Genomic DNA, 72,089 nt, shown 5'->3' with positions numbered 1-72,089 from the left:
ACAAACTCACCTAACTCGAATGAAAAGGAAGAAAGCCCCCGGATGCGACACAAACTCTTAGACACATGGAAAATAATGAAATTTTGGGCATTAACGAGCTAAAACTCAAATATCCTCTTGACGGGTGAAATTGACGCTTGTGTAAGGTCAAATAGGTGTATAATGACCTGTACGAACTGACAAAACTGGGAAAAGCATCCTGAAACAACAAAGGATTGAAAAACTGGAAAAATGTCACAAAGACGGACATAAGACGCAAATAAAAACACGTATAAAGTCGAACTGAAACCGACACCCCCTTGCAGTCACATTAAGTCCATATGACCTACATGGCATGACAAAATTTGGCAAAAGCCCCTTGAATGACATTCGAAGGCAGTAGCTGATTGCTATTGATTGTTGCTCTAATTGAATACGCACGCACAGGTTTGAGATCAACGCGCATTACTTTGAATAAAAGCACGTGAACCTCAAACTAGCGTGTGACTACAAATCCATTGCAGCTGCTCACACCAAACGTCGCTGAACTTAGAATAAACTCTGAGTCGTTAAGCCTCGCAAGCATTTCGTTCTGTTTTTTATGCTTAAAATCTTTTAAGGCTTTTGCTCAGCTTTAAAATTGTAGTAGTAGTTTGCAATAAAATTGAAAGACAAAAGGTTTTTCCCTTTCTGCACATATGAAGCTTGTCCTCTTCTCGACCATGGTGATGCACCAAAGCCTTGGACCAAATTGATAGATTGTGACCGAGTCTTAAAGAGAGACTGCCTACGTATCCCACATTCTAAGGAATCAAGTCAAAACGTAGTTCAGGCCAAGGTTCACTCGTGTGTTTTACCTCACCTTTTATGCTCTAAATTTTGCCTAGTACCGCCCATTCGGGTCTTCGGTCAAGCGAGTTTTTGAATATTGCCTATTTATTTTTGCCTAGATCGCCTTCATAGGTTCTCGGTCTAACAGGCGGCTCTAACTTTTGCTTGGAACTGCCCACTCTTAGGGTTTTCAGCCCAATGAGCTTCTCTCAGGGAAAAGTAGCACTTGTATTGATCTAGGTTGACCAAGGTATTGAATTTATTGCTGTCGAGGTCGATAATTTTTTGCCGTAATGCCAGATAAAGTGGCTTTGATAATGAAGGATCCAGAGCGCTTCGGCTAAAATGGCTTGCTCCGGGCCATTTTACACTTTCTAATTTGCACTTGGTGGAATGCTGTTCCTGCGAACTTGAACATGGTATGAGGCCTAGAGTCTTCTGAGCTTTGCTTTACATGGTTTGGCATCCGGTAACAAAGGGATTCGATACTTCTTTTATCTTAGGATCAATGCCGGCGTGTCTTTTGAGATACCATGCCAAGATGTCGATGAACTCTTCGAGCCTGTCTGACCGGGCACGATGCCCCTCTGGGGACAGTGTTGAACCAATTTCAACCAGTTGAGGGTCTACCTCATCTTTCAAGTTTATTTGAAAACTAATATTTCAATTAATAGGCTGAGCATGCCTTTAGTCTTCCCTTTCGGCGAGGGAACACATTTCCTTGGAGATGATCCCATCGAAATCTATCACTTCTTCGTTAGGGTCGACATAGTTTATTCAAAAGCTAGCAAAGTAATTAGAAGCAAGATAATGCATATCATAAAGAAAGCCCCTCGGGGTTGCCAAGTACAACAAAAGACTCGAATGAAAAATAGAAGCTACGACATGGAGGGCCGAGAGGCACAAACTCCGACTCAGAACTAGACTTAGACGACTTGACAGACACCGTGTCAGACTCAGACTTCAGCGTGTCAATGCAAAATAGACGCGATTTGAAAATGCAACTTTTATAGTTACCCTTGGCTTCCTCATAGAGAGGTGGGATCTAGAGAATGTCAGGGCCAAGCAACAGTACTTTGGCTTCCTCAGCTTCTTCGACCAAACCTACTCGATACTCCCATGAACAATGGACCTTAGTCCATCAGTCTGCTCCTTTGTAAGATCCTTATTACTGACAATCCAGGTGTCGGCAGTGAAGACCTCAATTGCCCAACCTATAGCCATCATGTTAATCTCCGGTTCAAACGAAATGGATATGATTGGTTTGGGTTGGCTTTCTGGGACGATATAGTGGCTAGGGTTTAATATGGTGGGGCTATGGTTGATTTGAGTAGAGGTGATAGATATCTAACCAACCAGAGGGTCAGAATGGTATTGAGGCAAGGAGTTGGAAATGACGTTGGGCTTTGGTGGAACTTGAACCGTGCCATTGTCAATGAGATCTTGAATCTCATGTTGAAGACGATAGCACGCGTCAGTGGGATGGCTAGACATTTGGTAGAAGGCATAGAAGAGGTGAGGCTTGTAACCAGAAGGTAGAACTTTTGGTGGGGAAGCTGGGGTCAAAGGTTTGAGATGCCCAGATGTGACAAGTTTCTTCATCACTGTGGATATAGGTGCTTCGAATACAGAAAAACTCCGAGGTTGGGTTCGAGCCCAGTAGCTTAGGGCATTTTGAACCTGATTGATGTTGGTGGCATGGTTGGGGGAAGTAGCAGCATTGTCCCCATTTGTAGTCGCGTTGGCGTAATTGCTACCGCCAGACAGTGCGCTACTATTTCCAGAGTAAGCCCTTGGTTTAGCTTTGTGTGAGAAGGACTCTCCCCTAGGCAGAATTCCAGTTTGTAGTGCATCCTCAATGGCCAAACTGCGCGTGCAGGCTCCAAATCAGCTCGCTCCGGTAGGGTTTTTGGCTAAGGTTTAGGGGTTCAATGGTTTTTCAAACACTCAAAGCTCAAATACATATCATTCCCGGGGTGTTCTTGATCCATTTCATCATCGGGGAATCAAATACCGAAAGTAAACTAATTTGAAGGCCCAGATTGGGGTGTCTACAGTAGTAATGAAAACATGATTGGGCTCAAAAAATATATTTTAGGAATTAGAAGGGTACTTATGGCTGCATCTAATGATACCCTGCCAAGGCGCCAAGGTATCCACCTTAATTATGAATTGAATTAATTCATCATTGTCCATAAATAAGATAACACACATGTTCATGCTTTTTCATACCACCAAACACCAAAACCTATGAAACTTGTTGTTTGGCATGCTATTTTCTGCAATTTATGCTCAAATTATGTCATCATAGCCATACTAAACACCAATTAGGCTTATATTATATCATTATAGCTACACCAAACACCAATTACGCTAAGATTATATCATCGTAGCACACACTCAGATATATAAAGAAAAGCACCTGGATGCGGCAACATTAAGTTGCCATTTAAGGCCTTCATAAGTTACCAGCAGTAGCACCCCTAATTAGTATCTATATCTGAGTCTGAACAATAATCTCTGAATTCATCTCTAGGATGACATTTTTGAATTCCAAGACGTGCATCATCCAAATTTTTTAAGCATATAAAACAATCCAAAATGTCGGGAGTTAGTTTGCTCCTCCTCTCATCCAACACTCTATTACCTGCACTAAAGCATATTTCGAAGCCACTGAAGACGGAGGTGGTGTTAGTAAATCATGCACCATCATAAAAAGAATGGGAAATGTCCTTTCATTTCTTTTCCACCAAGCTAAGATATCAAATGATTGTAACTCCTCAGTGGTAAGTACATCTATCTCTAAATATTGACTAAGTTCAAAGCGTGAAAAAGTTTCACTTCTACCTAACCTTGAAATCAGAAACCAAGATGGGTCATTGTTACTTGTAGAAGATAGGTCATTGATACTTGAAGAAGATGGAGTAGCAGCAGCAGCAGCAGTAGTAGTGCTTGCAAATTTAGACTCACATGAAGCATATATAGAAGTCAATAGTGCAGTCACAGTAGAAGTAGAAGGAAATGTAATCCCTAAATTCTCACCAATCCGTTCTAAGAGCAATTCAACACCCCTTACCTTAATCCTTGGGTTCATTACAGAAGCTACAATAAATATTGTTGGCATGACCTCAAAATATTTTTTGAATTTATCTTCCATAGACTTACAAGCAGCTACAAAATTAATTTTCGTTCTATAACTTTTAAGAGTGTGACTCATATTATATAAATGATTAAGCACAAGACAAATAGTAAGATAACGAACACCTGAGCAAGCTAAGGTAGCAGCATAAAATATTTTCAAAAAATTCATAAACTCAAAAGCGATCTTCCAATCAGCTCGAGTTAAACCACCATCAGTATGTGTATACTTGGAATTAACATAAGCAGAAATTACATTAGTGTGATTCCTACAAGATTTTAATATAAGAAATGTTGAATTCCAACGAGTTTTAACATCTGTTTTGATTTGTTTTGGTTTAACGTTGTAACTTACACACAATCCTTTGTTGTCTAGCTGGGGAAGTAGCAATAAAATGAATAGCATCTCTAATTTTTTCCATTTATGGTCCTACATGTTTCAAACCATGCACAACTAAGTTAATGATATGGCATACACATTGCACATGAAAAAATTGTCCAGTAAGAGGAGTAGTCGAATTCATTTTGAACAAATCAATTGAATTGGTATTAGTAGAATGGTTATCAAAAGTATTACTGAAAATTTTAACAATTTCAAACTCCCTAAAAACACTCTCTATACATTGAAAAATGTTCATAGCATTATGAGGATACTTCATTAAACGGAAAGCAATAACTTTTTTATTCAAAATCCAATTGGAGTCTATATAATGAGCTGTCACAGAAATATAACCAAGATTATTCCGACCACTCCACAAATCAGAAGTAAAAGAGATTAAACTACCAAGTTCCGCAATTTCACTTATCAATTTTTTCTAACTTCAATAAAAGCTTTCAAAGAATCAATTCTGGTTGTATTTATAAAAACTTTCGAAAAAAGAGGATTAAGATAATTTTTGACAAAATATTCAAATCTAATATCATTACCAAAAGTAAATGGTTGTTCTGCTGCAACTACGTAACGAGCCAATCCCTCTCTCATACTATATTGAGAATATGCGAAATTCGACGTACCACCTATGGTATCAATACCACCAGATTCACCACTGACTTGGCCAACTACCGTATGTTTAAATTTTTTATGTTTGTCAATTAAATGTCATTGAAAATGCCCTACGCCGCTATTACTTGAGCAACTATAATTATTTGGACAATGTAGACACCTCAATCTGGGCTTCCAGATTAGTTTACTTTCGGTTTTTGATTCTCTAATGATGAAACGAATCAAGAACACCCCGGGAATATCGAGTGTTTGAGTTTTGAGTGTTTGTAAAACCCTTGAATCTAATCTAGCCGAAGCCACTTCAAAAGTTAAAAACCCTACTGGCACGCGTTGGTTGAGCGCTTGCGCGCACAGATCAACTTGACAGGTGTTGGTCAATGGTCAAAGCTTGACCGTTGACCAACGCGTGAGTAGGTGGTACACGCGTGCGCTGCTCCCAAACCTGCATGCGCGGGTCAAGCTGCCAGGTGTGGTCAACAGTCAAAGCTTGACCGTTGACCCACGAGCGTGCCAGGGCGCAATGCGAGTGCGCCGGTTAAGCCTGTCCCCATCACCTTTATGGGTTGGTAAGCTTAACCACCAAGCAACCTCAGCCAACCTCGTGGACTTCCTGAGCTCCTCTCTTTGTAGCTCCATACCTACCATTTCTCACCTATATATATCCCCCCCCCCCCCATATGCTTCCATTCAAAGAGTTAGAAAAATCCATACACCAAGGATTACAAAATTTGAAAGGTTACAAAAATACACACCTTGGGTGACATACAAACCATAATCCCAAGAACATAGCTTGTTCTTCCTTCTCTAAACACACAACAATCCTCAAACACCTCATTCAAGTCTCAAACCTCAAAGCTCAATCATCCGTTCAAACTCAATCTAGGTATAGCATACCTATTGTTTTCCTGTTCTGATTCCTAAGGGGGCTGGCAGGGCCAAGGCTGGTAATCAATACTAGTCCAAACCCTAAAGATGGCAAGGTTTTAAAAACCGTTGTGGTAAGAACCAACGCGTGTAGGTTGTCTGTACGCGCGCGCCACTATGTGGTTGCGCGCACAGGTCTGCGTGGGGTTTGGTGTCCTATTATTTATGTGTTACTTTGTATATGGATCACTGTTAAACATGCCAAAAAAACTAGTTTACTGCTTTTCTAAGTTAAAACTGTTAGCTTTAGTTCAATATTCATACCTGCTGCTATGGAGTACCTCTGGGATCTTTCTGGACATGTACCAGAACCCAGAAACATGTAAACCCCAAACACTGGTTAAAAGGTTTAGACACGCGCGCGCCGGGGCGGCCAGTGCGCCATATGCCCGCGCCAGTCTATCTCTGACTAGTGAGTGGCCTTGCATGGGTAACTTGGTCTTAGGCCACTATTTTGTCCCCACACTATTTATGGGGTATTTTGTTAATTTATATGGCTTTTCAGCCATTTAAACTGTATATTATAACTGCTTGAACTATTTGGTTTGTCCTAGGTGTGCACTGGTCATTTTCAGAGCCCAAAAGGTTTGAAAATAAGAGCTGTGGGTTTGAGCTTACTGGGGTGCGCATGTCTTGCAGTGGCACGCGCAGGTGTGGTCAGCATATAGTGACTTGTTTAGTGCATGCTGGTTTCTTCCTGCGCATGTCACTCCAAGACAGGGGTCTCCCAATTTGTTTAAACTCCTACAGCAGTCTGTTTTCATCCTATACTAATTACTTTTGCATCCATGTTATCATTCACATCCTGCAAACTGTTATAATTTTAATCCCCATTAAACTGTTCCCCGCCCTAAATGGCTAAAGAATTGATTAATCTAACAAAATTGCAAATATTTTCGCAAATGCCTAAGTAGAGACCGATCTCTGGATTGGGCGAGATGGGTGCCTTACAACCCTTGCCCTTTCGTAATCTAGCTCCCGAACCCAGATATGGTTATGACGGACTGGTTCCTTCACTTTTTCAAAATAAACAGCGCAACGAGCGTTTTAAGTTCGGTTCTTTGAGTGTCAGACCTTCAAACCCAAGTGGCAACTCTGAATTGAGCATTCGTCTACCAAAAATGCGCTCATCGATCCACCTTTTTCAGGGCATGCTGCCCACAGTGGCAACTCTACTGGGGATAATCAAACCAATATTAATCTGTACTTAGAGTTTAATACACTTACGAACAATCTTTGAAAAGTCTGTCAAAACGGTAAGCCTCGCGCTACCGAAGGTTGGAATGATGATTTAACAGGACCTCATGTCCGGCCAATCCGATCTGGGAGTTTTTCAATTGTTCACTTGTGTAGTTTCCTCTAAAGATAGACTAAATAAAGTAAGCCAAATTTGAAAAAGGCATTTGCAAATTTGCGATTCTACTCCATAAATCAATTTCTTTAGCATCTCACTTGCATCGATGTTGGATAGCCGCGTTGGAGTGTTTTGGCAAGCCACCACGGTTTATCGAAGCCCGGGGACCCCGAATGCTCAACAACCTTCGATGATGATAAGTCATTCTACCGTTTGACTATTGCTATGCGGTTACGCGAGCAGTAGGAGGTATATCTTGGCTCTAGTCCAAGGAACCCCCTCAAACCAAAACCGGCCTTTGCATATACAAAGCATTAAAACTCTTCAAACTAGGACAGGTACCTATAGGGTAAGATCTACTTGCATCTAACCCCCATATACTGTATATGTGTTACTGCTTTCCCTATCACATGCACTGTACATACATACCATTTTGCGTAGGAGCATGTTTAGGGTGGCTTTTAGGTTTTCTCTCTTTCGAGCCTATCTTATGCTTATTAGGACGCTGCTATGACCTGATGAAGAGTCATGTATCTCGATGGTGTATGTTATCAATTTTCAAAGTCCTTAGATCAACAAGTCTTTGGGAAATCAAGACTTTCTAAGTCCTTGTCTAAATACCCGATCGAGGTTTCAAACAGAAAATAAGGAACAACGGAGAGAATGTCGTGATACTTATACCACCTTGGTTATCATGCGCAGCACGTACACCGTTTAGGTTATGGCGTTGTGTCGCCTACGCCGCCCCGGTTCTAGTATCACGTCATCTGCACCGAGTTGTTCTGACTCCAAAGTTGAAACTTCGAGAACTGAATAGTCAAAGGCTTAGACTATTTTGGCATCTCTTAGTGTTAGTCGATTCAAACAAGGATACACCCTCGAAAAGAATTCTGAGGATTTTGGCAACATCCGAACGTTATGAGACAGACTCGTTTTTAGTTATAGAGTCTAGGAGGACACTGATGACGATGACGTATGCATTGCATTTCTTTTTGCAATTAACTGCTGCTGCAGGAACGTCACTGAGTTTTCAATTACTTTACTGTCTAGTTTGGAGCCATTGCACTGAACAAGAGAGTATCAAAAAGAAGAGCCAAACCTACTTGGGAACGTCTTCAGAATCCAGTTCAAAGGCTTGTCAAGCTAGAACCCCAGTCAATTGCAACGAAGGCTTTTCCAGGATCATTGTTGGCCGCCCTACAGTCAGGTTCGCCGTCGATTTTGCAAAAAGCCATGCCATCTTCAGCTTCTTCATCAAGCTCCATTGAAAAATGTGCAATGACAGACCAACCACTTAGTCTTGAAACCATGCTCACGAACCTCCAGAACAGTATTACTGCTATGCAACAGAGGGCCACTCAGACTGATGCCTCCATCACATGCCTGAATGATCTCATCAACACTCGTCTTCCACCATCACTAGAAGAGGAGGACGAGGACGATGATGATGTTCATACAGACCCTGTCTTTGTCGAGGATCCAAATTATGGGAGCCGTCTCATTGTTCAACCTATACCTAGAGAGGCTCGTCTGCCTACTCCAAATCCGAACCCTACTGTTGTTAGGTCTGTTCAAAACCCTAACATAGTTGCTCTCATGGCCAAGATGGCTAGGCTGGAGGAGGCTATCTCGAAGTCTGAGAATATCAGTGCGGGCAGAATAGACTTGGACTAACTCTGCTTGTATCCCAATGCAAGGCTCCCCGAGCGATTCAAAATGCCTGACTTCGTCGAATTCAATGGGAGTGGTGATCCGAAGACTCATCTACTGGGCTTTCATGCTGCCATAAAGTTGCTAAGGGTGGAAAATAAGGCCATGTCTCAACTTTTTCCTTAAACTCTCTCTACGCCTGCCTTCCATTGGTATCTATCTCTTGACATCTCCAAAAGAAGAACTTGGGAAGACATAGGGGCTTCCTTTGTCTTGCAGTACAACTACAACTCATAGCTCATGATGACTACTCATGAGTTGGAGTCCACCAAAATTAAGGAGACCTTCGCGGACTTTGTCAAAAGATGGAGGGCCAAAGCCGCTCTAATGACTTAGCGCCCAAGCGAGAGAGATCAGCTTCGCATCATCTCCCGCAATCTCCAACTCGACTTTGCCAAGTACCTAGTAATTGTGCAAGCTTCTGCCAACTTTGAGACCTTCTTCGAATCTGGCCTAGCCATTGAAGAGGCCCTGCAGAGTGGAATTCTGCCTAGGGGAGAGTCCTCCTCACAGAAAGCGAAGCCACGGCCCTATTAAGGAAATAGTAGCGCATTGTTCGATAACAGCAACTACTCCAATATAGCTACAAGTGGGAGCGATGCTCCGGCTTTTGACTCCAATCGCATTGCCGATGTCAATCAGGTTCAAAACGCCCAAAGCTTCCGGGCCCGAACCCAACCTCGGAGTTTTTGTATCTTCGAGGCACCTTTGTCCGCAATGATGGAAAAGCTCATCAAATCTGGGCATCTTAAACCTTTGATCCCAACTTCCCTTCCAAAAGTCCTACCTTCTGGTTATAAGCCTCACCTCTTCTGTGCCTTCCACAAAATGCCTGGCCATCCCACTGACGCGTGTTATCGTCTTCGACATGAGATTCAAGATCTCATTGACAATGGCACGGTTCAAGTTTCACCAAAGCCCAACGTCATTTCCAACTCCTTGCCTCAACACCACTCTGACCCTCTGGTTGGTCAAATATCTATCACCTCCACTTAAATCAACCCTAGCTCCACGACATTCAACCCTAGCCACTATATCGCCCCAGAAAGCCAATCCAAACCAATCGTATCCATCCCATTCGAACCGGAGATTAACATGATGGTTATAGGTTGGGCAATTAAGGTCTTCGCTGCCGACACCTGGATTGACAATAATGAGAAGCTTACAAAGGAGCAGACTGACGGGCTGAGGACCATTGTTCATGGGAGCACCGAGTAGGTTTAGTCGAAGCTGAGGAAGTTGAAGTGCTGTTGCTTGGGCCTAATGTCCTCTAGATCCCACCTCTCTGTGAGGAAGCTAAAGGTAGCTTTTTAAAAAATTGCATTTTCAAAACCACATCTAGTTTGCATTGGCGTTTTGTCTAAGTTTGACACAGTGTCTATCAAGTCGTCTAGGTCTAGCTCTCAGTCGGAGTTCGTGCCTCTTGGCCCTCCTCGTCGTAGCTTTCATTTCAAAGTTTTGAGTCTATTGTACTTGACAACCCCGAGGGTTCTTTTATGATATGCATTATCTTGCTTCTAAGTACTTCGCTGGCTTTTGAATAAACTGTGTTGACCCTGACGATGAAGGGATAGATTTCGATGGGATCATCCCCAATGAAATGTGTTCCCTCGCCAAACGAAAAGACGAAAGGCATGCTTAGCCGATTAATTGAAATAATAGTTTTCAAATAAACTTGAAAGATGAGGTGGACCCTCAAATGGTTCAAATTGGTGCAACACTGTCCCCAGAGGAGCATTGCGCCCAATCAGACAGGCTCGAAGAGTTCATCGACATCTTGGCATGGTCTCTCAAAAGACATGCCTGGCATTGATCCTGAGATGAGAAAAGCATCGAATCCCTTTGTTACTGGGTGCCATACCATGTAAAGTAAAGCTTAGAAGGTCCAGCACCACATACCATGTTCAAGTTTACAGGAACAGCGTTCCGCCAAGCACAAGTTAGAACGTTCAAAATTGGCCTAGAGCAAGGAGTTTCAACCAAAGCACTCTGGATCCTATGTTATCAAAGCCGTTTTATCTGGGGCTGCGGCTAAAGATCGTCGACCTCAACAGCAACAATTCAATACATTGGTCAGCATGGATCAATTCAAAAGCCTTTTCCCTGAGAGAAGCTCGTTGGACTGAAAACGCTAAGGGTGGGCAGTTCCAAGCAAAAGTTAGAGCAGCCTACTAGACCGAGAACCTATGAAGGAGGTTTAGACAAAAGTAAATAGGCAATATTTGAAAGCTCGCTAGACCGAAAACCCAAATGGGCGATTCTAAGCAAAAGTTAGAGCGTAAAAGGTGAGGTAAAATACACAAGTAAACCTTAGCCTGAATTACGTTTTGACCTGATTCCCCAGAATGGGATACGTTGTAGAGACCCGTAAATTTCTTTTAAATTTTAATGTTTTATAAGTGGACAAATATTGGTTTAATGTGGAAATTATAGTTGTCGGTTAATGTGCAAGGTTTGAAAGTCAAGGGTGTTAGTGTAATTTGGTGTGTGTGTGCCCAGGGAATTCATTTCCCATTTTTCCCCTCTCCCTCTCCTGGCTCTCTCTCCATTTCTCTCCCTCCCACTCTAAAATTTCACCTCCAACCTCAAAACCCATGAAGATTGACCTTCATTCCACCCTCCGTACGTGATCTTGAGCTTGTATTCAGTGGGGTTTAGCTCGGAGAGGAGTATTTAGTTGATTTTGAGGTTCCGGAAGCTAGGGCTCGTTCAAATCACTTGGATTTCACCCTCTGACTTGAGGTAGGGAATTCTATCTCTCTTTATATGTTATTTGAATGTTTCTATACCTTGTTCGAGTTTGTATCGGTTGTATTTAAGATTGGATCGAAACCTGAAATTTTCTGTCGAAATCGTCTGTAAGTTGCTCTCCCTACGGTAGGAACTTTTCACCTACTGGTAGGACGATTGAGAAATTCCTTCATAACCAGCTCAAACGTACAGCAGCAGCTCAAAAGCTGCTCAACGTATTCAAGTTCTACTGGTAGGTCTAGTGCAAAAATTATTTCGTTCAACTGTTGGCCTTTCTGTTTCCAATTTCTACTGGTAGGGTTAGTGCAAAAATTGTTTCGTTCAAAAATTATTTCGTTCAACTATTGGCCATTCTGTTTCCACGTTCAAAAATTGTTTCGTTCAACTGTTGGCCTTTCTGTTTCCAATTTCTACCGGTAGGGTTAGTGCAAAAATTGTTTCGTTCAACTGTTGGCCTTTCTGTTTCCAATTTCTACCGGTAGGAGGTTTAACCCTACGGGTAGGTCAAATTCTACCGGTAGGACTCGTTCACCTACCGGTAGGAGATTGAGCTGCTGAAAGACAACCGGTAGGAGATTGAGCTGCTGCAGTGTCTTTCAGCTGCTTTCTTATATCTTTCAACTCGCATTTTGAAGCTTCTCATCGACTTTAATGTGGTTGTTTGCACATTCTTTTCAAGTGTTTTGGAAAGTATTACTCGTTCCTCACTTAGAGTGGTATCCAATGGACGTTATTGCACATTGAAATACGAGCAATACACTTGAACATGTCTAGGGATCCGATAAGTAGCATCGCAATCCATTTTCTCTCTACTCGTAGAATTCTTTAGATTCCTTTAGTGTATGCTTTACGGACTCCAAATATAGAAACTAGAAGACCAGGCATCGCAGAGTCTAGTCGTGGGTTGATATGTGGTATGCTTAAAGGAAAGGGTGTGTATTACTTAATTAGTCAGAGTCTTGAAATGAAATCAATGTGGTGGATTGGTAGAGTGTTTAGAATGCTTGAAGTGAAATCAATGTTGTGAAAGAATTGTTTGAGAGGATATAATAACTTGTGTCCACCCGACTCGTCAAGTCTTTCAATCCTTTTGGCACCCTCCCTATAAGGTTTAAGTGTAGAAACTAATAGATAGAGTATTGTAAGATTATATATGTGGGCTTAATACGCTAGGTCTGATGCGAATGGGTAAGCTAATGAAAATGCATGAACATGTATATTTAGGAAGTCAGGTAATGGTAATTGAAGTTTTGTGGTAAGACCGATAGAGTGATGATGAAATTGATTATGAAACGATGACGATTATGAAAAATGTGAACGGTGACCCAAGTGGTCGTTATTGAGGGAAAAAACTTGGGGTGACCCTGCGCTCGAGGGAACTAGACCCGAGGTGACCCAACTGATTATTGCTATTGAGGGAAAAGACTCGGGGTGACCCTGTGCTCGAGGGAACTAGACCCGAGGTGACCCAACTGATTATTGCTATTGAGGGAAAAGACTCGGGGTGACCCTGCGCTAGAGGGAACTAGACCCGAGGTGACCGAACTGATTACTATTATTGAGGGAATAGACTCGGGGTGACCCTGTGCTCGAGGGAGCTAGACCCGAGGTGACCCTAGTGATTATTGATGGGAAACACTTGACTAAAAGAAAGGAAAAGGTTTTGTAATAAAGGGATTTGATGAAGATAAATGTGGACACGAGAAAGATTGTAGTACCGTACGAAGAATAATAAGATGATTATGAATTGATTATGGACAGGTGTGGAATGACATGAGTTTGTTAACGTATTTAGTCAAAGAAGCAAACGGTTAGTGACATTTATGTGAAGTATAGGACCCTTAGACTATAGCTTGTAGCTTGTTGGTAGTCACTCGTACTTTGGGCGTATCTATCAATATTTACTCATTCATGGTGCATGATTCATCAATTTACATATAGTTTGAGCATAGAATACTCTACTGGGCACGTGTTTGCTCAACCTACCATTTCAGATTCATTGCAGGTCATGGTCATAGAGTGCTTGAAGTGCATGCTGGCAATATCAAGTGAAGCTACTTTTGGAGAGTACTTTATATTTCTTGTAAAACAAACCACTTGTTATGAAACTCCTATTTTGAAAAGTTGTAATTGTAAGCCAGTTTGTGAATGTTTAGAAATTGCACTGTATTTTGGGATAATGTACGTACGATTGTGAAGACTTTGCATTTCAAATAATATTGTTAATTTATGTTAAAAATCAAGGGCGTGACATACGTAGGTAGTCTCTCTTTGAGACTTAGTCACAATCTATCAATTTGATCCAAGGCTTTGGTGCATCACCGTGGTCGAGAAGAAAATAAGCTTCATTTGTGCAGAAGGGGGAAAACCTTTTGTTTTTTAATTTTATTGCAAACTACTACTTCAATTTCAAAGCTGACCAAAAGCCTTAAAAGATTTTAAGCATAAAAAACAGAATGAAATGCTTGCGAGGCCTAACGGCTCACAACTTATTCTGAGTTCAGCAAAGTTTGGTATGAGTAGCTGTAGCAGACTTATAATCACGCGTGCTAGTTTGAGGTTCACGCGCATTTTTTTTTCAAAATGATGCACGTTGGTCTCAAACCTACGCGTGCTTCTTTGATTCCCGCAGCAAACCAATAGCAGTCAGCTACTGCCTTTGAGTCCTTTTTGAAGGGGCTTTTGCCAAGTTTTGTCGTGCCGTGCAGGTCATATGGACCTAATGTGACAGCACGAAGGTGTCGATTTCAGTCCGGGCCTATATGAGTCATCATTTGCGTCTTATGTCCGTTTTGTGACATTTTTCCAGTTTTTCAATCCATTGTCATTTCGGGATATGCTTTTCCCAGTTTTGTTAGTTCGTACAGGTCATTGTACAGCTATTTGACCTTATGCAAGCGTCAGTTTCACCTGTCTAAGGGGATATTGTGAGTTTTGACACGTTAATGCCCAAAATTTCATTATTTTCCATGTGTCTAAAGGTCCGCGTTGAACCTTAGGGCTCTTCTTCCCTTTTTCGTTTGAGCTAGGCGAGTTTGTGCATGTGCACATATTTGTGCATCAACCCAATTCATTTGTCAATACAAATTAGATATTAGCGGATGGTTTACATGTCAATAAATTGGAAAATGCAATTTTTACATTGCTACCCTAGTATCTATAACCCACAAGCTGTGGAATCTCGTGGATGGCAAGGGCACGTCAACCCAAGGCCAAGCAAAGCATATCTCTAAGGCACGTCTGACCAAGCTTCGAAGAAAGGGCGCGCATGCCCAATGCTATTACTATATCAATTGGGCATGCTGGCCTACTCAATATCTCTTTGTTTGGATGCGCATCTCAGAAGCAAAGGCAGTAAAGTACTAGGGCTCAGTGATAGTCTTTAAGCATCGTTGCCCTCCTAAGAGCTGCCCTTAGCTAGGGTCTACACTTTCAGTTTGTATATTCATATAGCATACATCTTTGCATATTGTGAATATCAACTGTTAAAAATAGGAAGGTGGCCAGTTTGTGGGAGTTTATACCCGAATGGTTTCCATCAAGTCTTTGTTTGCCGACGGATGCAATTGAAAAATCTCCTGTGGTATCGTTATCGTTTGTTTAGTGGAGGCAATGAAGTCTCCCTAACCCTCGATTTGTTTGCCGACGGATACGATGCAATCTCCTGCGCTTTTGTTCTCATAGTAGGTGCGATAAAATCTTCTGCAGAACACATCAACGGCAGTCGGTCCTATCCAACTCAGCGATGATCAGTCATATCATCAACGATGATCAGCCATATCGTCCGTCTCCATTCAGCGATGATAAGCCATATCATCTACGATGATCAACCATATCGTCTGTCTCCATTCAGCAATGATCAGCCATATCATCAATGACGGTCAGCCATATCGTCCGTCTCCTTTCAGCGATGGTCAACCATATCATCAACGATGGTCAACCATATCGTCCATCTCAGTCATTCAACGATGGTCATCCATATCATCAACGATGGTCTGCCATATTGTCCGTATTAGTCATTCAACGGTGATCAGCCATATTGTCCGTTTCCATCCATCAACAATGATCAGCCGTATCATCAACGACGATAAGCCATATCCCTTTCAATCAGTCAACGACGATCAGACTATCGTCCTTGTTCACTCTCTCAACAGTGATTAGAATATCGTTCTTTCAGGCCCCAACAACGATCAGAATATGGTTCGATGGTCCACCCGTCCGCAACCAATTATTCCCCAGGAGAGTCCACCTCGGCCTGCCCCAAATGACTACCTCTACTTCAGTCTAGCTTCAAGTGCATCTTCTAGCAGCCATATTGCTCTGCCTCGGATGGTCTTTGATAAGGATATTGGCTCTGATTCACAACAGATGGAATTCAACCTACCTGACACGACCTACGCATGTTTGTTGGAATACTTTGTGCCAAGGATAGCTTGATCCCCAACAATGACGGCCTGCCCCGTCCAAATCTGCAGCGACAGCCTGTCCTGCCCAAATTCGATCAACAAGCGGCGATTCAATCGTCCACTTCTACTTCCATCCCCAGAGCTAGGGTCTACATTTTCAGTTTATGTATTCATATAGCATACATCTTTGCATATTGTGTATATCAACTGTTGAAAATAAGAAGGTGGCCAGTTTGTGGGAGTTTATACCTGAATGGTTTCCATCAAGTCTTTGTTTGCCGACGGATGCGATTGAAAAATCTCATGTGGTATCATTATCATTTGTTTAGCGGAGGCAATGAAGTCTCCATAACCCTCGATTTGTTTGCCGACGGATATGATGCAATCTCCTACGGTTTTGTTCTCATAGCAAGATGCGATAAAATCTTCTGCAGAACACATCAACGACAGCTGGTCTTGTCCAACTTAGCGATGATCAGCCATATCATCAATGACGATAAGCCATATCGTCAGTCTTCATTCAGCGATGATCAGCCATATTATCAACGATGATCAACCACATCATCTGTCTCCATTCAGCGATGATCAGCCATATCATCAACGACAATCAACGATATCGTCCGTCTCCATTCTGCGATGGTTAGCCATATCATCAACGACGGTCAGCCATATCATCCATCTCAGTCATTCAGCGATGATCAGCCATATCATCAACGACGGTCAACCATATCGTCCATCGTAGTCATTCAGTGATGGTCAGCCATATCGTCAACGATAGTCTGCCATACCATCCGTATCAGTCATTCAACGGTGATCAGCCATATTGTCGGTTTCCATCCATCAACAATGATCAGCCGTATCATCAATGATGATCAACCATATCCCTTTCAATCCGTCAACGATGATCAGACTATCGTCCTCGTTCACTCTCTCAACGGCGATCAGAATATCGTCCTTTTAGGCCCCAACAACGATCAGAATATCGTTCGATGGTCCACCCGTCCGCAACCAATTATTCCCCAGGAGAGTCTGCCTCAGCTTGCCCCAAATGACTACCTTTACTTCAGCCTAGCTTCAAGTGCATTTTCTAGCAGCCTTATTGCTCTGTCTCGGATGGTCTTTGATAAGGAGATTGGCTCTGATTCCCAACAGATGGAATTCAACCTACCTGACACGACCTACCCGTGTTTGTTGGAATACTTTGTGCCAAGGATAGCTTGATCCCCAGCAACGACGGCCTGCCCCATCCAAATCTGCAGCGACAGCCTGTCCTGCCCAAATTCGATCAACAAGCGGCGATTCACTCGTCCACTTCTACTTCCATCTCGGCATTAGACCGCCCGTCCATTCCACCAATCAGGTTCCTTAAATTTACTTGTCTATTTTGCTAGTATGCTTTGTTCTGGATTGCCTTGAGGGGTGTCTAGAATTCTTTGACGTTACTTGTACCAAGTCGATGGTGCTTCAAGTGCCGTCAAAGAGGGGCGACTGTAGACACCCCAATCTGGGCTTTCAGATTAATTTACTTTCGGTTTTTGATTCCCCAATGATGAAACGGATCAAGAACACCCCGGGAATATCGAGTGTTTGAGCTTTGAGTGTTTGCAAAATCCTTAAACCTAATCTAGCCGAAGCCACTTCAAAAGCCAAAAACCCTACTGGCACGCGTTGGTTGAGCGCCTGCGCGCACATATTAACTTGACTGGTGTTGTTCAATGATCAAAGCTTGACCGTTGACCAACGCATGAGTAGGTGGTACACACGCGCGCTGCTCCTAAACCTGCGCCCGCGGGTCAAGCTGCTAGGTGTGGTCAACAGTCAAAGCTTGACCGTTGACCCACGCACGCGCTAGGGCGTAACATGTGCGCGCCAGAGCACAATGCGTGCGCGCCCATTAATCCTGTCCCCATCACCTTTATGGGTTGGTAAGCTTAACCACCAAGCAACCTCAGCTAGTCTCATGGACTAGCTGAGCTCCTCTCTTTGCAGCTCCATACCTACCACTTCTCTCTTATATATACCCCCCCCCCCATGCTTCCATTCAAAGAGTTAGAAAAATCCATACACCAAGGGTTGCAAAATTTGAAAGGTTACAAAAATACAAAAATACACACCTTGGGTGACATACAAACCATAATCCCAAGAACATAGCTTGTTCTTCCTTCTCTAAACACACAACAATCCTCAAACACCTCATTCAAGTCTCAAACCTCAAAACTCAATCATCCGTTCAAACTCAATTTGGGTATAGCATACCTATTGTTTTCCTGTTCTGATCCCTGAGGGGGGCTGGTAGGGCCAGGACTGGTAATCAATACCAGTCCTGGGTAAAGCTGGCAAGGTTTCAAAAATCATCGTGGTAGGAACCAGCGCGCGTAGGTCGTCTGTACGTGCGCGCCACTATGTGGCTACGCGCGTAGGTCTGCATGGGGTTTGGTGTCCTATTATTTATGTGTTACTTTGTATATGGATCACTATTAAGCATGCTAAAAAAACTAGTTTACTGCTTTCCTTACTTAAAACTGTTAGCTTTAATTCAATATTCATACCTGCTGCTATGGAGTACCTTTGGGATCTTTCTGGACATGTACCAGAACCCAGAAACATGTAAACCAAACACTGGTTAAAAGGTTTAGACACACGCGCGCCGGAGCGTCATACTCGCGCGTCAGTCTGTCTCTGACCAGTGAGTGGCCTTGCATGGGTAATTTGGTCTTAAGCTACTATTTTGTCCCCACACTGTTTATGGGGTATTTTATTGATTTATAGGGCTTTTCAGCCATTTAAACTGTATATTATAACTCCTTGAACTATTTGGTTCGTCCTGGGTGTACACTGGTCATTTCCAGAGCCCAGAGGGTTTTAAAATAAGAGCTGTGGGTTTGAGCTTACTGGCGCGCGCATGTCTCCCAGTTTGTTTAAACTCCCACAGTATTCTGTTTTCATTCTATACTAACTACTTTTGCATCCATGTTATCATTCACATCCTGCAAACTGTTACAGTTTTAATCCCCATTAAATTGCTCCCCCACCCTAAATGGCTAAAGAATTCATTAATCTAACATAATCGCAAATATTTTTGCAAATGCATAAGTAGATATCGATCTTCGAATTGGGCGCGAGGGGTGCCTTAAAACCCTTCCCCTCTTGTAACCTGGCTCCCGAACCTAGATATGGTTATGACGGACTGGTTCCTTCACTTTTTCAAAATAAACAGTGCAGTGAGCATTTCAAGTTCGGTTCCTTGGGTGTCGGACCTTCAAACCCAAATGGTGACTCTGAATTGAGCACTCGTCTGCAAAAAGCGCGCTCATCGATCCGCCTTTTTCAGGACATGCTCCCCACAGACCATAATTACATACAGCTCTATCTCATATATCCATTCATTGTGCATCTTTAAAATTCTTAACTATGGTTAAATGATTCCATACCTAGGAGCAATGCCTTTTTGCACTAGAATGGACCGAATGGCTACGACCTGTTATGCCTATAGGAGTAGAACATGCTGCAATGTTTGAAGCAGCTTCACCTACAGACTCCCTTCCCGGTGATAGAGTTGGTCCATCATCATCCGAGTCAGGGTGTAAACCCTCATTGTCAAAATGAATATTTTCAGGATCCATCTACTATAAAAAAACTGAAAACAAAGCAGGAAAAATTAGTACACTAGAATATTAGTACAAAAGTTGGGAAAATTGAAATAATCTGAACTAGCAATGGGAAGACGAAATAAGATAAATGCAGATGTAGTTAAGAGACTGATATGAGCATTAAGTGATGGAAACAGATATTGGATACTCAAATTTAGATCTTGCTTTCTGGTAGATTAAACGAATCCTTTGTCAATATTTAGCCATCTTTTGAACTTAAACTATTTATTAGAGACTTCATCTAGGTTGGGCACTTGTTACCACTAGTAGAGCTTGATTAAGCGATTAAAATACAGACATGATTTAGTTTGAAAATGGGGGCAAAGTCTAATGTAGCATATATGGCCACACCCATTTCCTTTGTCAAATTTGACCACGAAAATGACTCAGCCATTTCTACAAACTATTTTAGTACAAAATCATCAGATCTGGCCATTTTGGCACCCTAATTTCAAAAACCATTTTCAGAACCCTAATTTCAAAAACTATTTCAGACCCTTAATTTCAAGGTAAATAACAAACTAAACAAAATAGAATAAAGATTGAAGAATAAAGAAAAGGAAACACAAACCAGATCTGTTGATGTTTGTCACTAGAAACGAAAACTCACCGTACGCGACTGTCACCGGAAACGACCTCAGTCGTCGAGTTTCAGAGACAAATCGCTGAACGTGACAGAGGGTTTGAGTCAAGCAAACTCAGATCTAGTTGTAAATCTAGGGCTTGAGTCGTTGAACACCAGTCGCTAAACGGTCACCAACACCGACTCACCGCCTAAACAGAAATGGAAATGGTAGTTGATCTAGGGTTCGACTCACCGCCAAACCACTACCTGTCATCTTTGAGAGTGGAGAGAGTGAGAGAGACGAGAGTGAGAAAAAGACATTGAGAATCAGAACGTACATTGAGAGTGGAAAGAGTGAGAGAGACGAGAGTGAGATTCATACGTTGAGAGTGAGAGAGATCAGAACGTTGAGAATCAGAGTGAGAGAGTCAGAGAGATGTCGATCACTTTAGAAATCCAAATGTTGAGAGACGAGAGTGAGATTATGAGAGACAGAGAGAGATGTCTGCTAGGGCAACATCTCATTGCCTTTTATATGAACCGTGTGATCATGTGCATACGAGACACCAATAATCCATATGCACCAATAATGAAAAAATCTCGTAAAGTTTTACGATGCATCACTCAAGGGCCGCATGAGCTATTTTTGAAAAATCGGAACCATCTAGATTTTACGTTAGAGGGATTATCTCATTCATCATGCAAAGAATGAATTAAATTTCTTATCGTCATGTACCTGCTCGTACATGAAAAAAAATTTCATAATAATTAATTTACGTCCTTATTAAAACAGTGGCTCATATGTTAAGTATGAAGAGATACTAAGGAGTTCTAGAAAGAAGGCCAGATGCCGGAGCGAAGCGGAACCAATGGAGTGAAGCACAACAAGTGGAGTGTAGCAGAATGGAGTGTGGTTTGTACCTAAGTTTGCATTGATTATCATCAGTGCCTTTCGCCGGAATAGAGTGCCTACTACTCTAGCCCCTATGGAGGGATTCTCTATGTTAGATTACCGTCAGTTCTCATTTACTACGCTGTCGACAATTCCGGTATTGACGTAGTTATCATCGATTGTGTAGTTTTGGATTTCAGGCAAAATTCGGTTAGGGTTAGAATAGAGTAGGTATAAATATTCTATGTTGTAAACCCTATTCTATACTGTGATAATAAAGAACAGTAGCCGCTCTCGCTCCCATGGACGTACCCAGTTTTGGGGAACCACGTATATCTCTGAGTTGATTTCTTTACTATTTATACTCATATATCGTGCGTGTGTGTGTGTGTGTGATGATCCTAACAGTCTCGATGATGGAGCTTTTAAAACCCGATAGATCCAAAAATTGGTGAGTCATTAAAACACAAAGACTAACAAAATGAATGGTATGGATCGTCATAAATGTTTTGTGATCGTGTGGCTAACGTACATTAGACTATAGCAGAATACCTTAGTTCATAACCAACTGAGTTCAATATATAGATTTTAAAGGTAACTGCAGACTCTTTTTTCGAAATGTTTGATCTAAACCGTTACGATTTTACATCTTATCAAATTTATCATTCTCACCTGAATAGGTGATAATCGAATGTCGGAAACCACATGATCAGAGCACATTCGGTGCTTCCAAAGGCATTAAAGTCCTATAATGCACTACTTGAGGGCTGCCTAAGCTATTTTTTAAAAATCGGAACTATATAACTTTTATGTGGGAGGGATTAGATCATTCATGCCAATAATCAAGTAAAATGCTTATCGCTACATACTTGATCAGATGTAAAAAAAAATTCAATCAAACAATGAATCAGTGTGCCGATGAAAGAGCATTCAAAATCCGACGCACGAAAAATTGGATCCCATGATTAAAACACTAAGCACAACAAAATGAATGCATTGAATGGTATCGATCGCCGTGATTGCATTGCGATTGTGTGGCTACTGCTTGATGGCCTCGTTTTTATATAATAGAGCTATATATTATATACTAATTTTTCAAATCTATAACACAAGTTAATTGGTGGCATAGTGGTTTGTTTGTGTATGAACCTGGGTTGAAGTCCTAGTCCAGCCAACCCCTTTTTTTTTAATTTTTTTTTCCTTTTTTCTACTATGTATTTTTTTCTCTTATTTTTTGTTTGAGACTTTTTTTTCTTATTTCTCATTAGATCTAGGGTAAATAATATACGACTCTTGTACATTTCCTTTCATACTAAATTACTCTTGCACCATAAATATTTTGATAAGTTTTTTTAATTTTACTTGTTATCTTGTAATGTTAAATTTACAAACCAAAGGTTCAAAGCCTATTCACTAACAAAAACAAAACAAATATTTTCTACCGAATAAAAAATGATAGTTTTTTAAAGGGAAAAAATTGATTTTTTAAAGAAATTATTATTTTTAAATTAAATGTCTTAGTTGTTTACCTTTAAAAAATTAAAGGTAAACAAATATTTTTTACCGAATAGAAATTGTTTACTTTTTTTTAAATTAAAAAAAAGTCATTTGGCTTATTTAATAAATTTTTTGGTTTTTCAATGCCCTTTCGTGCCTGTGTCATGCCCGTGCCCGGCTAGAACCGTGTAGTGCCGTGCCATGCCGTTTTAGTCAACTTTTCCGTGTTCGTGTTGCGCCTGTCTACGACCGTGTCGTGTTGTACATTGCCACACCAACTTTCGTGCCGTGCCACCCACTTCCGTGCCTCAGGCCCACTAAGACTGTGCCATGTTGTGCTATGTCAGGCCAAGACCGTGCCTGTAACGTGTCGTGCCACCCCGTGTCGTGCCGGCTCGGCCCATTTGACACCTCAAATGTTATCACTCCAAGTCTAGCTTCCAAACTCTGACACCGAAGTACCCATGCCTGACTAAATGTCTCTCTGCTTGACTAGATCTTCTGAGGCTAAACCCATAGCGTTGTCCAGTTGCAATACCGTCACTCTAGCATCTTCCGTGTACCAGAGCACCAACACAGCTTCCCTCTGCTCACACCAAAGGCTCCATTCGCCAGATGATCTCACACATCACCTGGGAAGAAGCTAACTTCCGTCTCCGTTGACACACTGCATCCCCCGCTGAGCCTCCAAACATAGATACACAACTCGCGAATCCAGGACGTCTTCATTACTTCTAGATCTTTGTGGCCCATATCGATGTGCCCGCATCCAAAATTGGATGCTCCTGATCCATCATCCACGAGAACAATGTCTGCATCCCCCAGAAAATAGTGTCTGCATTCGGCCTACGCATGACCGATCTCCAACAGAACCCAACAGAGCTCAACCAACTCAACATCCCGCCGGTCTCTTTGGTATGCCTCCACATCAGAACTCGAATGACCCACTTGCCTTCAACCATTATGAATTCCCAGGTAAGAATTCATAGGGCAAAACACTCAATTTCAGATTAATAATTTATTGATTTTTTATGAAGCCCATTTCGGGTTCCATGCACAAAGATGATTTAAACTGCTAATTATTTTAAAAAATATTTTTTATTAGTTCCTGCAAAAAAATCAGCTTAATTTGTGGGGGATTTTTCAGAATTCTTAGGAGTGTGCTGAAAATACCCCTACCGATATCTAATTAATCGAATTTTTTTGCAGGGACCCATTAAGCTTTTTTTTTTTAAGAATAATGAATGAGTTGAATTATCATTGTAGAACACGAAAGGAGACGAAAAAAATCATTAATCTGTAATTGTGTTTTTGCTATGCCAAAGCCAAAGTGGGGTGTGCAAAAAACCTGCAACCTGACCGACCCGACCCGACCCGAAGTGTCTCGGGCAGCTCCGAACATGTGCTTCGGTTGGGTATGGATTGGGTTCTGTTAAAAAAACGAGTTTCGGTTCGGACTTCGGGGTTTGTGCATTCCTTACTCGCGAGGGTCAAACCCGACCCGACCCGACCAACTTAAAGACTAAATCGACCAACCCGACCGGTGCACACCCCTACGCAGCCAAATGAAGATTGAGCAAATAAAGGAGGGACTTCGTCAAAGGAAAGAAACAGCGCCGTTTCTTTTGTTGGCAGCAGCCGCGCGTCCCCTTGGGACAGCAGGCTCCCCATTCCGTGGCAAAATGCTAGCCGTGGATATCACTGTGATTGTACAGAGCAGTTCTTGGCCACAAAATGGATTGGGATTGTATTGAGTAGATCTTGGCCACAAAATGGATGGAACTGGACAAGAAAAAACTGAATGAGATCCTACCTCTAGCCAATAGTTCACCAAAGGACTGCGTCCGTTAGACTGCCAATTTTATTTTATTTTTAATCGATTCAATCCATTTAACATGGAAAGTCCGAAGGGAAATACAGATTTCCTTACAAAGTATAAGAGTGCACCAAAACTATCTAAACTTAGACGCGAGCATCTACGACAAACACAGACAAACTCAAAGTCTCCTACTTTTGAAGCAGGATGTAAGAACCCGTTGCAGCAAAAGTCGGACTGCCGATTCAGGAACTGCATATATACCATTGCAATACCAGTTCCCCAATTCGCCACCATATACTTGGGGGATTTAGTACTCGTAATAAAATAATAAGCGATTACCTTCGGTACGGCACAAGCTGGGATTCAGGAAATATGAGGAGATAATGTCCAGCCGGTCCCTCTTTTTCAGTTTATGGCTTGGGAATTCCTTATTCTCCAAGTATAAATGCTGTGTAGGTCCTTGGAGTGTATTTTTACCATATTATCCTGATTGCGCGCACATCCCCACACACACGTGCCCAAACACGAGCTGTGCCCCTTCTTGCGCGCACATGTGCATATCCAGCTGGTTGGCTCTCTCTTTCTTTCTACGTCACAAACAGTGACGCCCTCTCTCTCTCTCTCTCTCTCTCTCTCTCTCTTTTATTTCAAAACATAAAATTCAAAAGAGATTTTTACCTCTAAGTACATAAAAATGACACTTAATTTTCAATAAGGAGAGATTTAATAATTAATTACCGTTAGGTCTACTTTTACAAAAATACATTTGCCATTAATGAAAATGTCACCCTAGAATTTTTGGGTATGCTAGGGTTTTATGGGACCCTAGTGGTACCCTACCCTAAGATTTTAGGATACCTTAAAATTTTAGATGTAATAATCTGCTTAATGCAGTTGGTCAGTCATTGCCTCCCCTTTGTGGAAGGTCTTGGGTTTGAACCCCACTAAGGGCAGGCCCTTTAGGAGACCAGGGCTATGGATAGATTCTGGTTTCTCCGTGCTCACTCTAACACCCCCACTAACCCATGCTGATGTATATCGCCGTGGCAAAAAAAAAAATTTGCTGGTAAAGTACACATGGCTCACAAACCCTTAAAGCCCATTAACAATTCACCCCCAATTAAGCCCACAACCATTACAGTTGACAGCTCAAAAAACTAGCTTTTGGCCACTAATGTAATGTGGGTGCCATTGATCTTAGTGATCATATACATCATGAGTTAAAGAATCTGTTTGGTCACCGCTCCTATCTTTCCACGTACACAACTTGACTTCCGGTGGCTATTAAATTCAGAAAAAGGTTGAAAGGTTTGGTAAAAAGACATCCATCGATCCCTCCCTACATCTGTTTTAGTGAACGAGTATGTGTTTACTTGGAAAGGTGGACAACTTTTCTTTTGCCCCCATGTTGGAAGATCCTTTGGTCCCTCTATTTTTTCCATACAAACCAACTTTTACAACCCACTAGTATAAATCACTATTCATGGTTGGTTGTCTTTATATACCTCACCCGGGTGTTTCCATTAATTTACAAGTTGTCTAGATTACAATTTTTTTATTTTGTTCTTATTCAAAATTTGTACTCCTTTCGTCCCCTTTTTAAGTGTTCTGCTTCGTAACTCCAACTTATTAAAAATACATCATCATTATACCTTTCACATCAACTTTTTCCTCCACTTTCCATACTTACTCATCATCATTACATTTTTATTCACTAACTTTTCAAAATGGAATATACTTTTAGTGACAAAATAGACAATGCACCAATTTTTTACCCATTAACTTTACAAAATGGACACTTATTAAGGGATAGCCCAAAATGAAATACTGAACTCTAAATAAGGGACGGAGGGAGTACAAGTTTGTTAGTTTTACGCCAAACTTTTATGTATTTTTGGTTATCTCGACGAGAGAAATCAAAAAAGTTAAAAATTATTACTTTTACACAGGTATTTTCCAAAATATCCATGAAAAAACCCACAAAGTCAATTTTTGGGCTTTTTCTTGGATATTTTCTCAAAAAAAAAAAAAGGATCAAAGTCAAAAAAATTTACTTTTTCGGTTCCTCTAGTCAAGACAAACCAATAATACATAAAAGTTTGACGCAAAGCTTACAAATGCGAAAAATAAATAAATAATGATAAAAGAAAATATCTGTAGTGTATGTTTGTAAAAGAAAATACATCTTGAATTTGATTATCTTGAAATTGTGCTTTATGCATTGCATGGATCGATACACCCACTCACCAAGTACCAATTTTTTGTTTATCATAATCTTAATTTGTTTAATTAATGGTTTCAATAACCTTGAGATCAACCACCAGGTGCATCCCCATTATCCAAAGCTATTATTCTTACTTTAGTAGGTACAAATACAAATATGTTTGACAAGGTACATCTAATTTAGACGGAATCTAATGTTAATCAATACGTACAGTACTACTTAGCATAATACTCCGTACTTATCCTGTCGCCGTATGTTCCACTTTTGTTGGTGAGTCGTAATAGGAAAATAGGAGTATGTACGTACGTGCCGAAGAAAAAGATTATGCCCAGGTACCTTGAATGCAAGAACTAGAAATGGATTGGAGAGTACAATTTCACCCCGGAAGAGGATTCTTTTCCAAGCACAATTCCATGATTGGGATTGGGACCTTCCGTTTTGTATTAGTTCATTATGAGCGCGATTGGGATTTGATTTTTACCAATATATGTGTGTTCCGAAATCATATCAAATGATATGCGATCAACTTCATTTCTGGCATACTTGATGCTCTCGATGAGTTCAAAAAAAAAATGAATGGTCCCGATCATTAAAGTGGACTGAGAGAGAAAACCATTTTTGGCATACTTTACGCCATGGGGCAGGTAAAGTTGGACGAAGCCCCGTGAAGACTATTCCCACAAAAATTCGTAGCGCCTAAAAGGTTTCAAACCTAAACCTAAGAAGGAGCAACCTTTCAAAGTGGGTTGTTCTCAACCTCTCCTTTCAAGAGAATCATTTAAAATGATCTACACTAATAATAGTCTAGATTAGACTTCTGATCACCTTAATTACTTCCAACTTCCAGGTCGGATAACGAGAAAATCAACTAAATTCTCGAGTTAACAATTTTGAAAGAAAGGCGTTTACACGAACATAATTTTTTGTAGGGCTTCTAGGCCCGAGATGGTTTTCGAGCATTAATCCCCCGAAATAATTCCGATCATTGGATGCTTCCAATTAAATTTCAACTATTGACTGAAAGGTGAAATTAGCTGTTACAACTCGCAACTGCTAATTTTAAACACTTGTATGTGGTCATGAGTAGAGCAATCATATAACATACTTCATCCGTCCCCATTTAAAGGTTCCTCATTTCATTCTAATCGGATAAAAAATAAGTTATATCTTTAAATCGGTAATGAATTTTATATGAAATTTAAATCTTGCTTGATGGAGTTCAATTGTTATATTAGACAATGCTTTCAAATTCACATAAAACATTATATCTTACGAGATATAAGAAATTGAAAAGTGCACGAACTTCTAAAAAAAATATTAAAGAGAGACGGAGGGAGAACTAAAATTATCATAATAAAAGGGTAGTAATTTTCACATTCCCATTTTTTATAGGAGGAATTACAGGACAGTGGTTAGAGGGGCAAATAATGCCCAACTTATGGACCACTTTTTTCTAAATTCATCTAGATATGAAAAGGAAAAAAGAAATTGCCAAAACATGGAAAGTGCCACCTAAAATAACTATTACACCCTCAAGTTTTTGTGGAATTGCCCAAACATGAAACGGAGAAAAAGAAATTCCACATACACGGAGTCAATTTTGTAGTTGATTCAGGATTTGGACCTAAGTTGCCCTTTTTATGAACCTAAGTTGCCCTTTTTATGAACCTATGTTGCCCCTTCTATAGACCCAAGTTACATCTTGTATGAGATCATGAGTCGATTTGTAGTTGAATCTGGGTTTGGACCTACGTTGTCCTTTCTAAGGACCTAAGTTGCCTCTTCTATAAACCTATGTTGCCCTTCTATGGACCTAAGTTGCACCTTGTATAAGATCATGAGTTAATTTGTAGTTGAATCTGAGTTTGGACCTAAGTTGTCCTTTCTATAAATCTAAGTTGCCCTTTTATGGACCTAAATTGAATATGGGTTTGGATTGTTTTTTTTTTTTTTTGTTGAAATATTTAGTTTTATCCTTCTCTTAGGGCTCTTCAATGATAGCCCTAGAGTTAAAAATTAATTATGATACTTTTTGATAAAATGATCAGAAAAATAAGATCTTTGCACCGGTTCAAACATATTGAAAATTGGAATACTTAATTTTTTCATTTGGTTTTATGGTTCTCTTAGGGCTTTTCAACGAGAGCCCTGGAGATAAAAATTAATTACGATAATTTAAGAAAAAATTGGATTTATTTTTCTAATCATTTTATCTTAAAGGATTATAATTAATTTTTAAATCTAGGGCTCTCGTTGAAGAGTCCTAAGAGAACCATAAAATCAAATGAAAAAAATTAAGTGTTCCGATTTTCAATCCGTTTGAATCGGTGCAAAAATCTTATTTTTCTAATCATTTTATTCTAAAGGATCATAATTAATTTTTAGCTCTAGGGCTCTCGTTGAAGAGTCCTAAGAGAAGGATAAAACCAAATGTTTCAACACCAAAAAAAAAAACAAATCCAAAACAGCATCTTGTATGAGGTATCGGTGGAAGTTCACTGCTCTTTTAATCACATAATATTGCACCTTCAATTAAATTATATTGCTCTTTCAATCATATAATATTGCTCCCTGAATGTGTGTACATTGCTCCCTGAGTGTGTGTTATAATAGAGGGGTATTTTTGTCTTCAACACCATGTATTGGGACTTATTCTTTTCCTTCTCATGTCTGGACAATTCCAAAAAAGTGTCTCATGAATTGGGAATAAATTGCCCCAACCCCCACTGAATAGCAATTCCCCCCTTTTTATAACCATGTTCTATTTTTCGTCTTCTTGTGATGTAAATTTACAATGTTATCCTTCCAAGTATGGAAAAGTATATAAATGAAAGGTTAATTTGCAAATTCACACCATAAGAAGACAAAAAGATAGTGTGATTATGAAATAGGAGAGTGTGAAAATCAATCAATCATAATAAATTGGAGTACAATAAGTCTGTTGACACAGACTTATTGCATACAGATCCCACACAAATTTTGTGTAGGTTTACTACGGGTCTCATACAAATAATCCAAGTCGTTCATTAAATGTACAATATTTTTTCAAGGGTCCCATGAAAAATTAGCTCAATCCGATACCTATAGGTACTTGATCCAATCATCTAACATTTCATTATCCTGAAATCCGAATGAAAAATTTGATGATTGGATCAAGTATCTATAAGTATCAGATTGAATGACTTGGATTGTTTGTGTGGGATCCATAGTTTAGAAAAATGTTTTACATTTAATAAACGGCTTGAATCATTTGTGTGGAACCCGTAGTGGACTCCACACAAAAATATGTGCACGATTTGTCAACTACTCCTGTGTGAATAGCACAATTGTAAATTGCATTTGACGTCCCTGTTCCGCTTTCTCAAATAAGTATTTAAAAAATAAAGATTTATTTTCATGCTTAAAAATAATGGATTTATAAAAATAATTTTTTTAATTTTTTTGCAAGGTTTGATAGATCTCATCGAAATTTATTAAACAAAATCTATATAGCATATTTTTTTTATTTTAGAAAATCTACTATTTTTAAGCTTGAAAATTACAAATAAGTACTTATTTTTTAAGTACCAAAAGTAGAACCGACTTCATACTAACAACGCTTTTCTTTTACTCCTAGCTAGTAACACTAGGAGTGTCTCGTTTTGTGTGAAACAATCTGGTTGTGTTCGGTTCTTAATTTAGTTTAGTTTTTTAATCATTATCCTATTTCTTTCTTCAATCATTACCCTATTTCTCAAATTATTACTTTATCATCTCTCTCCAATCATTATCCTATTTCTCTTTCCACCTACTAGCAAAACTAAACTAAACTCCCAACTAAATTGCTTCTTTTTTTTTTCCTCTTAGTTTTGGCATTAGCCTATCTCTGAATAGTGCATATTTATTGCAAAAGGAATGCGTCAAAATGACAGACAATCAACTTACCCAATAATAATAAGGAAAATTTTAAAATCAGCTCAATGGGCTGACAATAATGAGTGTGTGAATGTGTATTAAAAGTACACAAAAATACGTATTTTCTTTGTCTTTTAATATGCTTATCGTCAATCCAGTGGGCTGACAATAATAATAATAATAATAATAATAATAATAACAATAATAACAACAACAGACAATCCGAGTAGAAATGCATTGATTTATTCCTTTGTGGAGATGGATCTGGCGAACGAATTCGAATAGTCACACTCACACTTCCATTGGTTTCAGCACGCTGAAATGATGTGTTGAGATTCTCCATTATGAGCTTTGTACCTCTTGCCTTGGGACTTAATTAAAGTTGTTCGGATAAATAAACTAAGTAGTTTATTTTTTTATTTTTATTCAAACTTTTTGTTAATTTTTTTTAGTTTTTCGTTAATTTTTTTGGAGATTATTGCTTCGTCGTGAGGAAAGGAATTTAAAAACTAAAAAATTATGATCGAAATTCAATTTTTTTTGAATACAGACGAAAAAATTAGCTTATTTTTGTCTTTATTCAAAAAAATTAGGTTTCGATCGTAATTTTTAACTTTTTAGATTCCTCTCGTCATAACAAAGTAACAATCCTCAAAAAATTGACGAAAAACTAATAAATGTGAAATTTTTTGAATAAAGACAAAAAAATAAGCCACTTGACTTGTTTAGCCGAACAACTTCTTACTTCAACTACACAAGGTGCTGCCGCCTACCTCCAAGTTTATTTTCATTCCAGACCATGGAACAAGTTACATCATATTTCAGAGAACATTACAAATAATCATTGCATTAATTTTTTTTTTTTTTACAAAGTACCGTCTACATTATTTAGAAATGAACTTAGCGCATCTCGGACAACTTTGGCTTCGGGTTTAGGGATGTCAAATCTTTTCAAGGGAGGCTCAGTTAAAATACCTTCCCAAATTTAGTTTCTAATTAAATCTGAGGATATGCTTAATTTAGCATAGTGATCACAAAAAGGGTGAAATTGAAATCTACATTTTCTGCGGACAAACGAAAAATTAATTAGCTTCCAAAGATGCCCCAAGTGGTGAATATGATGGATAGATTGCTTCCATTTTAAGTTTATGTGAGACGTGAATTATACCAAGCAATAGTGGGCATAAAAAGTGGCCTGTGACGGTGAGCATATATAACAATCAATATATATACATGCAAAGTTGGCACAACGAGAAATGCAAAGAAAGGAACCCACACCAAAGCATTGCACTTCTTTATTCGTGATCGTGACCCATGCGTGTGGGACTAGTTTACTCTACTCTACAAGTAGGTTCCCCGAGCAAAGTACAAAATTGTGTGGGGACGAACTAATTAATTAAATGAACCTCTAATTCCCATCATCACACATGATCCAATCCAACCAACATCCCATGTGATGACCGACTTCTTCCTTTTTCCATGAGGGCAGAACGGTCTTTTAGTTATTGATGCATGCTTGCAAAAACTTATAAAATCTTGCGTATAAGTAGTACTGTATAAATTAAGGAAATGACTTTTTGAAGCAAAATATAATTAACTTGACTTTTTAAAAAAATCTCCAATCGGTCTTTAAAAGAAAAAATATAATCAACTTTTTCGCCCAATTTTTTTCCTTAAATGCCTATATATATAGATAGTATAGATTAAAATTAACGAATGAAAAAAAAATTAAAAATCCCCCCATGCCCATATGAAGAGAACCGAGAGAACAAAATCTGCACACGAAATTACAAGAAATTTTTCGGTGCCAGGTAGGTGTATCCCACGTGGTACCCGCTAGACACATTTGGGCCGTCCAGTGTATTTTTTGACGAATTGGATTGAAACCATCTCTCCTCTCACCCCAATACTTTCTCTCTCTCCAAATTTGAGCCGTCCAAAAATATAATGGACAGCTCGAATTCGTCGAGCGGGTACCACGTGATATCCCACCCAGCATTGAATTTTTTTTCATGACGAGAGATTACTAATAATACCGAAAGTTAGCTGTGCCTGTAAAGCTACTCTAAACCTCTTTTTCCCGCTTTCAGTTCGGATGGCCAAACGTCGGCCTCGTCATCACATAAAAGTCATAAACACGCCTATCCGTTACTCCTTTTTTCCCCCTTTTTTAAAATACCACATCAATTTCCAATTTCCAATTACTACTAAAAACCAACCAACCCTCTGGCCCATTTTCCACCACCTCATATCCAAAAGAACCACATAGAAAACCGCTTGCCCTGTTGTATCTAGTAGTATCTACAATCAGTTGTGTGTGTATAGAGAGAGAGAGAGAGAGAGAGAGAGAGGCCTGCCAATCTGCCATGACGTTGGTTTTGTAGCAGATCTTGAAAACCCTACCTAGTCTTATCGGTCCAAGTAACCCGCACATTCTCTTCGAGAAATTGATTCAGCTATTTCAAGAACTCGCTCGAGGCCCTTCGTTTGATTACATTTCGTTTCGAATAGGCAGAACAATGTGCCGTTCTTGAATCCACTGTGCGTGAATCTTTTGTAATTGGTGTCGTTTGCTCTGTTTTTCTCTAAGCGAGTTGTCAGATTCCAGGGATTTGAGTGCGTATTAGATAAGCTTTTGTTCGTCAATGGCGGTTTAGTTGCTCTTTTTCCAAGGCCGAAGCGAAATGGATGATCGAGGCGGTGGCTCATTTGTAGCTGTTAGGAGGATTTCGCAAGGCCTCGACCGAGGCAACCCCTGCCATTCTGCTTCTGGTATAATCTTTCTCTCTCTGGCTATGCATACATATATAGAGATATGACTATCCGTGTGTTTCTCGGAAGTAATTTTAGAAGTTTCGGATCCATTGATAAGAACTAAGCCATGTGTAAAATTAATGCATATTTCGTGAGTGAGCTGCTTGCAGCTACTGTTTGGTATTTTGTTACGAGAAATTCTACAAGTTTCCTGATTTTTATACCATCTTATCGCCCGTTACTTGGATTAGTTTGCTGGTTCCATTGTTTAAAAGATTAGGTGGACAGAGAAATAAGGTGAAGCGTATGACGTGACTCACGTCACATATGCCGTGAAGTAAAACGGTGAACAACATATGGAAATGGGATAAAATGGTGATAAAAAGAGATATTGGAGATGAGGTATTTGTGTAGTTTCAAGTGCTTTCGAAAAGTTAGAACAGTGAGGGGTCCGTAGAATGTGGAGCTGAGTTTCTTTGCACGTTGAACTGATCCTGTGAAATTACTGTGCCGATTTTTAGTGTCATTAGTACATCCTTCTCAGTGTTAGTTTTGGTTATTCCTCTTTTCAAAAAATATTTTTGCATAGTTAATACAACCGTATTCGGAAAGTTAAACAGTGAGGGCTCAGTAGATGGTGGAGGTGGTTTTCTTTGTTATTACATAAGTTATTTGTCTGGTTTTTTGTTTGTTGTATTTTAAGTAAGTTTTATCTATCTTGAAAATTGGGTATCTGCTGTGACATTTGAAGCTCATCCTAAATGGTTCTCATATTATGATATGAAATATATGGTTATGTTGCTACTTAAAAATGTCTCGAACTGAAACTTCATTTCATTTTGATTTAGTAGCTTGTTTTTATGCAATGTGAAATTTATGATATAGTACCTTGATGCAGTAAAGGTTTAGGATAAGCTTTTGGAATTCGTCCATTAGATGCTTTTGTGGATTTTGTCTCCATGGCCATTTTCTAGCAGTATACCATGTTCAACATTGGTTCATGCATCAATATGTAGCTTTGGGTCACAGAGAATATGTTTAATGAGTTACCTGCAGAAAAAAATAAGTTGAGCTTGTTGCAGATAGTGTTATGAGGACTTTGTTCTCTTTCTCTGGCTTATTGCATGGTTTGGTTGGTAGGAGTTTACCTATGATTGGGGGCGGTACTGAACTTCTATTTCTCCTTACATTTGTGATTCTCTTTGTCTATCTAGTGTTTGTTTTCAACTACTACTCAATTACCTTTTGTGTCCAATTTCCCATGGGTCACCTCATTAGGGGGGAGATTTTGTGTCATTTCCATGAAGCTGTTCTAACATTAACGTACTGATTTATAGATAATAAATTTTGTTTTCTTAGTTATCCCGTAACAGCTAATTTAAGAGACCTGATTTTAGTTCTGATTTCTTTTCACCTTTTTTCCCCAGTCCCCTTTTCAGCTTGTTTTCATATTTTCAAACATAATCATGATATTATCAAAGTTTGATTTGGAGTTTATTCCGATCGACTGCATGATCTGTTAACCTTACACACTCCCTCCGTCCCAAATTGCTTGCCCCTTTTGGGTAGCCGTCTATGAAGCACGGATACTCCGAAACTAGTCACGTACGAGTATCGGATACGTGAGGGATACGGATACGCGCCTGATACGCCCCGATATGTATCGGATATGGCAAATAAGTATCCTGCATTTAAATTAAATATTTTTTATTTCGGATACGTGAGGGATACGGCAGGATACGTTTAGGATACGGCGGGGGTTAAAATGAAATTTTTTAAAGAATCAAGTACAAATTAAAAGGGAAAAATTGTAATAATAGCATCACTAAAAATATAAAACTTAGGAAATTATGCACATCAATAGATCATTCCATGAACCGGTCGATATTTTCCTACCCTAGATCGCTTGAACCTTTGATCACAAGGTTTTCTCTCTGTTTTACTGGTGTGGGTTTCTATTGTTTACATTATATAATAAATTATATCTAATACATACACTGGTACATAGATATATGTGTATATATATGAAGTATATTATATGCATACTGATTAGTCTATTGCCTACTAATCTGTATTTTTTTTCTTTTTTACAAAATTCTAATCTTTTGGATGATAAGTTCCTACTCTTTTGAGATTGACATGTACTTCATGCTTGGTATTAGCAATTCAACTACTCTTTTATTTCTTATGACTTCACTTTTATGCCTAGGAGACTAATAATTATAAAAATATATAATTTATACAGCCGTATCCCCGAAGTATCCGTATCCTATTTTTTTAGATTTTGACGTATCGCCGTATCCGTATCGTGTCGTATCCGTATCCGTGCTTCATAGGTAGCCGTGCATTTTGCAAGCAAAAAATAATGTGTTTATGAGACTTTTTTTTTGAACAAAAATTTCCCCCATTTTTTCTTCTCAATGAGATCTTCAAATTGATGTAAAAATTTGTGAGAAAAAATCCATGCTTGTACCTTATTTTTGCGTGCAAAATGCACACAGTTTTCAAAAAGGCAAGCAATTTGGGAATGAGGGAGTATCAGTTTTGAGGCTCGTCTTGATGATTTTGTTTTAGGAATTAAGCATGAGGCATGCATGCTCAACAACTGTAAGCAATTTCGACTTTGTATGGGAGAGCAATGAATTGAGTGATATTTTCCTTGTCATGTTATGTTGTTGTTTCAGAGTAACACTTCATTTTGACGTGGCAATGGCTCTGTGCTGTTACAGCTGAGGTTGTAGCAGGATCAGCGGCATGGCTTGGTAGAGGTCTTTCTTGTGTTTGTGCCCAAAGGAGAGAGAGTGATGCCCGCCCTTCATTTGATTTGACTCCTGCCCAGGTACACTATTTTTAAATTTTTAAATAACTTCTTGTTATTCCCGTCATCGTGATCATTCTCTTTCGCCTCTGTGGCATCCTGTTTGTTTAGGATTTGTAACCTCTTATTAAAGAGTCTCTGGGAATTTTTTGTTTAGAAAAGATATCATTCAATGTCATTGTTGAATCGTGCTTGATTTCAATTCTTAGGAGGGCTTCTCATCCTTCTTGACATTAACCATTTCGTAGTTAAATATTTCTTCTTTGTCAATGTAATGGTATGGAGATCTTTACTAGAATTTTGATTAGGGTAGCACTAGTATTCAGCACTAGAAACATTTCTTAGTTAAATATTTCTTCTTTGTCAATGAATGATAGCTGAATCTTTACCTTGTGAGAACAACTGGAGCAACTAAAAAGTTTGCGTCTGAATGATGTTTTACACACCATGATCATCTCTGTGTGTGTGTGTGTGTGTGTGTGTGTTTATTTGGTGTATTTCTCAGCTCTGTTGTGGCCCAATATGGTGATTATGGAATAATGACCTGAAGTCCTTGATATTGCTTCACTTCGTGTCAGGAGGAATGTTTACAAAGGCTACAGAATCGTATAGATGTCGCCTATGATAGTTCAGTTCCAGAACACCAGGTGCTCTTCTTGCTCAGTGAAATGTATAAAATTTGTGGAGACAAACTGCATGTTTTCATGATTTTTCAATTGCAACAGTAATTTAACTTGTTTAATTCAGTGTGTTCGGTATTTTGTAAAGCAACTTGAATAGCGAGCGTCTGTGTTCATTCATTTTTTCTTGCTGCTGTGCTGTTGTAGGAAGCTTTGAAGGCTTTGTGGAATGCTTCTTTTCCTGAAGAAAAACTTCGGGGTTTCATATCTGAACAGTGGAAGGAAATGGGCTGGCAAGGAAAAGATCCATCTACTGACTTTAGGTAGCACTATTTCCTTTGTTTTGCCCCAATTTTTAGTCTGATTTTTGTTTGGTAGGCTGCTTATTCTTCCATCTCTGCTGTTTTTGATACTCGTACATGGGTTCTCTTGCAGGGGTGGTGGTCTTATATCACTGGAGAACTTGCTGTACTTTGCTAGGAACTTTCAAGTATGTCTAATTCTCTTCTATGCATTATGTCTTCTCCATTGCCTTCCTGTCTATCTCTATCTCTTTATTTTAACTTACTTCCTAGCAGGGAGAAGTGGAAGAAAAGAAAGGGAAAGTAGCGGATGAAATTGTCTATCTTGAGAAATCTCTCTAAAAAATAATACTCCTGTATTTTAGGATATAGTGGTTGAATTACTTATCAACTCTTTTCATTCCACAAAAGATGGATAACCTGCTTTTCCCCCTAGAGATATTATTTTTATCTCTCCTACCCTCGATTCATTTTGTTTATCCATTTTTTTGTGCGAGATTGCTCAACCAAACAAGGATGGTGGTGTATGCCATTAAGGTAGCACCCCCATTTCCAATGCCACAATAACCATCAATGGATTCAGCACATTCACCATACTGCCAGTGTGGGCTTTGTACTTCATAACATTCAGGGCAGGGTGTCAATACCTGCCACTCCTTTTCAGAACCCTTATGCAAACATGTAAATAATAATGCTATGAATAAAGGGTAAAGAATGAGTGTACTAGGGGAGAAAGCTACTTGCATCTAATAACCATCATGATTACATGTAAGAGGAATGGTGGACTATTTCGTCAGAAAGAAGTTCCTGATAAGAATGTTGAAGAAAAACTGAAAATTATTATGTTGAGCAGCAAAAAATTGTGAATTGTATTATGTGAAATTCAGGTACTGATGTTATGTGCATGTTTGTGCCAGATTCTCATTCCCGAGGACACCAGGCCACATCCTTTCATTCCTTTAGGGTGGATAAGAGGACATAGAGCACATCACTTCTAATCCAAAACTTTTGTTAGTGTCTGGATTAAGAATGTATTGAGCAACCTCTAAAAGTTTGCCATGCCGATGTAGAACGACTATCAGCACTTTGTTACGTTGGATGTGATTTGTGGTTTATAACCTCGAGTTCGTGGAATGATTACATTTGATAGTAGATTTCGTTATTGGATAAACTGTTAGAAATAAACTTAATTATCAAGTGGGGTTTGAGTATTGTGTGTCGAGAGACAAAATGAGAGTGGGAGAGTTAAGTGGGGAGCGTTAAGTGAGGTGGCCTAGCCAGAGGTTTGTGCTGGTATTTAAGTCAATGGTCAGAAATTAGGTTTGGTTCTGTGGATGTGATTTGTTTGGAGAGTATATAACTAAATGTGGTGTGCTGGTTTATCGATGTAGGACCTGGTAGTGCTCTGGTTCGGATTTGGGCTAGGGCTCTTCCACATTATCTGTCCTGTGCAATGAACACCGCCCATTAGCACCTAACTCTCGAGTCGACCTGGAAGGCACTCCTATAGTTAACTAAGTATCTGGAGGTCGGCGAAGAGTATGGAAGTTCTAGGGTTAGAGTGAGCGGCATACCTCTTAGGATTTATCCTTTTCCCTTATATATAACCTCCAAACTTGCCCTCCAAATATGCAAGTGTTCGGCACGCGAGGTAACCCCCTCGGCTGATGTCACCTATGACGTGGGCCGGAAGACAGTTATGCTCACATGTGTGAACCACATTCCATAAATCACACGGGTCAAATTGGTCAAGACCCGGGCGGTTGTACCCGAAGCATATGGTCCAGGTATGTAGAAGAGTCGGTGGGATACCCTTTGGCAAAAACCCACCATTCGGCCGAACTTAGTCGCTGCATGCTCTGCAACTCATAGCTCGCCGAGCTCCTCAAGGTCAAGTGATTCGGCCCATCAAGGGCTCAGCAGTCCGGCCATGTGTGAGTTGTGTAAGAGTTTGAGAGTGATGTGGATAGTAACGCAAATCTTGGTCTGAATATTTGTGAAGTTCCACCAAATGAGATACTGAGAATTTGTTTGGCAGCTTTGATTTGTTATGCTCCATATTTCCAAGTATATTAAATCTTGAAACTATTGAAATATCTCATGACTGAAAGACGTAACTGCAAAGGCTAAATTTGACAGCAGCCTGAGCTTGAGCGTAGGAGAATTGGCTATTGCATGCGCATTGCTGCTTCCTATGCATCTACTCATGTGTTCAGCAAAAACTCACTCTTCTCTACATTTTTTTTATCCCTGGTGCCCATGTAGTCAAACTCTGGTATCTGTTTTATTGTAGCTCATGGTATGGATGTCACGATTCATCCATTTAACCCTTGCTATTTACATTTTCAGAAATCCTTTCAAGATCTTCTCCGCAAGCAGGTAGGTGACAGGGCCATGTGGGAATATCCATTTGCTGTTGCTGGTGTGAACATCACATTCATGCTTATTCAGATGCTCGATCTTGAAGCAGGTTTTTCTTCTGTTTTTCTTACTTTTTTCCTGTGTCTATTCTTTCCTCTGGCAAGTTTCATAGTCGTTATATTTTTACTTGTTAAGAGACTATTATTAGCTAACCATATGAACGATTTTCAATGAAACGTTCTTTTGCTTCTTGCTATTTCACTGTGGTGTCTATTGCACAAGCAGTTATTTTGTCCCCGCAGGAAGATAATTGTCTCTGGTCTCCCCACCTAAAAAATTTTGTTTTGGCATAAAGCGTCATATAAAAGGATTCAATAGGGCAAGGGCGTCATAATTTATTTAACAATGGAAATGTATTGGATTTACATCAGATTCAGTTCATCTGCTAATTATGTACAAATATGCAGTAAAGCCACGAACTATGGTGGGAGCAACCTTCTTGAAGTTTCTTTCAGGTAAGAAGGACGTTGTGTTGAGACCCCAATACTTACTAACCTTCATCAACTTCTTGTTATTGGAAAAATAAAGGACATGAATGAATTGGTTTTATTATAGGAGCAAAGCACTCCCCTCCATTTAGTTTCATTCCTGATTACCTGATTTTAAATGTATACGTAATGGTGATTTTTTTTTTTTTTAACTTTCAGAAAACGAATCCGCATTCGACCTTCTCTACTGCATCACATTCAAGCTGATGGATCATCAATGGCTTGCCATGCATGCATCATACATGGACTTCAATGTAAGTGTTCTTTGATGAGCAAGACGGTACAAATGAGTTTAAAAAAATACTTGAAGTACATGAGTTCATATTGTGGTTTGGAATGCATGCTTTACAGCAATGATCAGGGTTCCAAAAGTCCCCGCCTAGGCGCTAGGCGGGGGTCCAACGCCTAGGCAATGCTGTTTAAGATCCACCTTAGCTGTCCCTTGAATCGCTTCACCAAGGTGGCAACCTCCAATATGCTCTGCATGTGACCTTATGCATTTTTATTGGCAGTATCTTATATTTTGTTTTAACTCTAGACAAAATGCTGTTTAAAAATCCAATGTTAGAACCACCTTTACATCTTGACAAAGCAAGGATTTGAATCAGGATCAGTGCCATATATCCACGGGCTACTGAATGGTTAATGAAATTATACGAGGGACACTACCTGTAACCGAATCTTAGCTGTTGCCTGTCATAATCTCTGCATGTGGCAATTTATGGGATAGAAAGATTCTAGCAGAAGATCTGCGTACTAGATTCAATATCGCTTTGGCTTTGCGGCCTTGAAAATCAGCAAAATCATAATTTTTGTTGGTTCAAGTTTTGTTATTTAGCTGCAAAGACTGTTCCTGTTGCTTTATGAAGCATGTTTGAATGTGTGTGATTTAGTTCCTTGAATCTTTAAAACAAAATTCGTAGTGATTTCTCATCGAATTTTCAGAAGTACTTTCTGGCTTATGCCAACATCTGTTATTTATATTTTTGGATTTAATTTTGACTAATTGTTATTTTATTTTTGAAAGTGGTTGATCATTTTGTTTAGTGAATCTTGAAACCAAATTTCTAGCACTTTGTTTCCAATTATTCTGATGTACTGATTGTTTGTGCTAACAGTTGTGTCTTCTGGAAAAACAAAATTCTTGAATAATTTTTCATTATTTCATTTTCATTGCAGACGGTCATGAAAGCGACACGTCGTCAGCTAGAAAGGGAGCTTCTGCAGGAAGACATAACACGGCTTGAAGACTTACCCTCCTATGCCCTTCTTAGACGGTAGCCTAGTACTAGTATTCGTAAGATTTTGAGGGCTCTTGTAAGCAAGAATCCAGCCATCATCTGATAAATTCTTTTCCTGTGTGGGTCTTTTTACACTTCTGATTTGATTTTGGTGTTGAGTTTGTGTGATCAATCGGGTTCAGATTTGGTTAATGGCAAGTACAAGATGAAGACCTTTCCATTGTTTCTGAATTTGGCCCCTATATGCTGGGGGAAATGCTTTTCCCTCGTCTTCCAAACTGAACCACCTCCTTTTTTTTGTCGATCAGTCCAAATTGACAACTAGAATGGGTTTTCATTGGAACTTACATTACATGGTTTTGCCCAAACAATGCATGTAGGGTACCCCTTGTGATGAGTATGGATGATAAAGCTGCAGAAGGAAGTGAACAGGAAATTGAATTGGGGCTGTAAGTTCAATTGCATGATATGGCTATTGATTTGAAATCTTGGACTTGAACTCCTCTTCTGCTGTGGAAACACTAATCTATTCTTATATGGAGAGCACACTTTGGTTTGGACTCCAAATTTAGGCTGGCTTAGAATCTTTCTCAATGAGTCCATCACCATAAAGGATTCCCATTTTTTCCTCAGGTCCCCAAAGATCTCAAGTGACCGATCTGGCAGAACAACTCAAAAGATAAAGAAGTCTCATTAATTGTTTCATGTTTGTTCTATGATCGAAGCACCATTTGAACACATTAAGGCTCCACTGCCTGATATAATTTCATCTCAATATCGATATAGATAGGTTCTATAAGACAATTACTTAGAAGTACACTTTGTACAACAATTCTTCTTATCTGACAGAAAAGGACCCCCTCACACCGACTTACATGGGCTCCTAAATCCCAAGTTTATCTAGGAAGAGTGAGTCTACTTATATTAGTGTCTATAATTGATTTCTTCTTTAGAATACTAATTAATAGGGCCACATCGATAAGTGCTACAAGATCTCATGCACCGGAATCCATGATTACAGACCCGACTCCATTATTATGGGACGTTTTCTTTTCCAAGTGAAATCTCCTAGTAGATGCACGAGTGAAAACGTACTTTTGTTGTTGTGGAATAAGAAGCTTTTGTGCCTTAATGCATGTATTGAATTTATTCAGAACTATTAGACCGGGATCCACTTTGTCGGGAAGATGAGTCGAAGCAATAACAAGAATATTTCGCTAATATACCGAGGGACAAGAAGCCATTCGACTTCCACACATGCATATCATGAATGTGAAATCCATATTATGCAAGAAGACCAAGGAGAGATTGCTTTTGCTAATTCAAATTGAAGATCGATATGAAATCGATCTTTTTTTGAAATCGTAACCATCTCCAGAGTTTGTCCCTCTACTATACGCCAAGGTAGCTTCTCTAGCTTCGTCTCAAGGTGTATATTTTACTCTTTGAAACAATCACATCCTAAATAACTAGGGACAAAACAGGGGCTAAGTGTGACTGCAGAAAGTCCCCTTAGGGGCTAAGGCTGAGCTTAGCCCAAGGAAACTTGCCTTTATACCTTCGGTTTGAGCTAGGATGAGGACGGATGAGTGTGGGGATGATGAAGACTAAGTGGGGGAGGGTTCCAAAGCTAGTAGTATACTAAGCTTGGAAAGTGAGGAAGAATGGAATTTTGGTAGAGAGAGAAAGAATGTCAAGAGAATATCAGAGTAACTTTCTCAAGACTTTGAGGAATAATGGGTGTAAGGCCCTTTTCATCTAAGAGAAGGGGTGTATTTATAGGCAAAAACCAAGGAATATCAATGCAAATGGGGGAGGTGGCTTCTAGACCGGCTAGAAGTTCTGCCAAGCCGTTTTTTAGTTGTGGCTCAAATAAGCGTGGCTGACAACTTTCTGAGCCATTCAGAACTTTTCCAGAAACGCCATGCGGGATACCTCATAACCACGTGCGGTTTAAAAAAAATTATTATACCGCGCGGTGTAGTGGTGTCCCGTATAGGGTTCTAGGTCAAATTCTAGGCTCCGGCTGGTTTTGGGCTTTTCTAGGCTTTTAGGTTTTTCTGGGCTTTGGGAGTCCATATTTAAGCTCTTGAAAGTATTATTTCTTTTATTTCATCATTAGGGCATTTAAAGAACCTTCGAGGTCCGGATTGGGGTGTCTACAACTATAAACTGCTTGGTTTGGTCTTGGGCGTGCACTGGTCCTTCTAAAGCCCAGAAGGGGGTAAAAACAGAGGCTGTGGGCAAAGTAGATATGTTGCTTTTCAAATGTTTGGCCGTAATCTCGTTGCTAAGTTATTGTTATTTCAATATATTAGTTGGATTCAAATCGTTAACTTGCTAGTTACAGGAACAGGTTCACGGCAGACAAATGAGTTTTCGTTAATCAAAATTATGACCATCTCATCTCAAATCCGAACATTTTTTTTTTTCCCGCGGAAATCCGAACATTGAGTAATGCAAAAAGCAACATATCTTCTTGGTTCATGCTATAATCAATTTGATAATAGTTGGTTGGTGGTACTCTTTTTCCTAGCAGTTTATGAGACCAACTTTTTCTGTTTCTTGCTAGATTATTGGATGACTCAACGCTTAAAAAGCTGGAAGTTCTTTGCGTTAAGGGTATGGATTTGTTTCTCTTATTTTTGGCAGAATTGAGATACGTGACTAAACCAACCAGTCCAAACCAACAATGGAGAGACAGAGTTGAAACTGATTCTCTAATGGTCATTTTTCTGAAATTTTTCAGGAATAATATGTGGGATGGCTACAACGAGTACTTCAATAATGTCTCTTGGCCCATAGAAATGAAATTCAGTTAGAAGTTTGAAAGGCCTTTTCTCCTTGGGTTATGGCCAACTCTAGCGAGGTTGTACCCTGTTCTGGCCTAATTGTAGTTCAATTTTTTGGATTGTGTCTCTGTCGTTTTTTTTTTGAAAAAAAAATTAAATAGTGCATGTAATTTAGGATCTGAACAATTTTAATCTTAATGAATTTCGACTTTGGAGAATGATGAATGAAATAACGCCAATAGAATTTTCAGTAATTCTACAGAAAAATTAAGTCAGCGGTTCTGGTGACCTTGCTTGCCATCTTCAAGCTCCACCCAGAAAATGCTATAGGCCCCGACCAAAGGTGCACCGACCATCACGCATGGCTCACTCTGGGTTTCGCATGATGGATGATCCGAGTCCTTCAATATTTTTTCAAAATAATGTTTTGAGTGTCATTACAAAAAATTAGCTCAATCTGATACGGGAAAATTCAGCTTAATCCAATATGTGTAGGTGCTATATATAATATGAATGTAAAATTTGATAGAGCACCTACACGTACCAAATTAAGCTGATTTTTCGTGGGGCCTTTCGCAAAACTATTTAAAATTATTGAACGACTCGAATCACCTTTTGTCGATGCCCATAAAAGGGTTCGGCTCCACCCATGGCCATAGACTTGGTATCTAGAATGATTATCAGTATTCTGCAAACAATTAGGCATATTAAATGCAACCATCTTTTTCTTTCAAATAAATTGATAGTAGTTCAATTGGCATCAATTAACCGGTAAAGTCCGGAGTGATTCAGAAGATGTTCAAGATTGGCATCATAGTTTCAAACCGCTGTTATCCAAGCCATTTCAATCTTTTGGTCTTTTCGAAGAAGCTAAATTGTGGAAATGATGTCCCCAAGTAACAGGTTTGAGAAAAAGAGAAAAGATGAACAATGGATGAGGGTGATTATGGCATGGATTACTCTAGCTTGCCCTTTATAACGAAGTACTCTAGCAATTGTGGAAAACTCGGCCACGGAAAAAGATATTTTTGACATGCGCGTAACCTGCTCCAAACACCTGAGTAATAAAAGGAATAAAAATAAATAAATAGTACATGTAATTTAGGATCTGAACAAGTTTGCATCTTAATAAATTTCAACTTTGGAGAATGATAAATGAAATAACGCCAATAGAAATCCTACTGAAAAAAATTGAGCCAGTGGTTCAGGTGACCTTGCTTGCCATCTTCCGGCTCCACCCGGAAAATGCTACAAGCACCGACCGGCACGCAGGGCTCACTCCGAGTTTCGCACGGATAATCCGAGTCGTTCAAAATTATTGAATGGCTTGGATCATTTGTGCAAGACTTGGAGTGAGCCCCGCATGACTGATAGGTGAGGTGGTGGCCATGTTATTAGGTCATAATTGAAGGAGTTGTTTTGTAATTAGCTCAAAGTTGCGAACCTGTTAGTAACGTCGGTGGAATCTGTTGTATAAAGGAGTTAGGGATTGAGGGGGGAAATTGGTTAGACGGTTATCGATTCTCTCTCTTCTCTCTTTCATCTCTCCGTCTCTCTCTTGCATCTTTTTTAGGGATTGAGGGGGGAAATTGGTTAGATGGTTATCGATTCTCTCTCTTCTCTCTTTCGTTTCTCCATCTCTCTCTTGCATCTTTTTTTCCCTGTAACTCTTTCTTCTCCATTGTAATTCCTAGACTTTTCTAATCGATTTTTCATTAATAAAACCCGAAATTAGTTGAGTTTCCATTACATTTCTGTACGAAAGTTTATCAAAAAGAAGGACCACACTTGGCATATGTGCATCGATTACAGGGCTCTCAATAAAGATACTATTAAAGACAAATTTCCCATTCCGATAATTAATGAGTTATTTGATGAACTCCATGGAGCCCAATTTATTCCAAGCTAGACTTGAGATCTGGATACCACAAAATTAGAATGCACCCATCCGATGTGGAGAAAACAGCTTTTAGGACACACGAAGGACATTATGATTTTCTTGTCATGCCATTCGGTTTGACCAATGCTCCATCAACTTTTCAGAGTTTAATGAATGAGGTATATATATTCCGACCTTTTTTGAGGAAATTTGTGTTGGTGTTTTTTGATGATATTCTGGTTTATAGTAAAACTTGGTCAAACCATTTGCTTCACTTGAACAAAACCTTGTCCAAACTCAGAGACCATCAGTTTTTTGCTAAAATGTCCAAGTGTGCTTTTGGCCAAACTCAAGTGGAATATTTAGGCCATGTTATTAGTGGACAAGGAGTAGCTGCAGATCCCTCTAAAATTGAGAGTGTGATGCTTCCGGAAAAAGGAGTGGGAGCAGTTTTAATGCAGGAAGGCCAAGCGATAGCCTTCTTTAGTAAGACTTTGTCTCCTAAAAACTTGGGTCTTTCTACCTACAAGAAAGAATTGCTGGCAGTGGTTATGGCAATCACTAAATGGAGGCATTATCTGCTCGGATGACATTTTTTGATACGAACTGATCATCAAAGTTTGAAATTTTTATTGGAGCAAAGGGTAACCACCATTTTACAACAGAAATGGTTATCCAAACTTTTAGGCTTCGACTATGAGATAGTGTATAAATGTGGGAAGGAAAATAGGGCTGCTGATGCTCTTTCCAGAAGGATGGAAGAGGAGCAAGTGTTCGTTAACGATTCTGCAAATGTTTGTGCTTTGTCAGTGGTGGTGTGTGGATGGGTGAGCGATTTATAGACCAGTTGGCAACAAGATCCAGTGATCTAGAAATTAATCGCTGCTTTGATTCAAGACCCCTCAGTCTCACCCTTAATACACTTGGCAACACAACATGCTGTACTATAAGACTCGGTTAGTGGTTGGTAAATTGCAATCTTTCAAACAAAAGCTGATCCTTGAACACCATGGAACACCTACTGGGGGCCACTCTAGAGGCGAGAGAACTTATAGAAGGTTGAAGCCGGGGTTCTATTGGAAGGGTATGCAGAAAGATGTCCTAACCTATGTCTCTGAATGTGATGTTTTCCAACAAAACAAATATGAAACAGTAGCCTCTCCTGGCTTATTGCAGCCCCTACCAGTTCCACACCGACTATGGAGTGACATCTCTACGGATTTCATTGAAGGGCTGCCTAGTACCTCAAACAAATCCGTTGTGTTGGTAGTGGTGGATAGACTCAGTAAATATGCCCATTTTATCCCACTCCCACATCCTTACACTGCCACTTCAGTAGCTCTAGCTTTTCTGGATAATGTGTTCAAGTTGCATGGCCTGCCCACTTCAATTGTATCAGATAGGGACTCAGTTTTCACTAGTAAATTTTGGAAGGCATTGTTCTAGCTTCAAGCCACCCAACTAAGTTTGAGCTCTGCTTATCACCCTCAATCTGATGGGCAAACAGAGATTGTTAATAGGTGTATAGAGGGTTACTTGAGATGCATCTCTGGTGACTGACCTAAGTCTTGAGCACAATGGTTGCCCATGGCTGAGTGGTGGTATAACACTACTTTTCACATTTCTACTGAAGTTACTCCCTATGAAGCTTTATATGGTCAAAGCCCACCAAGTCATAAGTATTATACTCCTGGTGGCACATCAGTGGCTGCTGCTGATGCTTTACTTCATGACAGAGATGCCGCTTTGCGGCTACTCAAGGAGTGTTTAGCTCAAAGTTGGGTGGGGGAATGATAGGCGAGGTGGTGGCCATGTTATTAAATCATAATTGAAGGAGTTGTTTTGCAATTAGTTCAAAGTTGCGAACCTGTTAGTAACGTCGGTGGAATCTGTTGTATAAAGGAGTTAGGGATTGAGGGGGGAAATTGGTTAGACGGTTATCGATTCTCTCTCTTCTCTCGTTCGTCTCTCCATCTCTCTCGCATCTTTTTTTCCCTGCAACTCTTTCTTCTCCATTGTAATTCCTGGACTTTTGTAATCGATTTTCCTTTAATAAAACCTGAAATTAGTTGAGTTTCCATTACATTTCTGTACAAAAGTTTATCAATGACAGTTGGTGCACCTTTGGTCGGTGGCCATAGAAGGGTTCGGCTCCACCCATGGCCATGGACTTGTATCTGGAATGATTATCAATATTCTGCAAACAATTAGGCATATTAAAATGCAACCATATATTTCTTTCAAATAAATTGGTAGTACTTCAATTATCAATTGACCATAAATCATAGGTTCAAACCGCTGTTGCCGAAGTCATTTTCAATCTTTTTGTCGTTTCGAAGAAGCAAAATTGTGGAAATGGAGATGATGTCCCCTAGTTAGAATTTTGAGTCCCAAAAAAATCAAGCTACTTAAATTCTTACTGGGGGACCTGCTGTGATGCATAAATGAGCCCCATCTCCAATTCCTAATAGCCGTGCCAAAAATCACTCTGATCCGAGATAGGGCAGACACATGAGAACGACACATGAGTGATTACCTTGGAGTTTTGTCTCAAATGCATAATAGTCTTTAAAAAAATTTCAAGACCAAACATGGTTTGGTCATGCCTATATCGATATCTAATCAGTGTGATTTTATATACTTGCCCGACAAACCAAATAAAATGAACAGCTTGAATCACTTTCTCGGATCCAGAATAGGGTCCATTTGTGTGTCATAGTTGTGCTGCTACTTGGAAAAGACCCAGCTCAACTCACAAAAACCTAATTCAATAATCGCTACTTGACTCGGGTTGATTCTAGTCGTTCACAACTGTCTAGTTGAATCCAATTTCCAATAAAGCCAAACGGTACTGGGAAGAAAATTCACAAAACAGAGACGTCCAAAAAGCTTACACATATGAATGGTGCATACAGTGTCCACAACTTTTTGACTTATGAGGAAGGAACTAGAAGAGGTCCATACAATTTAGTGAGCTCCATACACTTTCGTGAATTCAATAAAAGTGTGTGGTTGTGGAGTGGTCTCGAGCATCAAGTGGCAGTGCTCTCGGACTACTGATTTGCATTCTCTCTTGCCAACATTCAGTCGCACATAATTATCGTTGTTATAATCAAATAATAAGACATGGAAGTGCACACTTAAAAATCATAATTGAAAAAAGCAACCTCAAAAAAAGAAAAGAAAAAAGCAATGTCGGTTATCCATAAGGAACAAAGAAATAAAAAATTTGAAAAAAAACCAGAAACAGAGAATTAGCTTTTTCGAAATGTAGGGGGCCAAAGAAGTGAAAACTTCAAAAAAAAAAAAAAAACAGTTTCTTTTTCCAGAAGAGGAAAGCAACCTCAGACCATATTCCATGCTTGTCTATGAACGTAAGGTGTATTAGTTTGTTTATTTTTCGATATTTTATTGTTGGACAATGGTTTTGGTGTCTTTGAACCGATGGTTTAATAGTGTTTTCCTCCGAAAAAAAAAGAAACAAACGCCTTGGCCGTGTGATTGAGATGCGCAGGCATGTCAGGACTGTGTGGTACATGAAATCTACTGCATGTTTTTTTTTACCTCAGAGGAAGAGGACTTTACCATTTTCTCTAAGTGATGTAATGAGCGCAGTACTCGAACCTTGTAAATGCCGTAGGAATGGAAAACACTCGGGGGTTTCCATTAATGAAGAGATGAGCGCGGTGCTCAAACGTAGAGAACGTCGTTGAAGTGGAAATGCTCGGAATCTCCATTGCCGAAAATAATAAATGTTACAAGCAACTACGAAGTTGCCGAAATTCAAAAAATGTATAGAACCAAAATAAAACATAGTGTGGCCGGAGCCGAAAGAAAGAAAATTGAAGCAAGAGCTTGAAATTGTGCGGTGGTTGTACCTTTTTCTATTTTTTTGGTAAAGAGGGATTTTATACCAAAAAGATAACCAAGATACAAATGAACAAAGGGGCATACCCCCAACAAACTGTCTAGCAAACTGGAAACAGAAACGGAAACCAAAATCAAAGATATTGGCCTAACTAACTACTAGCTACAAAACTTTCTCCGAGATGTTCCAACCTCTACACAAGACTCTATTCAGAGAGCTACAGCCACAGTTTCTCCAAGAGAACACTCTATCCTGCACATCCTTAACAATCTGCTCATAAATGGAATCCGAAATGCATTGCTTGTTACCAAAGATTGAATCATTCCTAGCCTTCCAGCTGTAATACACTATCCCCGCCATAGCTAGCTTATAGAGAGAAGAAGAGAACCCTTCCTTCTTGAGGTATTGAACAGCCCAGTTAATTTCATGCTCCCACTCCCATGGACATCTAGTCATGCCAAACAAATGGAGGATTCTCCCCCAGATACAAGCTGTAAAATAATAGTTAAAAAAGAGATGTTCGTGGGATTCATTCACACTGTAACAAAAGACACACTGAGGGTCCACTCTCATCCCCCATGATAACAACCTATCCTTTGTAGATAGCCTGCCCTAGCAAACAAGCCACATGATAAAAGCCCATTTAGGAATACCTTGCTTAACCCGAATACCTTGCTTAACCCAGACAATATGAACCATGGAACTTTGGGGAGAGGGTTCCGGAGAGCCTCCCAAGCAGTTCGAACTGAGAAGATACCACTGGGGGCAATTATTAGTATCCAGTTTGGTAATTTCACTTATTAAGGAGATATTATCGTTACACATTTCACATCATTTTTTATTTTCACTTTTCAAAATTATCCTCCTCTTCTACCCATTAACCCCTTACTCAGTAACTTTTCAAGAGTAGAAAACAATAATTGTACAATACTAAAAACTTATTAACTTTTCAAAATGAATACTTATTAAGGGAGAGCTCAAAAATGAAATACTTGACTATTATTTGGTGAGGGAGGGAGTAGTTGTTTTGTTATGGTGATTGTGTGGGTATTGTTCACCCGTTAGTTGATCTTTTTTCGATCAATAATTTTCCTTTGAATCTTACAGTTCATAACGAGTTTAGGAACTCCAAATGTAAACAAACTACCAAAAAGTTCGATCAATAATTTTGCTGTGGCAAATTCTTTTTTTTTACGTTGTTCGCTATTTATTTGTACAACAAATTTTTACGTCTCGATGTGAGAAATCGAAAAAGTACAAATTTTTTGACCAAAGTTGAAAAATCTTTGAGAGGAGAGAAAACAAGGATCAAAAGTAAAATCATACGACTCAGACTTGTGAGAATGCAACCAACGGACCGTTGGTTGGACATCTTATTCTTGGTATAATAATTCAAACGAGAGGTCTAATCTAATGGACCATCCATTTGAAACACATTTTGTGACTTAAAAGGCCAGGTCTTCATTCATACCATACACTGAGGTATCACCAACCAACTTGGCTAGTGATTGAGATTTCCAAGTCAAGTCAATCGATCTGTAGCATTCCTAAGGTATCACTTATATATTTTTGCGTGTTCTATTAGATGACTAGTTCAGATCATACTTTTGGAGGGGTGCGGAGGGATGGAGTATGGAATGGAGGGGTGCTGATCCCTGATGGAATTGAGAAAAATATCTTTTTCGGTGGCCAAGAGTTTTCAACATATTGACTTGACTTGGAAGTTTGAGTCAGTGACGGATATAGCTAGAGTACTTCGTTATAGAGGGCAAGCAAGCTAGAGTACTCCCATCACTGCCATTAGCACCCTAATCCACTGCTCATCTTTTCTCTTTTTCTCAACCTGTTGTTTCTTTTTCATTTCAACAAAGGATCGATGGGGTCATTAATGTGGCTATTTCAATTCCTTCTCTATTTCTCCCAATATCAGCTTGCTTTTTCCTCATCGTCTTCCTCATCTTTTTCTTCTTCTACCCACTCTTTGTATCGTCATGACCAGACGATTTGCAACTTGAGATCCCTTGAGATTCTTGATTTGTCTCACAACAATTTGAGCGGTGCGGTTCCACAATGTTTGGGAAATTTTAGTCGTGCTCTCTCGGTTTTGAATCTGCGCTCCAATAGATTCACGGGAACCCTTCCCTTGGCATTTGCAAAGCCCAACGTACTACGAAGTCTTGATTTGAGTGGAAATCAATTTGAAGGACAACTGCCAAGATCTTTGGTAGATTGTACAAGCTTGGAAGTTCTAAACGTCGGAAACAACAAAATTAACGACACATTTCCATATTGGTTGGAGCCTCTTCCTCAGTTGCAGGTTCTTGTCATACGATCTAACCAATTTCATGGTCCCATAAACACTTTGAATAGTAAGTTTTCCTTTCCTAGGCTTCGAATCGTTGACCTGTCCCACAATGAGTTCAGTGGCCCTTTGCCAATGAGATATTTCGAACATTTCCAAGCTATGAAGAATAAAACTATGCCGGACAAAAAATACATGAGTGATGAAAATAGTTATTATCACGATTCTGTCACAGTGACACTAAAGGGCATTGAGATCGAAATGCAGAGAATTTTCACTATCTTCACAACAATCGATTTTTCATCCAACAATTTTAGCGGAGAGATTCCAAATGTCATTGGAAAGCTCAATTCCCTCATAGTGCTTAACATTTCTCATAATAGCCTTATAGGCCATATTCCAGAATCTTTGGGAAACTTGACAAGCCTTGAATCATTAGACATTTCCTCTAACAAGCTCACCGGGAGAATTCCAAGCCAATTAGTCAGTTTGACGTTTCTTGAAGTCTTGAACCTCTCATGGAACCGTCTCCATGGTCCCATACCCCTGGGTTCACAATTTAATACATTTCAGAATGGTTCATATGCTGGGAACTTAGGACTATGTGGGTTGCCATTGTCGAAGGAATGTGAAGATAATCAGACGAAAGTACATCCACCGGTGTTACTACAGGAGGAAGATGATCACAATTTTGATGGATTGTTTTGGAAAATTGTGGTGATAGGTTATGGTTGTGGAATGACACTGGGACTCTTTCTAGGATCTCTCATGTTCTTAATTGGTAGACCTAAGTTATTTGTGAGACTTGCTGAAACAGAAATGCCCAAAAAGGTGATAAGATTGAGGAGAACGCTTACAGGCACAATGGGAAGAAAAAAGTAGCAAACATTAGTCATGTTTTCAGGTATAAGCTCCTAACGCAGTACTTACAATATTTCACCATTGTTGAATTAGGTTGTAACTATGTTGGCCATTATTTATTACTCCTATTTATTTTTATTTTTTGCAATCTAATAGGTAAATTTGAAATGGCCCTCCTATAGAGTACTTCATCTGGTTACATTTTGAGGCTAGTATTCCTATCTTTCTACACGTTAGACATAATCGCGTGCAATTAACCCAGTAGAGGGTTTGCTCAGTAGTTCGAATTTTCCCACTCATGCCCAAAATTAAAACTGTGTGAATCTTCTGAGAACCAGTTACACAACTACACATGTTCAATTTAACCTGCTTTTGAACTTAAGTGAACTAGGAACAATGATTTTCACTGAAAGTGTCGTATGAATCACATGTAAGCTCACTGCTCATGGTGGGCTAGGAAATTGGCATCATGTCATTTTCCCCTGTGATCAGACACATAAAGGTGATTTCAGTCATGCAAAAATTTCTTGTAGTTGGCTCTCTTCAGAACGAAAAGGAGAAAAAGCAGTCATATCTGTGGCTCTTTTCTCTTGCTTTGTTTATCTTTATCAGATACTTCAAAAGTTAGCATAAAAAGTTCAAATTTGTTATGAAATTAGGCTCCCAAGCAGGCGCTAACTTCAAATTCCCATACAATAATTATCGGTATAGCATCCAATATGTTCATTATGCTGTTTTTGAAATTGCTTCCTCCATTTTGCCTTTATGATGATCGAATTCCAGTTTCAATCGTTAGGTACCCATAAGACTCGGGAGTTTCAAATAAGAATCGTCTTTCTTATACACTTATTTTTCCACCTTGTATACGTTGCAGGTGCCATGTCAGTAAGATATCGGCGCCTGTTTGATTGCTCGGATTAGATATACGATCGGATTTGTCTCCTAAATGTGTGTTTCTTTCGAACTACGAATAATATGTGAAAATTTGGAGCACTTATAAAATATTCTGGTTCTAGAATGATCAACCAAATTGTGTTATTTGGGCTGTTACGCATCAACCATGCATGGGTTGCGCCTCCACAAGTACTTCTTTAGGCCATGTAATCAAGTGGAATCACCTCTACATCACATACGATAGAGTAGACTAGATTTAATGCCTCGTACACAAACACACACACACACAAAAAAGGGAGGCCTAAGCCTACAGAATTATTTGGCTTTTGTATTTGAACTCACATGTTTTTCTTTCTTTCTGATATTCCCGTCACAGTGAAAGATGGAGGAAGCTCTTGTTGCCCCTTGAGATAATGTCGCAGCAATGTACAGTAAAATGAGCAAGAAAAAATGACGAGTTTGGCCTGCCTTTCTTACTATCGTTGTAAAACTTCTCGTATGAGAAGCTACGAAGTATAGGGGGTGTTGGTTTAGGTTACCTATAGCTTGTGGTTGTTTGAGATTTCAGACGTACGTTTGATTTTGTTGCATCCTTGTACTGTGGTCTGGTGCTGTTTGTGGTTTGCTTTTTTTCATCCTTTTTCCAAGTAATAATGCTATTATGCTTTGGTCTTGAACAATTTACCGGAATGAATTCCGTTGTGTGCTCTTTCTCAATTTTGTTGATTTTACTTTTCATAAATAGATTCTGGGGTAGGGGTGGAGGGTAAAAACAAATTCTTCATCAGGGATCGAGAAATAGACAGGGATGTTGGGTGGGGAGTTTGAAAATAGATAGGGATGTTAGGTACTAGGTAGGTTTAAGAATTGAAAACGTGGGATTGCTGTGTTTTAAAACCCATTTAAAACAGAGAGAATCAAGCCCATTTATTATAGACAGAATCAAGCCCATTTATTATAGACAGAATCAAACCCATTTAAAACAGAAAGAATCAAACCCAATTGCATTTTGTTTTCAAAATTAGAAGTTTTCCTGTATAGAAGTGGGATTGCTCTGTTTTCAAACCCACTTAACATCGTCGCAAGTGTTTGGGGGGAAATTGAAGCCACCAGAGAGCAATGGAACCGAGGCAGTTAGTGCTAAACTTATGTTCTACTCCAGGGAGGCGCCGGACAAGTTGGAAGATGCTATCTTTAGGGAAGGTAATATGGAGGAGGAGAAACCACTTCCGGCGGTGGAGGTGGCTAAAGTGGAGGCCGACGATGATGTTTAGGCTGTTGTGTTTAGGCTATGAATAACGGTTCAATAGTCTGGGTGTGTAATTAAAGTTTAACAAAAGTTTTGATGTCTATTAGACAATGAGATCAAAGTTTGAAGATTATTTAGGAAGTTTCCCTGTGAGTCACCAACTTGGTTAGTGATACTCTGAGGTAAAACCCACTAACTTGCCTTTTCTAGGCCAGGTCTTCATTAATTCATACTCTGAGCTAACACCCACTAACCAACTTGGTTAGTGATACTCTTTGTAAAACCCACTAACTTGCCTTTTCTAGGCCAGGTCTTCATTAATTCATACTCTGAGCTAACACCAACTAACTTGGCTAGTGATTGAGATTTCCAAGTCAAATCTATCCATTTATTTTTTTACATTGGAAGATAAGTAAAGGTTTGAGAAAACAATAATATCAAGAACTAATTAATTTTTTAGCTAACACCCCCTCATCTATCGAAAAACGGGGAAAGGGGTAGCTCTGTTAACGATAATAATGAAATTACATATTTACTATCAAACTTCGTTACAACTCCACCTAAAACTAAATTAATTACCAGTTAAAGTTAGAATACTACATCTGTAAAGGATGAGTTACATCACTAATACCACTACTGCCGGATTTTGGCTGGAAATTAAATCTCATCCAGAATTACTGGTTCCTATTCTGCATTCCAACCTTTTTCCATTGTCCTATATGCCCTTAAATTTTGCTTCCCTAAACGTCACATCATAGACGTCTTTCGCAATGAGTTTACTGTGCCCGAAGATATTCTCAGAATTTCAAAGCCATGAGGGATTGGCATCGAAGTAAAATGGACTTGAAATATATCGGGCAAAGCTGTTAGGGAGAGTCTGTGGCAGTAGTCATCAAGGGGATGATGATTGAATAAATGTATACTCTAAAGTCTAAACCTTCTTCCCGACAATGGAATGAATTACACGTAGTATAATATACCCAAAAAAACGACAACAATCAATGGAGTGAAGGTTAAATGATGTACCAACACCTACCTCAGGATTGTCACCTCTGTAGTATTAGATCGTCTTTCTATTCTTTGTGGTTCTCCTCGAGTCGACCTGAACATTGTTTAAACTCGTTTTCATCTTTCTTTTCTATTCCTCAGGATGTCCGGACCCGTTTACGCATGCCTTGACTAATCCATGAGACAAAGTACCGTATGGACTGGCACCATAGGAGTTGATAGCACCTGAGAGATTTCGACCCGGAGACCTTAGGAGGAAGCAAACTCTCAGTCCGCATTCACCACAAGGCCAACCCTTTGTTGTTTTTAAACTTGTTTTCATTACTAATGGCAATGAGGAACACCGGTGATTTTGTGAAATGAAGGAGTTAACTAAATGAGGAGTAATTATATGTCTGCTTCTTCTATGGATTATTCTAAAGGGCTCAATGAATGGTTTCCACTGTGGCTTTTTATCAAACAGGTAGTGGCTAGTGAGGTTTTGGACCCCTGTTCAGAAACAAACACTTCTCGTTAGTACTCATTTTATATATCATTGCTATTCCAATAATAGAAAACTGTGACCTTCCATTCATATCTGTACTTGCAGAAATTCGAATTAAGCATACTTTTTTCTTTTTTTGGTGATGAAAGACCACACCGCAAGAGTACCACTAATTGGACCCACCTGTACAGTGTAAACCTCCAGACGACTTGAAGCAACCACCGCCCCAACTCGCCAGGTAAATCGCGGTACTGAGCGGAGTCGAACCCTACCCACTTCTAGACAAAAGGGTCTTCCCCTTCTGCTGGAGCAAGCCCACGGGTGGTGAATAAAGCATGCATATGCATAGCAAAACAGAAATCTGTTTTTTTTTTTTTAACCTAAACAATGATAAGAAAACTATACTCAATCCATACAATGAGTGTATTGAAGCATTTCTCAGTGCATAGAAATCATAAATAAATAAAAAAAAAATTACCAAGTGGAGGAAAAATTGGGGCATGAGGTTAAGTGTACTATATCGAATAGAGGAAGCATATGGCCTATTTTTTTTCCCGACATTTTGGCACCGTATTGTTGGTTGCATTCTCTTAATTCTTACTAGACCTGGATATATAAAAATATTCATCATCTTAATGTTTGTCTTGATGAAAGTTAAATCGATAAAGGCTATCATCCTATGGACTTTTAAATTTTTTCAATTATTCTTTTCGAGATGAACGATCGTGCAATGTAAAGATTAACCCCAATTTAATAATAATAATAAAAAACACACACACATAACCGAAAAAACTACCATGGGGCCGTGCCAAAAGGTCAAGAAAAAGTTAGCCCAAGGAGCCCTAAATGCCTGATATAGAAGTTAAATTAGAAGTCTAAAAGTCCAGTCCAAAAACTACGGCATGCATTTCTCTCCTTCCATGTGGAAATAAAATACACTTCTATCTTGTCTGACTTTTGTGGACTTTATTTTCTGAGAATATATAGTTTCACCATCCATTTTCGTCAGTAAAAAAGTGTAACATTGTCTACCATATTGCTTATTATGAGATTAATTTTGTTACATTTAATTGTGTGTTTCCTTAAGTTCTCAAGACATCTGGTGGGCAAAAGTTGACCCGAATATATACCTTAATTTCAAAAAAGAAGAAGAAGAGTTATCCAACAAGCAATATTGGAGGGATGGAGTACTATTTTATTGTGTCTGCTATGCATAAAGCGTTTCTATATAATTTATTTTTTGATTGAAACTTTTTTCTACAAGTTAGTTGATAATACCGAGTTCTTTTAATTTGTAGATAATATTTGAAATCTTCTTGCCAAAAATACAGTATTAATAACTTTAAATTTGCATACTAGAGACAGAGGGAGTAATAGACATGGACAACCACTAAAACTTAGACGTACCCGACAGGAAAGACCAAACATGAAATGGATAGCCACCATACTTGGATGTGTTAGGAAAGGTCCAACATGCAAAGAGTTTGTTGAGTACTTTTGGAGCAATGCTAAGTTATGTGTACACAGTATTTACCAATCACAACATATATGGTACTACTACATGTACTTGCTACAAGAACAATTAACTGGAATTGTTTCCTTTGTACAAACCCCTAGGTTATGTAACGATATGCACCATGATTTTAAGCGATTGGATTTGGAAGGGAATAATCCATGCCATCAATTAACCGATTACCCATCACTCCCCATCTTCATGTCTTGCAATTCTTCCAAAAAAAAAAACCCGATGTCGCTCTCTCGTCTGACTCTCTCTTGTCTCTCCCCGTCTCTAGGAGTAGCACAAACAAATCATGCCGAGACACAAAATCAAAGACAGGCAAAGAAAAACCACAAAAGGGAAATTAGCCAAACCTACGGCCTAAAGTGGTCATCTCTACAAGCTAATCAGATAGCACAATAGCCGTACCTCAGGAGTTACCAAGCACAAGTGCCAAGCTTCTTAGACACAAAGTCCCAAGCTGAGTAGAGAAAAGGATAAGGAGAGACTACTGAATCAGCATGAAAAGTGAAAATAATTAAACATGAAAATTCAAGGAGAAAGGTATGCTACAGCATACAGATGTGCAAGAAAAGCACCATTGGCAGGCCCTACTAGCTAAGTTGATCAGGCCAGAAAGCACGCCAAAATCAGGCCGGGAAGAAAGCCAAAGCATGGCCTACGACTAAGGGACACAAAGATTCACATCATGCTAAGGCATGAGATGGTGTGAAACTTATGAGATGTTCTAAGTCTCACGCTAAGGTGTGAGCTGGCATCGTGCCAAGACATGAGATGCTGTGATAAGTTCCATGCTAAGGCATGAGATGCTGTAAACCTCATGCTAAGGCATGAGACGCTGTGATAAGTCTCACGCTAAGGCATGAGACATTATGCTAAATCTCACGATAAGGCATGCGACGATGTAAACTTCGTGCTAAGACATGAGATGTTTTGCTAGGTCTCGGGCTAAGCCATGAGATGATATGCTAAGGCATAATGTGGATAAGTATCATGCTAAAGCATGAAATATGAAGCATATTGCAATCAAGATATGGAGGCGCTTCATGCTAAGGCCCTAAGGGACAAGGTTGCCCTAGCCGCAATCCACCCCAGCTTAAATAAAGTAGAAGACATATAATGCCAAGGCATGCATCACCCACCTTACAAGTACAAAGCTGTTAAACACAACTTTACACTTGGGGGAGTAGGGAGTACACATCGAAAAAAATAGTTTCTAAGGAAACATGCCTCATGTGCTAAGTAACTCCAAGGAGTTATGTCAGCTCAGTAACTCTAATGAATCATCAGAGAAACGTGAATAAGTGTTTATAAGGAAACAACAAACATAAAGCAAACTTCTAAGGAAGTAATTTAACAGCCACTCGACCTGTATAAAGTAAGCATTGTTGCTAAGGCACTAAGGCAGCTAATACAAAAGATTGGATGCCAAGGCATCCTGCTCAAGTAAGAGCAGCATTTAAATATAGTAGCTTGACCGATCAGTGCCGAGGCACCAAGTATATGTACTACCATGAAAATAAGACCGAGAAAGAGGCTTACAAGCCCACTCTTTGCAACTTAAAAATAATTTTTCAAAAAATTCTCCCTAGATTCCTCCTACTCTCAACATTTTTCTCTCTATCTCTCTCCACTTATTACCCCTACTATTTTTCAAAAAAAAATTCAAATTCCAATCCAAACAAAGCATTACACACTTAGGGGAGTGAAACAAAAAGAATCCATACTAGCCCAAAAAAAAAAAAAAAAAACTATGGGATAAAAACTAAGACAAGCAACAAGACCAGAGTTTAGTATGGGCTACTACAGGTCAACTCGCACAAGACAACAATTTTAGCACTAAATCCAAAGGGATAAAAGCTAAGGCTAAAAGTCAGCATAGGCTATATATGTAAGACTTATCTCAGAAAAATTGAAACGTAAAGGTCCTAAGGGACCAGTACCTGAGAATCTCAGGGAATCTAGGCAACAGCATGAGAAGCATGCACAGAGGTAAGGTAAGCAATACCTTCTAACCTAATCAAAACAAATCTCTAAGGGGATAAAAGTTAAGCAAACAAAAAGGCCCAATATTAGCCAAAACAAGCTTTATAAAGCTCACGAGCTTTGACAAATCCTAAAGGACCTGGAAAGTCCGAGCACGACTCTCAAGTCTGCTCGACAAGAGCTAACGAACCCTGCAGAATTCTAATGGACCTACAAGGTCCTAGCATAGCTCTCATGACCTTCTCGGCTAGAGCTTACGTTCAGCTTAGCCCAAAGCTCTCGAAGCTCTGTCAACAAATAGTTAAGTCATACGGGACAAAATATTTGAAGCACAGTGCTCATGCCTACTCTATCAAAGATCCCTACACTTTGTAAAACCTACAAACAACTTAAATCCCAAGGGACCTAAAAGCTTTTGCACATCCCTCTGGCATGCTCAACTAGACATGCAATATGGATCAATATAGCTGATGAACAGTACACAAGAAATTTTGAAAAAGCAAAAAGCTCATTGGTGTGCCAAACAAACTGCTAAGGCAAAGTATCTGCACAAGATCAATCCTAAGAGGACATAGACTCACAAGTGTCAGGTTGTTCTTCAACAACCCCACGCTCAAGGGATTGGGGGAGTACCTAAAATAAATAAAATACCCCCACAACCAAACTATCCCAAAGTATTCCTAAAAGGACCAACAAAAGACAAAGCCAACGTAACGTACTAGAACAAGATCAGGCTTTACTAAAGCTCGTCTCCCACAATGTCAAGAATGAAGATATTTTTCTTTGCTCTGCTAGAAGCATTGTTGTTTAGCAAGGCTAAGGCCAGACACCCAAGGGTCGAAACAACTACCATAGATGGGCATTGATCAAAGTGAAAAAGGCGCGCTCTTTTAGCCCCTAAACATTCTCATCGGTTTGCTATATTCAGCAAGGCCGGCCAACAAAGTTGTTCAACGAAGTTAGAAACAACGACATGATCATAGGACAAAGTGTCCACAAAGAGTTCCAGGACCAAATAATGGCTATGTACGCCGCAACATGACTAGATAAGTCGGCATAGTCATTAGTTCAAAAACAAATAGTGTTTCCTCTACCCTGCTAAGAAGAGCACGAACCAAGAAATAGGGGAGTAGCTGACAAGAATAGAATAACCTCCTAAGGTCAGCTCAGCACAAGAATCCCAGCACAGGTCGGAGGGCTCAAGCTAGAAGGCCTAATAAACACGAAATCTAGCCCACAGGGATTAGACCCAGCCCATAAGGGTTAGCCTCGACTAACTGGCCCAAGGGAAAGATAAGCTCATCAGCACAGCTCATAAGATCATCGAGCTTAGCCCATGAGGTGAGCTCAGCAAACGTGACAACCAGTTTAGCCTAGGAGCTGGATCACCAAGGGAATGACAAACTAACTACCTGAAACCAATTACTATGAAGTACTCTACGGAGGAAACTCATGCAGTCAAAAGGACTCCCAAAACAACCAATACCTTGTCCCACATGAAGGGATAAGGCCTACAGATCCCAAGGGATAATCTTGAAGAACCCATATGTCATAAGGACTCTTGGTCTAGAAAAGAATCAAAGAGCCCTAAGCTAGAGAGGACACTCCAAAGCTCATCCAAGTTCATCATAAATGGATTAGACCTAAAGGTCCCAGTCCCAATGGGACTCCTCCTAAGATGCCTATATAAAGACACCACCTCCATAAGAGAAAGGTACGCAATTAATACACAATCAATTCTATTTAGCTAAGGCAAATCAACTGACTTAGACATCGGAGGGGCGATGGCGATAGCCACGCTGGTGCCCATAGTTTACTATTTTTGTTTTGCAGATTAAGCACACCGAAAGCCGCTCATCCACTGGAGGATCAGATGGACGGTTGAGGAACCCCTCCTCCGGAGGTGACCTAATACCGCTTTCTTGTCAAACAAATGTGTGGCCTTTATTTTCTTATCTTAGAATATAAATGCATGATATAGAAGTTCAATTGTAAGTCTAAGTCCCACCCCAAACAACACGTATGCATTTCTCTCTTACCATGAGGGAAAAAAATATAGTACCTCTATTTTCCTCAGTGAAAAAGTGTTACAGTTTCTACAATGTTGCTTATTATGAGAATAATTTCATTATATTTAATTGTATGTTTCCTGGAAAAAGTATGTTCTCCGAACACCTGGTGGGCGAAACTTGACTCAAATACTTGATTGTCAATAAAAAGAAGAGTTATCCAGCAAGCAACATTGGACAGAGGGGGTACAATTTATATTTGTCCACTCCGCAAAATGCATTGCTATGTGATGCATTAAATTTGGTAAGAAACTAAATTGAAACTTTTTTCTCCACGTTAGTAGATAACACCAAGTTCTTTTAATTTGTAGATAAAATTTGAAATGGAGGGAGTAATAGACATGGAATGGACACGGACAACCAATTAGACGTACCCGTCAGGTAAAGAACCAAACATGAGATGGACAACCACCATATTTTGGATGTGTTTGGAAAGACCCTAAACGTGGAAGGATTATATATTGAGTGCTTTTGGAGCAATGCTCCTCACTAATAATAACAAACTAGATGCCATTTTGTTTCCTAGTTTATCAATACAATAATTATGGGTATGCAGTATTACCAATCAAAACATATGTGGCATACCACATGTAATTGCTTCAAGATCAAAATAACAATTTGAACCGTAAATCTTGTAAATTGTAAGGTTAAGTTTTAGAATATATTTACCATTCATTTTGCATGACAACTTAATTTCCATGTGTTTGTGCATCTATAAACATCAAATCACTCATATTATTGTGTGTTCTACTAGCTGAATAGTTCATATCATAGTTTTGGGCTCAACATTGAGAGTTTGGAGGAGTACAGAGGAATGAAGTATGGAGGGGAGCTGATCCCTTATGGAAGTGAGAAAAATATCTTTTTTTTTGTGGCCAAGAGTTTTCCACATATTGACTTGACTTGGAAATCTGAGTCAATGAGGGGTATTGCTAGAGTACTTCGTTATAAAGAGCAAAATCTTGAGTGCAATTTTTTATATTTTGGATAGGCAAAATATTATTATTAAAAAACTTGACAAATGGTATATCAAGTTGGGGGATAGGTGAGGGGAATCCAACCAAATGTTGGATGGAAAAAAAATCCAATGGGACAAAGCCCAAAAACACCCGGGGGCCAAGCCCGATACAAAGGAAGCTCAAATAATTAAATAAAAAAGGCAAGGCCCAAGTCAATAACCAAACCCTAAAAGACATATGCAATAAATGCCCGACCACCAACCCCCGCCACCACCGCCACTAGACCACACCACCGCCATCTAAAACATCACCACCTAGCCGCCTAAACCACCCCTCCAGCAGACGCCACAAGGCTACACCTTGCCGTTAAGACAGAATCAAATACACCCAAGGGAGATAATCGGCGGGAGACCTTGCTAGCTCCTCCTCCACTTGCACCAACTTGTAGTCGCCGAAAACACAGCCACCGAGTAGCACACCTTGTACAACTCACAACTGCCGAAAACATAGCCACCGAGAAGCACATTAAAGAGGAAACGGGAAAGGAGGAGAGAAACCACCTACCGCAAACCCCAAGCCAAACCTAACCCTAGAAGCACAAACACTGCAGCCGCCCAACCAGCCAGCAAACAATAGCAATGGAAACCACAAATGGCCTACGCCTTTAGGAGTCGAACAAGTAAAAAGATCCCGAAGCAAACCCCCGAGAAATTGCTAATTCGATCCTCATAAATGGCCAAAGAAAAGCTCAATGAAGCTCTGAGCCGCCGCCGCAAACCATCGATGAATCCACCACCATCACTCCAAGCAGAACCCACCCCAAGCAATCTCTAAACTAACATCAAGCAAAATCGGTTGATCCCAACCAAAAAACCAGTGGGAGAAGCAAACCCGCACCAAACCTAAGCCACCAAGAGCAACAAACCCAACAGAACAGAGATCCAGCGAAGGTCGAAGAAGGAAGAAAGCAAGCAGTGAAGAAACCTAGAGAAAGGAGGAAGAGGACAACGGAGGAGGGAGGGAAAGCATGCACCTCCCCCTCCCCCAAAGCCACAAACCTTAGCAGCTAAAAGGATGCAGAGAGGAGGACTGCTTAAAAGAGGGTGAATGTTATCCTCCCTCTTACTGGTTGAATGGTGTAGGTCCCTCCCCTGTAATACATTTTTTTGATAAGTATGACATCACTTTGTGGTGGTATCTACACCACTTCAACCAATAAAAATAAGGGAAATGTTCACTCTCTTTTAAGGAGGGTGAACAAAATCAAGTTCCAAAATATCATAACACGAGCCATAAAAATTCTTAATTTAGGACCTCAAAAATTCATATCATCTTAGAAGATCTCATAAATATCTAATGAATGTCAAATGTTATTTTTGATGAATAGACATGAACAAACCAAAAGCTATGACTATCATGCTCAAATGAAAAGACATCGATATTGGAATAGACGTTGTACACACCTTAATTTGGCTTAATAAGTATTTAAGTCTCACATTGACCATTTTTCAATGATGAACAGGTTGTCGTGACATATTTGGCTAAGAGTACAAAGTCTCATTTGAATGGTTGTGAACCTGTTGTAACATCTTCCAAAACCCCTTTCTAAGCTTGATCACACTATTATCTTCACTTTCTGTGGTAGCCGGGTTCAGACAAAGGGCCAGAGGGTGAGGCCTTCAAATCAACACCAGAGGGGTCCACAGGTTGATCTTTGACTCACGTGGGTTCTGAATGAAACATCTTTTCGTCAAATGCCTTCTGCCGAGAGGGCTGATGCTCGGCTAGCAAAAGCAAAATAGAGGCCAAGGATCCATAGACTGGCGAGCGACTGAATGCTCGGCATATCTCCTCCGTCCCCTCATTTCTGAGCTGAATGCGTACGGCTAACAGCAAAGGTCAACTTGAAATTAAACGATTCCGTCTTGCTCGGCTAGCATGAGGAAGCCAGAGGATGCTGGACTAAATAATCTCTCGAGAGGCACGATAGGTATGCTGCCGAGGGCAGTTGTCGGGCGCGTTGTGTCCATTGATACAAGGACCGATGATCCTAGAGCTTTGCCGCGTCGGTCAAGCTCGGCGTATATTAGAGCTGGTCTGGCGGTTATTGGTGCTAGGCTTCTTCTCTTCAACCGCTCGGAGGATCTTGCCGAACCAAGGCTATTGATGCAGGGCATATCCGAGTGAGAATCTGCCAAGCACTATTGCCCGAACGTGTGTGCTGGTGCTGAGCCAACCCCTTGCCCCCTGACTTGTAGAAGAAGTCAGGTAGAGGTGGGCAAGTGGGAGGGCTGAGATAGGTGTTGAAAAGCACCCATTTAATCCTTCTAATTTATGCCTTTAAGTCCATTTATATAGTTCTTTGGAGATTAGTAATGCGTTTCTTGTGTTTGTAGATATTTGGAGGCTTGACATTTTAATGAGTTAAAGTGCAAACTTTAAGAAGTTTAGAGACCAGGTCGTAGCATGTTCCAAAGTCTAAGGACCTAGGGTGTAATAACTCCATTATTAAGCAATGTTATGGCCTCATCAAGAAAAGGCTGGCATGGCAATTACAAAAAAGTCGACCAAAAAGGGTTTTCAGTAGCTCTTAGTTGCGGCAGTTCATGGACGTGGGGCCCTTGACCGGATCAGTGGATTTTCTAGCATTCCGACTGTAGACACCCTATTCTAGACTGTCCAGATTAGTTTACTTAAGGATTTTGATTCCCCAATGATGATTACGGTCAAGAATACTCCGAGGCTAATGGTGTGTTTGAGCTCTGAGTGTCCTAAACCTCATTCAAACCTATGTCGAGCCTTGCCCAGACCCTTCAAGCCAGAACCAAATGGCCTCAGCAAAACCATATTTGCTTATGCTAGTATTATGCTGGCGTGCGCCGGTAAACTGCCACGTGTCAGTCATCAATCGTTGACTCAGTTGCCACCGGCGCACGCAGGTACAATATAGGCGCACGCCAGTCAAAATTCGGTCAAACATCACTATTCAACCACGTGCTCGAGACTTTTTTGGCCACCTTGACGTAGTTTACAGTCCTCTGATGATTACCCTTGTGCAGCCGGCTCCCCTTCTCTCCTACACCACCTTTCAACCCAAGTCCCATGCATTTAATGCATGAGAGGCTCTCTTTCTAACCTAACCAGCCCTTAACCAGTAGGTTACTGGCCCTCTCTCAGTCATTCTTTGCCTATAAATACCCTCTTGCATTTATATGCAAGGGGTTCACAAGAATTACTCCATTAAAGGGTCATCAAACTCTTCTCTCTCTCTTTTCTCTAGCTCTTTGCTTCCTCTTCTTTCATTTATTGAAAAAGCAAGCAAAGAACTCCCTCTCACCCATTGCTGCAACCTCTCACTCATCATCCATTCATTAAACTCCAAGTTTAAGCTCAAAACATCCCATCAACCTCAAAAGCAAAGGTATACCACCTTTGTGAAACTCCCTGTTCTGATCCCTGAGGGGTGCTAACAGGGTTAAAGCTAGTAATCAATACTAGTCACGGCCCTAAAGCTAGCAAGATCCAAAGACCATGCCAGATGACACGTGGCGCACGCCAGTATTATCAAGCCGTACGCCAATCATGGCTGTATGTGCACCATTGGCGTGGGGATCACCGATCATCCTTTTCTTGTCCTATTTCTATCTTATCACCTTTATGCATGCTAAGAACCAGTTTATTGCTTTATGTATCTTAGAACTGTGTAGTTGTCTATCTATTATTTCTGTTTTAGAAGGCCTCTGTGATCCTTCTGGTCATGTTCCAGAGCCCAGATCGTGCAAAGCCAAGCACTGACCAGGTGTTGCAACTGGCGTACGGAGTCTATGGACTGGCGTACGACAGTTTCAATGGGTCCAGTGGCTGGCCCTTGCATGACAGTTAAGCCTTGGCCTCTGTTTATGTACCCCACACTGTTTATGGGGTATTCTGTTTATTTTATTGCTCCGAAGCCATCTCTGTTGCTTGCAATTGTATTGATTCTGCCATATTAACTGCATGGTTTGTCCTGGGTGTACGCTGGTCCTTCCAGAGCCCAGAGGGTTGAGAAAAAGAGCTGTGAGTTTAGATTTACCGGTGGACACCAGTGTACCGGTGGCGCACGCAAGTAGCCCCTATATGCAGTGGCCCGGCCAGTGCATATAGTCTTCCTTTGTGTGCCTCATTCTGGGACAGTGTGCTTCAGTTTGTTTAAAATGCTCACAGGTGCTTGTTCTCAATCTATTATCATGTGTTTCAAGTAAATCATCCATCACATTTCTGCCACATAAATGCAAACTGCTACAGTTTTAATCCCCCTTTAACTGGTCCCCGCCCTAATTGGCTAAAAAAATGATTAATGAGAGAAAAATGTAAATGTTTTACAAAATGCCCGAGTAAAGACCAATCTCCGGATTGTGCGAGAGGGGGTGCCATAAAACCCTTCCCCTCTCGTAACCTGGCTCCTGAACCTCAGATATCGAAGGTGACGACGGACCGGCCTACGCCTTTTCAAAATCAAACAACGTAGCAAGCGTTTCAAGTTTGGTTCCTTGGGTGTTTTACCGCAAAACCCGAGTGGCGACTCTGAATTGTAAGCGTTTCACCGCGCTTTTAAGAAAAAGGGCCGCACCCAATTTTATAAATAAAATTTTCTGGGGGCGTGTGCCCACACTGACCATGACTTCATCAATCCATACCTCTATGGTTCCCATTCCCATGGCCGGCTAAACCCCTTGTCTAGGGGGAAGATGAAATTTCATATCAAGTAACTCTGTTTATGCATAGAATTTTGCTTTATTATTCGGATCGATTGTATAACTAAGAACCCGTTTTGTTTTGATGAAACAGAATGATTTTAATGGTTTTAATCTATTGAGTATTTGTATACGCGCTTTCAAATGCGAGTAATACAATGGTTTTCATTGATTGTGATTGGACTTCTAAGATAGATTATGCTCGTAAGACGGATCGTGCCGTTAGGCGGCCTGACCGTGCTATTGAGACGGTCTGTGCTATGAGATAGTCTATGCCTTTTAACAATGCAATTATTTTCTTGACGATTATCGAAAGGGTTTGCAAGTCCTCGCGAAAATCCCTTCTGATTCGAATAATTAAACCTAGCCTATGTATATCGTTGTTACGTGGTCGAAGTGGATTCGAAACCCTAGATCTTTTTTCCATAAACTTTCCAACTCTTACTTTAATTGTTTTCTTTATTTAATTAGTTCTCAAAATCAACTCAATCCAACTTTTTCTGTCCGGATTAATCTAGAAGTTAATCGAATTTAGCATAACTTAGCCATACTGTCCCTAAGGATCGACACTCGGTCTTAACCACAATTCTACAGAGTAGTAGTTAACTCTAAGTTTTTATAAATATATTTTTGACACAGTACAACACGGTCAAATTTTGGCGCTGTTGCCGGGGACAGTTTGCACGGTTGCGTTAATTTAATTAGTTTTTAGTTTAGTTCATTGTTATTTATTTTTATTTTGTTTGTTAGTTTTGGTACTCTTAGCTACAGGTTACGAGGTGACAAAACGAGCAAAGATCACGGTGGAGAAGTGGTGCCGTGATATAAAGCGATTTCGTTGTCCCACTGTGAGTTTGTTCTTCTTTTTGTCAAATTAGTGTCTATGTCTGAAGTACCCCGTTTTTACACCTGTGGGGTATTGAACTTGCATGCTTGGTCGTCGGTCTTTGGAATCCGAACTCGTACCTTTTAATTTGGACTTAGATAGGAGACGTAGGGTTAACAAAAAGACCAACTTAGTCACAATGGCAGATGATGCTAATGGAGCACTTGTAGAACCTATCACACTTGAGAGTTCATAATGCACCTTGTTTCGAGTTATTTCATTTGTGAGTGCATGACACAGTGAGAATCGAAGTCGAAGCTCAGTCCAGAGAGAGCGGTTGGTTATTGTTCACATGTGATTGAGGCCCGTATTCACACACGCTAAGCTTAAGTGCCACAGTTTATTTGTTGAAGTGATAGCTTTTGGAACTATGTTTGCCTTGCTATATCTTTGTGGTAGCTTCGTGTCCTCTGCTTGATATGTCGATGAGTTGCATGACAGATTGTGATTTTTGTGTTGAAAGGTTCCCCGTGTTTGTGGGTGTCCACTACTGATAACCCTGACACTTTTACGAAACTTCACTCGTCCTACAGGGGCCGCCCGGAGGTTTAAAAGAACTATCCATTTTAATTCTATTTCATTAGTTGCTTTTATTCTTTGTTTTGCTCGAGGACTAGCAAAGTGTAAGTTGGGGAGTGTGATAGGTGCTGAAAAGCACCCATTTAATCCTTCTAATTTATGCCTTGTTAAGTCCATTTATATTGTTATTTGGAGATTAGTAATGCATTTATTGTGTTTGTAGATATTTGGAGGCTTGACATTTTAATGAGTTAAAGTGCAAACATTAAGAAGTTTAGAGACCAGCTCGTAGCATGTTCCAAAGGCTAAGGACCTAGGGTGTAATAACTCCATTATTAAGCCATGTTATGGCCTCATCAAGAAAAGGTTGGCACGGCAATTACAAAAGGTCGACCAAAAAGGGTTTTCAGTAGCTCTCGACTGCGGCAGTTCATGGATATGGGGCTCTCGACCGGATCAGTGGATTTTCTAGCATTCTGACCATGACTTCATCAATCCATACCTTTACGGTTCCCATTTCCATGGCCGGCTAAACACCTTGTCTAGGGGGAAGATGAAACTTCATATCAAGTAACTCTGTTTATGCGTAGGATTTTGGTTTATTATTCGGATCGATTGTATGACTAAGAACCCGTTTTGTTTTGATCAAACGGAATGATTTTTAATGGTTTTAATCTATTGAGTATTTGTATGCGCACTTTCAAATACGAGTTATACAATGGTTTTCATTGATTGTGATTGGAGTTCTGAGATAGATTATGCTCGTAAGACGGATCGTGCCGTTAGGCGTCCTGACTGTGCTACTGAGACGGTCTGTGCTATGAGATAGTCTATGCCTTTTAACAATGCAATTATTTTCTTGACGATTATCGTAAGGGTTTGCAAGTCCTAGCGATAGTCCCTTCTAATTCGAATAATTAAACCTAGCCTATGTATATCGTTGTTATGTGGTCGGAGTGGATTCGAAACCCTAGATCTTTTTCCCTTCAACTTTCCAACTCTTACGTTAATTATTTTCTTTATTTAATTAATTCTCAAAATCAAATCAATCCAACTTTTTCTGTCCGAATTAATCTAGAAGTTAATCGAATTTAGCGTAACTTAGCCATACTGTCCCTGAGGATCGACACTCGGTCTTAACCACTATTCTACGGAGTAGTAGTTAACTCCAAGTTTTTATAAATATATTTTTGACACGGTACGACGCGGTCAGGCTAGGTGTCGTGCCAGCTAACAACTAACAAGTGGTTGGAAAATGGCATGACACCACCTACATTGGCAGATGAACGGAGGGCAAAACTCCCTAAAAACATGGCAGAGGACATCGTGCTAGCTCCATCCACCGAGTGCGTGGTGTACACGCATAGGTCGGGGTCCAAGTTATCTTTGCCTATTGAAGGAGTATTCCACCTTCAGAATAAGGTAAGTGATTCTTTCATTCCAAAACCCTAAATACAACCTAGAAAGCTCCTCTTCCCTCTTTCTTACTGTCACGACCCCGACTCTAGGAACTTTGTCGAGTCATCATCACTGGCCAATGAGTCCTAACGCTCATACAGGCCTCTTTTTCATAAATAAATTTGGAGACAATGGCTTGAGAAAGACATAACTGTTTTATTTCAAAAACACTTATTACAAAAACGTAATTAAGTTTTATTACAAAACCCAAGTCTTCTGAAAAGAGAACATCTTTACAATATCTACACAAAAGTACAACAAGCATGTCCCAGGGCAGCAGCAACTCCATCTCTATTCTTCATTATCTATGAAAAATATTAATTTTCACAAGCCGAATGCTCGTGTGAGATACAAATACCAAAGTTGCACGTTTTATACCATGGAAACAATTTTTAACATAAATGCTTGCATAATCTGAAACAAATAATCTTATGATGTTCATTCAACAGCTTAATCTTTTTATAGGGGAGCGACCCCTCTTGCTGTGTGAAATGATCAAGTCACTGGCCACTAGGGCCCTATTCTTTTCGTCCGTATAACTCCCTTCTATGTTATGGTATCTTTTTAAGCGTCTCTCAAACTCGGGACAACTGTCTAGATGTTTCAATAGGTCATCTCCTTTGTCTGACCGTTTTTCATTTTCTAAGCTTAAACTCTACGGCGTCATCACCTTTATCTGACGTGCTTCTAATCTTTAACATGAAAAATTTATCATATCTTTTTCCATAGCATATCTTAAATAAAATTGTAATCTTTTCTCAACATAAAATCATCTTACTTTTATAAAGAAAATTCATGTAACTGAAGTATAAGTATCTCACCTTGGACTTTTGTAAGCTTAGAGGAGACTTAACTCGTATTCTTGCTAACTCTCGATAGCGCGCGATAGCTCGGCAATGGTATACGGCTTTGGACAGGAGCACTATTACCTTCCCTTTTTTTTCTTGTACTAACATTATGTTAATCTAGTGTTAACAGAAACTTAACCTTTCCCTCTTCTTCTTTTTCTGTACAAGTAGTCTAGGTAGTAGAGGAGTACTATTTTTGTCCATGCACTAAGAATAGGACTCCTATTTATAGGGTTCCTAATTTGATCTAATATTGACACCTAATACTCCAAGTGTCATGCAAGCACACTTGCCATTCTTTTAGCCTTGGTGTAAGCCAAGCTACTAGTGTGATTAGGCTAGGCTATGTTTTAGAGTAGTGAGGTAGCAAAACTATAGCATGTGGTGTCATTCTTTTTCTTCTTTCTTTTTTTTTCCCCTTTATTTCCAAGTTTCATGCATATTTTTCATATATATACATATATGTTCAAGTTATGGTATTTTTGTCATCTTCC

General features: G+C 39.7%; 4 protein-coding genes across 5 annotated transcripts; 3 read left to right on the top strand and 1 right to left on the bottom strand.

Moving 5' to 3' along the window:
* Positions 1-32,739: 32,739 nt before the first annotated feature.
* Positions 32,740-41,512, top strand: LOC131334442 (uncharacterized). Of its 2 annotated transcripts, none has more exons than XM_058369463.1 (9): positions 32,740-33,409; positions 36,121-36,230; positions 36,788-36,856; positions 37,037-37,152; positions 37,265-37,319; positions 39,481-39,601; positions 39,960-40,007; positions 40,200-40,294; positions 41,220-41,512. In XM_058369463.1, the coding sequence occupies exons 1-9, from the start codon at positions 33,322-33,324 to the stop codon at positions 41,319-41,321; spliced, it is 804 nt and encodes a 267-aa protein (XP_058225446.1). In that variant the 5' UTR covers positions 32,740-33,321; the 3' UTR covers positions 41,322-41,512. The 2 variants fall into 2 exon arrangements, with proteins under 2 accessions (XP_058225446.1, XP_058225437.1); XM_058369454.1 differs by having other exon boundaries at positions 32,900-33,409; positions 39,924-40,007.
* A 4,499-nt stretch (positions 41,513-46,011) lies between these two features.
* Positions 46,012-47,746, top strand: LOC131329273 (uncharacterized). Its single transcript, XM_058362371.1, has 5 exons — positions 46,012-46,506; positions 46,591-46,779; positions 46,946-47,344; positions 47,399-47,504; positions 47,586-47,746. Exons 1-5 carry the CDS (start codon positions 46,012-46,014, stop codon positions 47,744-47,746), a joined length of 1,350 nt encoding a protein of 449 aa, XP_058218354.1.
* A 2,236-nt stretch (positions 47,747-49,982) lies between these two features.
* On the bottom strand, positions 49,983-51,192 carry LOC131329265 (uncharacterized). Its single transcript, XM_058362361.1, has 3 exons — positions 51,147-51,192; positions 50,492-50,565; positions 49,983-50,432 (listed from the first exon to the last, which is right to left on the bottom strand). The coding sequence occupies exons 1-3, from the start codon at positions 51,190-51,192 to the stop codon at positions 49,983-49,985; spliced, it is 570 nt and encodes a 189-aa protein (XP_058218344.1).
* Positions 51,193-51,361: 169 nt separating this feature from the next.
* LOC131334413 (receptor-like protein 33) lies at positions 51,362-54,594 on the top strand. Its single transcript, XM_058369407.1, has 2 exons — positions 51,362-53,026; positions 54,254-54,594. The coding sequence occupies exon 1, from the start codon at positions 51,697-51,699 to the stop codon at positions 53,002-53,004; it is 1,308 nt and encodes a 435-aa protein (XP_058225390.1). The 5' UTR covers positions 51,362-51,696; the 3' UTR covers positions 53,005-53,026; positions 54,254-54,594.
* The last annotated feature ends 17,495 nt before the right edge of the window (positions 54,595-72,089 follow it).

This window comes from Rhododendron vialii, chromosome 1a, assembly GCF_030253575.1.
Source record: "Rhododendron vialii isolate Sample 1 chromosome 1a, ASM3025357v1".
NCBI lineage: Eukaryota > Viridiplantae > Streptophyta > Magnoliopsida > Ericales > Ericaceae > Rhododendron > Rhododendron vialii.
The sequence above is the reverse complement of the archived record's forward strand: the minus strand, read 5'-3'. Positions and strand labels throughout refer to the sequence as shown.

Excerpts from the sequence above, each read along its gene's own strand:
- LOC131334442 (XM_058369454.1), top strand. The coding sequence starts at position 33,322 with ATGGATGATCGAGGCGGTGGCTCATTTGTAGCTGTTAGGAGGATTTCG. Across the intron at positions 36,857-37,036 it reads GTTCAGTTCCAGAACACCAG|GAAGCTTTGAAGGCTTTGTG; the intron begins GTGCTCTTCTTG and ends GTGCTGTTGTAG. Across the intron at positions 40,008-40,199 it reads CTTCTTGAAGTTTCTTTCAG|AAAACGAATCCGCATTCGAC; the intron begins GTAAGAAGGACG and ends TTTAACTTTCAG.
- LOC131329273 (XM_058362371.1), top strand. The coding sequence starts at position 46,012 with ATGCACCCATCCGATGTGGAGAAAACAGCTTTTAGGACACACGAAGGA. Across the intron at positions 46,780-46,945 it reads CAGTGGTGGTGTGTGGATGG|CTGATCCTTGAACACCATGG; the intron begins GTGAGCGATTTA and ends TTCAAACAAAAG. Across the intron at positions 47,345-47,398 it reads ATGGCCTGCCCACTTCAATT|CTTCAAGCCACCCAACTAAG; the intron begins GTATCAGATAGG and ends GCATTGTTCTAG.
- LOC131329265 (XM_058362361.1), bottom strand. The coding sequence starts at position 51,192 with ATGTCCAACCAACGGTCCGTTGGTTGCATTCTCACAAGTCTGAGTC. Across the intron at positions 50,566-51,146 it reads CATTCTCACAAGTCTGAGTC|TTCGAACTGCTTGGGAGGCT; the intron begins GTATGATTTTAC and ends GTATCTTCTCAG. Across the intron at positions 50,433-50,491 it reads TATTGTCTGGGTTAAGCAAG|GGCAGGCTATCTACAAAGGA; the intron begins GTATTCGGGTTA and ends CTTGTTTGCTAG.
- LOC131334413 (XM_058369407.1), top strand. The coding sequence starts at position 51,697 with ATGGGGTCATTAATGTGGCTATTTCAATTCCTTCTCTATTTCTCCCAA.